This window comes from Apium graveolens, chromosome 5, assembly GCF_009905375.1.
Source record: "Apium graveolens cultivar Ventura chromosome 5, ASM990537v1, whole genome shotgun sequence".
NCBI lineage: Eukaryota > Viridiplantae > Streptophyta > Magnoliopsida > Apiales > Apiaceae > Apium > Apium graveolens.
The window spans coordinates 153,029,486-153,101,574 of NC_133651.1; the positions used below are offsets into that span (position 1 = coordinate 153,029,486).

The following is a 72,089-nucleotide window of genomic DNA, read 5'->3' on the forward strand; positions in this document are numbered from 1 at the left end:
CACACAAAGTTCAAGGTTAAAAATGTAATTAACCAAAACAAATCAAAAGAAAATCAACCAAGCTAGGCAAAACAAATCAAAAACACAAAATCATTTCATTCTTCAACATTGCTCTCGGCTTTTTCTCATTTCAAGGAGAAGAATTTTCAAAATTCAAGTTCCAAGCTTCCTAAATTGGTAAGATAATTATCTAGTACTCCTTATGCATAGTTATGGCTATTCTATAAGTTTAAGCCTCCAAATCATTCTCAATCTCTTCCAAGAAATCAATGAAGAAGATAATGAATAGTGATTTCAAAATTTTTAACTTGATTTTTCTTGTTTTTCCTTTAAGATCCAAGCATCCCTAAGACATCTCAAGGCTTCTTAAGGCTTCCTAGCTACTCACATCACTTCAAGGAAGGTATATCATCTCCAAACCCTAGCTTTACTTTGTATATTGGGATGATTTTGGTTTTTATGGTAAAAGAGTAGCTTAATGCTTGTAGGTTTAGAGTTTGGGTTGGAGTTGTAGTGAATTGAAAGTTGAAACTTGTTGATTAGTAAAGGACTTAAGTATAGTTTTAAATTCATGATTGATAATAACATAAATAGGAGAACTTGAGGTTTTAGGGGCTGTTGTAGTGTGATATGGATGGACTTTGGTTGTATGAATGGATTGGGGTTGATTGGTGATTGTTTTGGAATGGTATAAATTTCGGAAATCGCGTAAATATAGCCGTCGTAATGTCCGATTTACTTTAGACTGCTTTTGTTCATAACATTAGGACCCGATAACTCCCTGCTAGGTTTTGACTATTGCCATGTTTAGATAGTTCATGTTACGAGCTTCGTTTTGATATGTGGTTCGTTTGATTCCGATGTACGGTTTAGGAGAAACGGCCGTTTTAAGTAACGACATTTCGCGAACGAACCATTACCCCTCGTCTTACTTTGAAACCTTGGTTAAAGACCTTAAAGGACTAATTGGAGTATGAAACAATTATGTTAAGTGTATTAGGAAGTTGGTAAGACACTCGCGAAAGAATCACCTTAAAGCTCGTAATGGTTAATTTATTAAAAATGGTGGAGCCGAGGGTACTCGAGTGACTTAAGAGAATCATTAAGCGCAAAGCGAGCGTTAGAGTCTAAATTGGTTAAAGTATAGATTTACAAGTGACTTTGGTTTAATTCCAACTTATATGTTGTTTATAGGTTACCAGACTCGTCCCAAGCCATTTATAACCCCCAGTCGCTCAAGCAAGTTTTCTACCCGTATAACTGTTGTTGTGATGTATATGTGTATATGCATGTTCTTGCGATAAATGCATATTTGTTATTAGCAAGTTCTTGCGATATATTGTAGCATGTGATATGGTATATATGCATGCCTGGTTCATATTCTTGATTTATATATCTGTTGGTTCAAATGCTTATTAGTTGCATAATACCTATGCTAGAGATAAGCAGTAGTTGCGTATACCCTTAGTATAGGGGACCCAAAGGTGAAAATATTTCTAAACCGGGAGTCGTTGTCCCCGAGTATATTATATATATATATATATATATATTTATATATATATATATATTTATATATATATGGATATAGTTTTCAAAACTATTGATCGAATAAGGTTTATTCGATAACTTTATTTTATTTAATGAATATTATTTGAATATTCATTCGAGGACTTATGACTCTGTTTATTCTATTTAATGATTATTAATTGGATATTCATTTGAGGATGTATGACTCCGTTTATTTTATTTAATGAATATTATTTATAATATTCATTCGAGGTATTATAACTCCGCTTATTATTTAATAATATTCTTTATTTTATTAAAGAATAAAGTTTCGATAATTAAACTTATTTTCGATTATTCAAATAAAGATCGTACTTTCGTATAAGTATATCTTTGGTTAATTATTATTCATTTCAAGTATAAGTTTTAAAACTTCTACATCGATTATTTTTATAAGGATTATCTTTATGAGAATATTATTTAAATAATAATATTCAGATATTTCTAATATATCGGGACTGATTTATTTTAATAAATCAGCAGTACTCCAAACATTCTTAAAAATGTTTTCGAGTCTTCAAAATGATTTCTAAAAGTTAGGGCGGATCCCAAAACTCATTCTTTTATATTTAAGATCCTCCTTTCGAAGGGGATTTAAATACTCGCTCAAAACCTGGGGGATCCGGCTCTGTGGTGTATTTTACATTCGTAACGTGGTTGCTGTTTTGAGAAAACAATTTGATTACTTGCCCAATGTTCGGGAAGTAAGTTCCTCTAATTGAGTCGGCATAAGCGACAGGCCGGGGTACGGTCTATCAAAGTGTAAGTGGCTGGGTGGCAGTCAATCAACGCGTAAGAGGCCGGGTGGCGGTCCAGCACAAGGTCCTTATGTGGCCAGGGTGATGACCGGTGGGGGATTCATCCATCTACTAGTAGAAAAGGTTACTTATTGGTATCTTTGCCTGATCAGCAAGATATCGGGTTTATGCCAAAATTCTTTTCCTTTCCAAAATTCATTGGATGTTACAAACTCTGTTCATACTTTACATAACAGAGGTTCCAGGAAATGTTTAAGAGATATATATGTGGATATATATATCGGGACTAAATAAAGTATCTCGTAACTTTATTTCATTCAATAATACTTCAAAGATTGAATCTATTCAAGTCTTAACTTGTGGTCTCATCTATGGGATGACCTTTTGAAACCTATAATACTTTGAACAATGGTAGTTCATGTAGCCTTATAAATGATATAAGTATAGTGAAGTAATTGGTAACTTCATCCCTTGTTTTTGCTTATATCCAGTAAGTAATTATCTTTCACCTGATAAAGGTTTCCAGCAAGTTATCAATTTAGATGCTTGCGTTATTGTTTACACTATATATTATCTTGCGAGCTGTAATGCTCACTCTTGCTTTATTTCTTCATCACACAACAACAGTTAGGAAGGATGGCCAGACTCAAGCAGACCCAGCGCAAGAGCGTGGGAAGCGCCCCGCGCCTTCCCGTTGAGATCATAGCTGCTATAGCTGCAGAGGTCGATCTATCTGTAGATCAGACCTTCTACTTTTGGGAATCAATTATGTATAATTATAACTTGTGGCAGATAATGGCAATTAATTGTAAACTTATCAAGTAATCATTTTGGGTTGTAATAACTTTTAAATTGTGGATTCAAAGACGTGTACCTATTTCAATTTTATCTCTGAGACTATAACGGGTTGTGCTGTGTGTTAGTATGGGGTCACAGCATAAGGTTAACTGTTATTAATTAAGTGAAGTGATATATTGTGAAAAGAAAGACCGTGATGACCCGGATCCCCGACCCCGGATCTGGGGGTGTTACAGAAATGGTATCATAGCCAAGCGTTATAAACCTCAGAGATGATGTGACGTTAAGATAATAAGTTCACTAAGATAATAAGAACTCTTGCCAAGTTCATAGTCGGGCTACCTAACGTAGTACTGACAGTTAAAACCCTTACGGAAACCCTTATGAATATCGTGATAGTAACATAGTTCATTCTCGTATAGGTAGCGGGGCACCGAACCCTAAGGTTCAGGAGCATCAGCATGAGGATATTTTATTACAAGTTGGAGATCAAATTGTGAATCCGATAGAGTACCCTAATGAGGGACCGGATGAGATTCATATGGAGAATGTTGCGGTTGAGGATGTTATTCCGGAAAGGATTGTGGCTGTGGAGGATCTCATGGAGGATCCTGATGAGAATGAAGAGAGGACCGCTGAGGAATTGATGATCGTAGTTAGGGCGACTACCAGAGCAAGAATGGCCACGAGGGTGGCACTAGAGGATGAAGAGTTACAAAGGGCACAAAGGTTAATGAGGGCAGAAGGAGTGGGGCCGTCCACGACACCAATTATACCAGTATCAGACCCTCTTCCAGAGGTTCCTGTAGACATCCATGAGGTTCCACCAATTCCTGTTCCCTCCCCTGTACAGAGCCCAGCACCTACTGAGGAAATGCCACATTTATCTCCTGCACCATTGTCACCTGATACCGTGCTTGGTTATCCGTTTGGATCTCCTGGGTCTGCGCCACCTGCACCCCATGGACTGCTAGATGCTACCACTCAGGCTTCTCTTATCGCCAATTATCACATGACTTTGGGTGGCCTGTCCGAGGCCCGTAATGTTAGGAGTGATCTGTTGGATCGACTTACTGCACCAAGGATTGAGGGCGGGGTACTTCCGGCAGGATTAGCTCATAGCATGGAAAGGATTGAGGCTACCACCCATGTTACAGCTAGAGGCCATCTTGAGGGTCAGATTGATCCAGCTCTACTTGCAACTATCTTAGACCTCATCACCTCTGTGATGGAGCAGGTTAGGGATGTCGTGCGTGCCCGCATTTCATGATCCATGGTAGTGTGCAGAGCCAGAGCAATCAGACAAGGGTTTCATGTAGCACCGCTTTTGGAGGATTAGCCTAAGTTATGAATGATTAGTTTTATTGACTAGATGATTATCTATGGTAGTACTTTTGGGATAGAAGCGATCAGATCACATGATGTAATTCTCTTTAATGTGTTCAGTTGTTGTACCCTCGAACCAATGGTTATGTATATATTCGTTAATTTCAGTTCAGATCAGTTTGTTGTGACAAGTTCATATTGTTAATTGCACTATTAACACTTAAGAGAGTGTCATGAAGTTTATAGAACTTGAGAATTCATAATTTGCAATCATGCAAGGACAGAACGAGGGAAAGACTTAAGCAAAGTAAGTAAGACAAATATCCATAGATTCTCAAAAAAAAAATTCCAAGTAATATGCCCCCACAAGGAATAAGATTAGAGCAAACCCTGAACGTGATAGTCAGGGAGGTCGCCATCAAGATAAAAGGAACCCATAACATAATGAAGTGGAAAATGAGGAATTAAAATATGTAGGATGACCCCGATTATGGGGAGGAGGAGGGAACGTCCAGACTAAGGAAACAGAAGTTGAGTAAGGAAAGGAGACCCGAGACGGTACTCCTATACGATAATTTATGGACCTTTCTAGACAAGACTTAGACTATTATCCCCAACCACCACCCTGAGGAGACAGTGCGGTGAGAAATTCTTTCAGGACCTTTAAGTCACTAAGCTCTCAGAGTTCCAAGGAACAAGCTGACCCAGTCGGGGCAAGAGCCTGGCTAAAGGAAATATAGGAATCATTTGAGATTCTAAATGATGGACGAATCACAAAAGACTGTTTTTGTCACTAACCCTCCTAAGAGAGAGGCCACCCGCTGGTGAAAGGCCAAGGAGGGCACGGAGCAAGAGGTAATAATAAACTGATTTAAGTTCAGTCAACTGTTTTGGGGAAATTAATTCCCAAGGTTATGGAAATAGTGTAAAAGCTTTAGAGCCAGAAGATGAAATATGAAGCTAAGTTGTAAAAGTTGTCAAGATTCGTTCTGAGGACACGAATCCAGAATGACGGGATGTTTGAAATCAATGCTTGTGTTGTGTTGGTTCATGAAATAATGATAAGAGAAAGGAAAAAAAAAGAAACTGAAGTGGAAGGGAATATAAAGGCAATAGAGTTTGAGGTATGATAAGGGAGTTGGGTATGAGGAAACCCTAAAGACTCGTAGCAATAGAAATAGAAGAGTATGTATTCACCAGGATGAGGGTGATTCACCATGAGTTAAAAATTGATGGTTGAAGGCATAAGAGATACATATATTTTATCCCCTGTAAGTTGGGAGGATTCGAGGAAATCTTGAGATAATTCGAAGGATAAATAATGAGACGCGGATAGACTGAGGAGACAAGGAAGTAAGAAATTAGGAAAATTGGGTGAAGGAAGTGACCTTCAAGAATGTGAAGTGTAATACCAGTGGCTCGATACCCAGAAAGGGAGACGCCAGGTATGAAAGATATCCCAACATTGAGGTGACTGTTGAGATAAACAACAAAAGTAAATAAGGGATTATTAAGAAGAGGTTCACGTTGAACACGACCAATATCTTTCAGAACATCCTTGTTATCGTTACCAAATTAGGCAAGAAAAGCGGATAACCGTTGTTATCTTTTGGAGGCCATATTGATTGACCTCATTTTGAATACAGATGTTATTGTGAAATTAGGCATATATTATCGAGGTGGGAATGATTGAATAAGACACCCTCATCAGTGATATATGACTTGATTTATCCATGGAAGGATGCATGTACTTTTTCTAAAGGTGGAATTAAGGATAGAACATCGGTAACTTAAAATGAATCCTAAGGGAATGCATAAAGGTTGGCATTTCACCCTTAATAGGGATAGTATGAGTTTGACAGTATGAATTGGAAAGGATTAAGGTAATAACAACCTTTAAGAATCAGTGGAGAAATTTTTCAGAAGTATATAGACAATGATTCTGGTATTAATAAATGGTATTTTGATATGCCATGTTCCTAGGGTGTACATGATGAAGGATTTAAGGATAACCTTAGAGGTTTTACAAGGAAAAAGGTAATATTCAAAGTTCTTAAGAATAAAAATTTTGATAAAGGAAATATGACGTAATTATAATGATGCCAAGTGGGGCACGTGTTAAACCACGAGAAAGTATGGATCGAACCAGTAAAGGTAGAAATTGTTCAGGGCAATTAGGACCTAAGATAAAAGATGTTCTAAGTATGATTGAGAGTCAGTCATGACAGTGATTAACCTCTAATGACAGAGGCAATAACTTATAGAAAAATGGTGATTTTTTTACTCATCAGATTTTAAGGAGAACATCTTCACATAAGCAGTGATTGAAATGAGGTAGAAAATTTATTTGGAGGTGGTTAAAATGACATTGACTGTAAGGAAATTTTACTGCCATGAAAGGCCAAAGAGGTGGCCGACACCTTAAAGGTAAGAGGATAATTATAAACGCTTGTGCCAAAGGAATACAGTGATGATGGTTAAAGCTGTGAAGGTTGTATTATGGTTTGGAAGATTGACATTCCTTCTGATGACTGTGCAATACCCAACCGTAATAGTAGTTGGTAAAGGTTTAACTCGTGTAATCGCCATGAGCGGGCTATCTATCTCAGAAGGTACTATCTTGAGATAAGCCAGGACCATGTTTCAAAAAGGACTAGACGAACCTTTGAGTTAAGTCTTCTATTTAAGGCATATGATTAAGAATGGTATTAACCTGCTATCGTTGCTTTGATTGAAACTCTTCTGTAATTTTATCTTCTTCATGTCATGAAAGTACATCAGAATTTGGAGTGTTCTTCATGAATTATGAATGGTGATTATGTTAACTCCTTAGAAGAATTCTATACGACATGTATGGACTCCGTATGGTTAGATATTAAGATTTCATGGAAAGTGAATGACGACAGTAGGTCAGTGGTGGACCATAGTAATGCAGCAATGATTCTGCGAGTAATGAGCTGATTACAACCGTGAGAGTTCTATTGGAATGGATGTTGAGATTGAGTACCACTAATCGAGTCGTGTTGACGTATAAGTTATCTTTGATAGAAAAACTAGGTCGATTATCTACCTATTGAATATTTATTCCTTCTTATGAAAAGAGAGTCGTGTTACTATATGAGGAAGGTTGCGGTGCAAGCATAGAATTCTAGTAACGATGATGTCTAGAATGAGATCCCAGATTCGATTTTCGATATCGAGGGAGTTTCAAAGGTGATTGTGTATAAGCTCGAGGAAGAGCAAGGGATAGAATGATGGACGGAATAGCAAAAATATTTAAGCATGTGAAGTGCGATGTGATAATACTTGATATATTTATACACATATATATTGTTCTCCTATGACAAACCTCTATAGTTCAGAGGTAGGTTCCAAGCCAGATATTTTATGGTAGTATATATTTTTTTTCATATATAAAATTCTCTTCAATTCGTTCTTTCCTCTTCTTTTCATTTCATATAAACTGAGAAGAACAACCCTTCCACAAGGGGAAGTATTGCCGAATGACTATCTATCTGTGTGATAGAAGCCGAGTAGGATACCAGCTATTGTTTAATTGCTTGTCAAGTACTAAAGGCTGGCCACCTTCTGTACTAACTATGCAATAGAACAAGTGTTCATGATCATAGTGATCTCTCAATAAATTATTTTACTTCTATATGATGGATCAAGCTTTCGAAGATGGAAGCAGCTAAAGGAAGTAGTATCAGTATGGTGGTATTCTGATTCTAACACGTTCGTGATACTAAGGTTGACGTGGTTATTAAAGGTTGTAGAACGCTAACGAGCAAAAGTGTAACCAGTATAGTATTATGTACGGAAGATAGTAAAGACTACGAACTGGAAAAGAATGGGTATTGAGAAGCAAAAGCTATAATGCTAGAAGCTATGATGAGAGTCGGTGTAATAGACTTAAAAGAATTTGGAATGATCACTTAACGCGGATTAAGTTTTCTCACGATAATCGATCGTATGTCAGTATCGAGGTATCATCTTATAAGATCCTTGAGGGAAGACAGTGTCGATCTCCCTTATGATAGGATGGAGTTGGAGAGCGCAAGATGCTCGGACCAGCAGTGGTCCCAAGGACCAAGGATATAATAGATTTAATCAGAGGATGGCTGGTAGTAGCCCAAGATGGGCACACGACGTATGTTGATTTGACACAAAAAGACAATGAATAGGAAGTAGGGGACCTAGTGCTGTTATAGGTATTCCCTTGGAAAGGATGGATGAGGTTCGGAAAGAAAGGAAAGCTAAGCCCACGAATTGTTGGACCCTTTGAGGTATTAAGACGTATTGGGAAGTTAGCATATGAGCTAGCCCTACCCCCGAACATGTAGCAAGTTCATAACGTGTTTCACGTATCAATGTTAAGGAAGTGTAATTCGGATGCCAGATAAATAGGGGCATATGAGCGCATAGACATGCAACCCGACGTAACCTATATGGAGCAACCAGGAAGGGTTATAGAGTGAAAAGGAACAAGTGCTTAGGAGAATGGTTATCAAACTAGGCAGAGTTTGGTGGTAGGACCACAATGTGGGAAAATTTACTCGAGAATTAGAAAGTGCAATGCTAAGAGAGTATCCCTATTCATTTTCTATCTGATTCCGGGACGGAATCCTTTTAAGGAGGGGATACTATAATAACCCCAATTTTTGGAAATTTTTGAAACCCTTATGAATAGTGATTTTGCAGATTATTGCTGAATAAGAAAACTGTTCATGCCACACTATGTAGGGTTTCTTTTATGGATATTCTGAGATTTTATTAGTACTCTATATGATATATAAGTGTATGTAAAGATCGTCAGAATCCAAATTTGAACCTTTTGATTTTTCCCGAAAATCCACCAGATATCGAAAGAATTGAGTATAAGGTAACATGATAAAAAGGATTTAAATTAAAGGATTATAAGAGAGGATCATAAAAGGATTATAATGTATTGAGAAAGGTTAAGGAAACCCAAGTAATAAGATCCTGGGTATGATCCCTCAAACGAGAAACGAGAACGAAAGTTAAGCGAACCGTATAACAGATCAGCGGTCATTAGGCAAGCAATTAGGAAGTTAATCAAGGAGGTTAGGGATGATGAGGTCAACCAACCAATAAGAAGAGGGCAAGTAAGGGATGATGACATCACAAGGTGACATAAGCATGACATAGGGGGGAAGGAGGTGTGGATGAATGATAACCACACAAAGTTCAAGGTTAAAAAGGTAATTAACCAAAACAAATCAAAAGAAAATCAACCAAGCTGGGAAAAATAAATCAAAAACACAAAATCATTTCATTCTTCAACATTGCTCTCGGTTTTTTCTCATTTCAAGGAGAAGAATTTTCAAAATTCAAGTTCCAAGCTTCCTAAATTGGTAAGATAATTATCTAGTACTCCTTATACATAGTTATGGCTATTCTATAAGTTTAAGCCTCCAAATCATTCTCAATCTCTTCCAAGAAATCAATGAAGAAGATAATGAATAGTGATTTCAAGATTTTTAACTTGATTTTTCTTGTTTTTCCTTTAAGATCCAAGCATCCCTAAGACATCTCAAGGCTTCTTAAGGCTTCCTAGCTACTCACATCACTTCAAGGAAGGTATATCATCTCCAAACCCTAGCTTTACTTTGTATATTAGGATGATTTTGGTTGTTATGGTAAAAGAGTAGCTTAATGCTTGTAGGTTTAGAGTTTGGGTTGGAGTTGTAGTGAATTGAATGTTGAAACTTGTTGATTAGTAAAGGACTTAAGTATAGTTTTAAATTCATGATTGAGAATAACATAAATTGGAGAACTTGAGGTTTTGGGGGCTGTTGTAGTGTGATATGGATAGACTTTGGTTGTATGAATGGATTGGGGTTGATTGGTGATTATTTTTGAATGGTATAAATTTGGGAAATCGCGTAAACATAGCCGTTGTAATGTCCGATTTACTTTAGACTGCTTTTGTTCATAATATTAGGACCCGAGAACTCCCTGATAGGTTTTGACCATTGCCATGTTTAGATAGTTCATGTTACGAGCTTCGTTTTGATATGTGGTTCGTTTGATTCCGATGTACGGTTTAGGAGAAACGGCCGTTTTAAGTAACGACATTTCGCGAACGAACCATTAACCCTCGTCTTACTTTGAAACCTTGGTTAAAGACCTTAAAAGACTAATTGGAGTATGAAACAATTATGTTAAGTGTGTTAGGCAGTTGGTAAGACACTCGCGAAAGAATCGCCTTAAAACTCGTAATGGTTAATTTATTAAAAATGGTGGAGCCGAGGGTACTCGAGCAACTTAAGAGAATCATTAAGCGCAAAACGAGCGTTAGAGTCTAAATTGGTTAAAGTATAGATTTACAAGTGACTTTGGTTTAATTCCAACTTATATGTTGTTTATAGGTTACCAGACTCGTCCCAAGCAATTTATAACCCCCAGTCGCTCAGACAAGTTTTCAACCCGTATAACTGTTGTTGTGATGTATATGTGTATATGCATGATCTTGCGATAAATGCATATTTGTTATTAGCAAATTCTTGCGATATATTGTAGCATGTGATATGGTATATATGCATGCCTGGTTCATATTCTTGATTTATATATCTGTTGGTTCAAATACTTATTAGTTGCATAATACCTATGCTAGAGATAAGCAGTAGTTGCGTATACCCTTAGTATATGGGACCCAAAGGTGAACATATTTCTAAACCGGGAGTCGATGTTCCCGAGTATATTATATATATATATATATTTATATATATATGGATATAGTTTTCAAAACTATTGATCGAATAAGGTTTATTCGATAACTTTATTTTATTTAATGAATATTATTTAAATATGCATTCGAGGACTTATGACTATGTTTATTCTATTTCATGATTATTAATTGGATATTCATTTGAGGATGTATGACTCCGTTTATTTTATTTAATGAATATTATTTATAATATTCATTCGAGGTATTATGACTCTGCTTATTATTTAATAATATTCTTTATTTTATTAAATAATAATGTTTCGATAATTAAACTTATTTTTGATTATTCAAATAAAGATCGTACTTTCATATAAGTATATCTTTGGTTAATTATTATTCATTTCAAGTATAAGTTTTAGAACTTCTACTTCGATTATTTTGATAAGGATTATCTTTATGAGAATATTATTTAAATAATAATATTCAGATATTTCTAATATATTGGGACTAATTTATTTTAATAAATCAGCAGTACTCCAAACATTCTTAAAAATGTTTTCGAGTCTTCAAAAATATTTCTAAAAGTTAGGGCGGATCCCGAAACTCATTCTTTTATATTTAAGATCCTCCTTTCGAAGGGGATTTAAATACTCGCTCAAAACCTGAGGGATCCGGCTCTGTGGTGTATTTTACATTCGCAACGTGGTTGCTGTTTTGAGAAAACAATTTGATTACTTGCCCAATGTTCGGGAAGTAAGTCCCTCTAATTGAGTCGGCATAAGCGACAGGCCGGGGTACGGTCTATCAAAGTGTAAGTGGCTGGGTGGTAGTCCATCAACGCGTAAGAGGCCGGGTGGCGGTCCAGCACAAGGTCCTTATGTGGCCAGGGTGATGACCGGTGGGGGATTCATCCATCTACTAGTAGAAAAGGTTACTTATTGGTATCTTTGCATGATCAGCAAGATATCGGGTTTATGCCAAAATTCTTTTCCTTTCCAAAATTCATTGGATGTTACAAACTCTGTTCATACTTTACATAACAGAGGTTCCAGGAAATGTTTAAGAGATATATATATGTGGATATATATATCGGGACTAAATAAAGTATCTCGTAACTTTATTTCATTCAATAATACTTCAAAGATTGAATCTATTCAAGTATTAACTTGTGGTCTCATCTATGGGATGACCTTTTGAAACCTATAATACTTTGAACTGTGGTAGTTCAAGTAGCCTTATAAATGATATAAGTATAGTGAAGTAATTGGTAACTTCATCCCTTGTTTTTGCTTATATCCAGTAAGTAATTATCTTTCACCTGATAAAAGTTTCCAGCAAGTTATCAATTTAGATGATTGCGTTATTATTTACACTATATATTATCTTGCGAGCTGTAATGCTCACTCTTGCTTTATTTCTTCATCACACAACAACAGTTAGGAAGGATGGCCAGACTCAAGCAGACCCAGCGCAAGAGCGTGGGAAGCGCTCCGCGCCTTCCCGTTGAGATCATAGCTGCTATAGCTGCAGAGGTAGATCTATCTGTAGATCAGACCTTCTACTTTTGGGAATCAATTATGTATAATTATAACTTGTGGCAGATAATGGCAATTAATTGTAAACTTATCAAGTAATCATTTTGGGTTGTAATAACTTTTAAATTCTGGATTCAAAGACTTGTACCTATTTCAATTTCATCTCTGAGACTATAACGGGTTGTGGTGTGTGTTAGTATGGGGTCACGTCATAAGGTTAACTGTTATTAATTAAGTGAAGTGATATTGTGGAAAGAAAGACCGTGACGACCCGGATCCCCGACCCCGAATCTGGGGGTATTACAGAAATGGTATCAGAGCCAAGCGTTATAATCCTCAGAGATGATGTGACGTTAAGATAATAAGTTCACTAAGATAATAAGAACTCTTGCCAAGTTCATAGTCGGGCTACCTAACGTAGTACTGACAGTTAAATCCCTTACGGGAACCCTTATAAATATCGTGATAGTAAGGAGCATCAGCATGAGGATGTTTTATTACAAGTTGGAGATCAAATTGTGAATCCGATAGAGTACCCTAATGAGGGACCGGATGAGATTCATATTGAGAATGTTGCGGTTGAGGATGTTATTCCGGAAAGGATTGTGGCTGTGGAGGATCTCATGGAGGATCCTGATGAGAATGAAGAGAGGACCGCTGAGGAATTGATGACCGTAGTCAGGGCGACTACCAGAGCAAGAATGGTCGCGAGGGTGGCACTAGAGGATGAAGAGTTACCAAGGACACAAAGGTTAATGAGGGCAGAAGGAGTAGGGCCTTCCACAACACCAATTATACCAGTATCAGACCCTCTTTCAGAGGTTCCTGTAGACATCCATGAGGTTCCACCAATTCCTGTTCCCTCCCCTGTACAGAGCCCAGCACCTACTGAGGAAATGCCACCTTTATCTCCTGCACCATTGTCACCTGATACCGTGCTTGGTTATCCATTTGGATCTCCTGGGTCTGTGCCACCTGTACCCCATGGACTACTAGATGCTACCACTCAGGCTTCTCTTATCGCCAATTATCACATGACTTTGGGTGGCCTGTCCGAGGCCCGTAATGTTAGGAGTGATCTGTTGGATCGACTTACTGCACCAAGGATTGAGGGCGGGGTACTTCCGGCAGGATTAGCTAATAGCATGGAAAGGATTGAGGCTACCACTCGTGTTACAGCTAGAGGCCATCTTGAGGGTCAGATTGATCCAGCTCTACTTGCAACTATCTTAGACCTCATCACCTCTGTGATGGAGCAGGTTAGGGATGTCGTGCGTGCCCGCATTTCATAATCCATGGTAGTGTGCAGAGCCAGAGCAATCAGACAAGGGTTTCATGTAGCACCGCTTTTGGAGGATTAGCCTAAGTTATGAATGATTAGTTTTAATGACTAGATGATTATCTATGGTAGTACTTTTGGGATAGAAGCGATCAGATCACATGATGTAATTCTCTTTAATGTGTTCAGTTGTTGTACCCTCGAACCAATGGTTATGTATATATTCGTTAATTTCACTTCAGATCAGTTTGTTGTGATAAGTTCATATTGTTAATTGCACTATTAACACTAAAGAGAGTGTCATGAAGTTTATAGAACTTGAGAATTCATAATTTACAATCATGCAAGGACAGAACGAGGGAAAGACTTAAGCAAAGTAAGTAAGACAAATATCCAGAGATTCTCAAAAATAAATTTCCAAGTAATATGCCCCCACAAGGAATAAGATTAGAGCAAACCCTGAACGTGATAGTCAGGGAGGTCGCCATCAAGATAAAAGGAACCCATAACATAATGAAGTGGAAAATGAGGATTTAAAACATGTAGGATGACCCCGATTATGGGGAGGAGGAGAGAACGTCCAGACTAAGGAAACAGAAGTTGAGTAAGGAAAGGAGACCCGAGACAGTACTCCTATACGATAATTTATGGACCTTTCTAGACAAGACTTAGACTATTATCCCCAACCACCACCCTGAGGAGACAGTGCGGTGAGAAATTCTTTCAGGACCTTTAAGTCGCTAAGCTCTCAGAGTTCCAAGGAACAAGCTGACCCAGTCGGGGCAAGAGCCTGGCTAAAGGAAATATAGGAATCATTTGAGATTCTAAATGATGGACGAATCACAAAAGACTGTTTTTGTCACTTACCCTCCTAAGAGAGAGGCCACCCGCTGGTGAAAGGCCAAGGAGGGCACGGAGCAAGAGGTAATAATAAACTGATTTAAGTTCAGTCAACTGTTTTGGGGAAAGTAATTCCCAAGGTTATGGAAATAGTGTAAAAGCTTTAGAGCCAAAACAAAGGCGGACGAGTATGATGAAATATGAAGCTAAGTTGTAAAAGTTGTCAAGATTCGTTCTGAGGACACGAATCCAGAATGACGGGATGTTTGAAATCAATGCTTATGTTGTGTTGGTTTATGAAATAATGATAAGAGAAAGGAAAAAAAAAGAAACTGAAGTGGAAGGGAATATAAAGGCAATAGAGTTTGAGGTATGATAAGGGAGTTGGGTATGAGGAAACCCTAAAGACTCGTAGCAATACAAATAGAAGAGTATGTATTCACCAGGATGAGGGTGATTCACCATGAGTTAAAAATTGATGGTTGAAGGCATAAGAGATACATATATTTTATCCCCTGTAAGTTGGGAGGATTTGAGGAAACCTTGAGATAATTTGAAGGATAAATAATGAGACGCGGATAGACTGAGGAGACAAGGAAGTAAGAAATTAGGAAAATTGGGTGAAGGAAATGACCTTCAAGAATGTGAAGTGTAAGACCAGTGGCTCGATACCCAGAAAGGGAGACGCCAGTTATGAAAGATATCCCAACATTGAGGTGACTGTTGAGATAAACAACAAAAGTAAATAAGGGATTATTAAGAAGAGGTTCACGTTGAACATGACCAATATCTTTCAGAACATCCTTGTTATCGTTACCAAATTAGGCAAGAAAAGCGGATAACCGTTGTTATCTTTTGGAGGCCATATTGATTGACCTCATTTTGAATACAGATGTTATTGTGAAATTAGGCATATATTATCGAGGTGGGAATGATTGAATAAGACACCCTCATCAGGGATATATGACTTGATTTATCCATGGAAGGATGCATGTACTTTTTCTAAAGGTGGAATTAAGGATAGAACATCGGTAACTTAAAATGAATCCTAGGGGAATGCATAAAGGTTGGCATTTCACCCTTAATAGGGATAGTATGAGTTTGATAGTATGAATTGGAAAGGATTAAGGTAATAACAACCTTTAAGAATCAGTGGAGAAATTTTTCAGAAGTATATAGACAATGATTCTGGTATTAATAAATGGTATTTTGATATGCCCTGTTCCTAGGGTGTACATGATGAAGGATTTAAGGCTAACCTTAGAGATTTTACAAGGAAAAAGGTAATATTCAAAGTTCTTAAGAATAGAAATTTTGATAAAGGAAATATGACGTAATTATAATGATGCCAAGTGGGGCACGTGTTAAACCACGAGAAAGTATGGATCGAACCAGTAAAGGTAGAAATTGTTCAGGGCAATTAGGACCTAAGATAAAAGATGTTCTAAGTATGATTGAGAGTCAGTCGTGACAGTGATTAACCTCTAAAGACAGAGGCAATAACTTATAGAAAAATGGTGATTTTTTTTACTCATCAGATTTTAAGGAGAACATCTTCACATAAGCAGTGATTGAAATGAGGTAGAAAATTTATTTGGAGGTGGTTAAAATGACATTGACTGTAAGGAAATTTTACTGCCAGGAAAGGCCAAAGAGGTGGCCGACACCTTAAAGGTAAGAGGATAATTATAGACGCTTGTGCCAAAGGAATACAGTGATGATGGTTAAAGATGTGAAGGTTGTATTATGGTTTGGAAGATTGACATTCCTTCTGATGACTGTGCAATACCCAACCATAATAGTAGTTGGTAAAGGTTTAACTCGTGTAATCGCCACGAGCGGGCTATCTATCTCAGAAGGTACTATCTTGAGATAAGCGGGGACCATGTTTCAAAAAGGACTAGACGAACCTTTGAGTTAAGTCTTCTATTTAAGGCATATGATTAAGAATGGTATTAACCTGCTATCGTTGCTTTGATTGAAACTCTTCTGCAATTTTATCTTCTTCATGTCATGAAAGTACGTCAGAATTTGGAGTGTTCTTCATGAATTATGAATGGTGATTATGTTAATTCCTTAGAAGAATTCTATACGACATGTATGGACTCCGTATGGTTAGATATTAAGATTTCATGGAAAGTGAATGACGACAGTAGGTCAGTGGTGGACCATAGTAATGCAGCAATGATTCTGCGAGTAATGAGCTGATTACAACCGTGAGAGTTCTATTGGAATGGATGTTGAGATTGAGTACCACTAATCGAGTCGTGTTGACGTATAAGTTATCTTTGATAGAAAAACTAGGTCGATTATCTACCTATTGAATATTTATTCCTTCTTATGAAAAGAGAGTCGTGTTACTATATGAGGAAGGTTGCGGTGCAAGCATAGAATTCTAGTAACGATGATGTCTAGAATGAGATCCCAGATTCGATTTTCAATATCGAGGGAGTTTCAAAGGTGATTGTGTATAAGCTCGAGGAAGAGCAAGGGATAGAATGATGGACGGAATAGCAAAAATATTTAAGCATGTGAAGTGCGATGTGATAATACTTGATATATATACACATATATTTTGTTCTCCTATGACAAACCTCTATAGTTCAGAGGTAGGTTCCAAGCCAGATATTTTGTGGCAGTATATATTTTTTTTTCATATATAAAATTCTCTTCAATTCGTTCTTTCCTCTTCTTTTCATTTCATATAAACTGAGAAGAACAACCCTTCCAGAAGGGGAGGTATTGCCGAATGACTATCTATCTGTGTGATAGAAGCCGAGTAGGATACCAGCTATTGTTTAATTGCTTGTCAAGTACTAAAGGCTGGCCACCTTCTGTACTAACTATGCAATAGAACAAGTGTTCATAATCATAGTGATCTCTCAATAAATTCTTTTACTTCTATATGATGGATCAAGCTTTCGAAGATGGAAGCAGCTAAAGGAAGTAGTATCAGTACGGTGGTATTCTGATTCTAACACATTCGTGATACTAAGGTTGACGTGGTTATTAAAGGTTGTAGAACGCTAACGAGCAAAAGTGTAACCAGTATAGTATTATGTACGGAAGATAGTAAAGACTACGAACTGGAAAAGAATGGGTATTGAGAAGCAAAAGCTATAATGCTAGAAGCTATGATGAGAGTCGGTGTAATAGACTTAAAAGAATTTGGAATGATCACTTAACGCGGATTAAGTTTTCTCACGATAATCGATCGTATGTCAGTATCGAGGTATCGTCTTATAAGATCCTTGAGGGAAGACAGTGTCGATCTCCCTTATGATAGGATGGAGTTGGAGAGCACAAGATGCTCGGACCAGTAGTGGTCCAAAGGACCAAGGATATAATAGATTTAATCAGAGGACGGCTGGTAGTAGCCCAAGATGGGCACATGAAGTATGTTGATTTGACACAAAAGGACAATGAATAGGAAGTAGGGGACCTAGTGCTGTTATAGGTATTTCCTTGGAAAGGATGGATGAGGTTCGGAAAGAAAGGAAAGCTAAGCCCACGAATTGTTGGACCCTTTGAGGTATTAAGACGTATTGGGAAGTTAGCATATGAGCTAGCCCTACCCCCGAACCTGTAGCAAGTTCATAACGTGTTTCACGTATCAATGTTAAGGAAGTGTAATTCGGATGCCAGATAAATAGGGTCATATGAGCGCATAGACATGCAACCCGACGTAACCTATATGGAGCAACCAGGAAGGGTTATAGAGTGAAAAGGAACAAGTGCTTAGGAGAATGGTTATCAAACTAGGCAGAGTTTGGTGGTAGGACCACAATGTGGGAAAATTTACTCGAGAATTAGAAAGTGCAATGCTAAGAGAGTATCCCTATTCATTTTCTATCTGATTCCGGGACGGAATCCTTTTAAGGAGGGGAGACTGTAATAACCCCAATTTTTGGAAATTTTTGAAACCCTTATGAATAGTGATTTTGCAGATTATTGCTGAATAAGAAAACTGTTCATGCCACACTATGTAGGGTTTCTTTTATGGATATTCTGAGATTTTATTAGTAATCTATATGATTTATAAGTGTATGTAAAGATCGTCAGAATCCAAATTTGAACCTTTTGATTTTTCCCGAAAATCCACCAGATATCGAAATAATTGAGTATAAGGTAACAGGATAAAAAGGATTTAAATTAAAGGATTATAAGAGAGGATCATAAAAGGATTATAATGTATTGAGATGGGTTAAGGAAACCCAAGTAATAAGATCCTGGGTATGATCCCTCAAACGAGAAACGAGAACGAAAGTTAAGCGAACTGTATAACAGATCAGCGGTCATTAGGCAAACAATTAGGAAGTTAATCAAGGAGGTTAGGGATGATGAGGTCATCCAACCAATAAGAAGAGGGCAAGTAAGGGATGATGACATCACAACGTGACATAAGCATGACATAGGGACGAAGGAGGTGTGGATGAATGATAACCACATAAAGTTCAAGGTTAAAAAGGTAATTAACCAAAACAAATCAAAAGAAAATCAACCAATCTAGGCAAAACAAATCAAAAACACAAAGTCATTTCATTCTTCAACATTGCTCTCGGCTTTTTCTCATTTCAAGGAGAAGAATTTTCAAAATTCAAGTTCCAAGCTTCCTAAATTGGTAAGATAATTATCTAGTACTCCTTATGCATAGTTATGGCTATTCTATAAGTTTAAGCCTCCAAATCATTCTCAATATCTTCCAAGAAATCAATGAAGAAGATAATGAATAGTGATTTCAAGATTTTTAACTTGATTTTTCTTGTTTTTCCTTTAAGATCCAAGCATCCCTAAGACATCTCAAGGCTTCTTAAGGCTTCCTAGCTACTCACATCACTTCAAGGAAGGTATATCATCTCCAAACCCTAGCTTTACTTTGTATATTAGGATGATTTTGGTTGTTATGGTAAAAGAGTAGCTTAATGCTTGTAGGTTTAGAGTTTGGGTTGGAGTTGTAGTGAATTGAATGTTGAAACTTGTTGATTAGTAAAGGACTTAAGTATAGTTTTAAATTCATGATTGAGAATAACATAAATTGGAGAACTTGAGGTTTTGGGGGCTGTTGTAGTGTGATATGGATGGACTTTGGTTGTATGAATGGATTGGGGTTGATTGGTGATTGTTTTGGAATGGTATAAATTTAGGAAATCGCGTAAACATAGCCATCGTAATGTCCGATTTACTTTAGACTGCTTTTGTTCATAACATTAGGACCCGAGAACTCCCTGCTAGGTTTTGACCATTGCCATGTTTAGATAGTTCATGTTACGAGCTTCATTTTGATATGTGGTTCGTTTGATTCCGATGTACGGTTTAGGAGAAACGGCCATTTTAAGTAACAACGTTTCGCGAATGAACCATTACCCCTCGCCTTACTTTGAAACCTTGGTTAAAGACCTTAAAGGACTAATTGGAGTATGAAACAATTATGTTAAGTGTGTTAGGCAGTTGGTAAGACACTCGCGAAAGAATCGCCTTAAAACTCGTAATGGTTAATTCATTAAAAATGGTGGAGCCGAGGGTACTCGAGCGACTTAAGAGAATCATTAAGCGCAAAGCGAGCGTTAGAGTCTAAATTGGTTAAAGTATAGATTTACAAGTGACTTTGGTTTAATTCCAACTTATATGTTGTTTATAGGTTACCAGACTCGTCCCAAGCCATTTATAACCCCCAGTCGCTCAGGCAAGTTTTCTACCCGTATAACTGTTGTTGTGATGTATATGTGTATATGCATGATCTTGCGATAAATACATATTTGTTATTAGCAAATTCTTGCGATATATTGTAGCATGTGATATGGTATATATGTATGTCTGGTTCATATTCTTGATTTATATATATGTTGGTTCAAATGCTTATTAGTTGCATAATACCTATGCTAGAGATAAACAGTAGTTGCGTATACCCTTAGTATAGGGGACCCAAAGGTGAACATATTTCTAAACCGGGAGTCGATGTTCCCGAGTATATTATATATATATATATATTTATATATATAAGGATATAGTTTTCAAAACTATTGATCGAATAAGGTTTATTCGATAACTTTATTTTATTTAATGAATATTATTTGAATATGCATTCGAGGACTTATGACTCTGTTTATTCTATTTAATGATTATTAATTGGATATTCATTTGAGGATGTATGACTCCGTTTATTTTATTTAATGAATATTATTTATAATATTCATTCGAGGTATTATGACTCCGCTTATTATTTAATATTATTCTTTATTTTATTAAAGAATAATGTTTCGATAATTAAACTTATTTTCGATTATTCAAATAAAGATCGTACTTTCGTATAAGTATATCTTTGGTTAATTATTATTCATTTCAAGTATAAGTTTTAGAACTTCTACTTCGATTATTTTTATAAGGATTATTTTTATGAGAATATTATTTAAATAATAATATTCAGATATTTCTAATAAATCAGCAGTACTCCAAACATTCTTAAAAATGTTTTCGAGTCTTCAAAATGATTTCTAAAAGTTAGGGCGGATCCCAAAACTCATTCTTTTATATTTAAGATCCTCCTTTCGAAGGGGATTTAAATACTCGCTCAAAACCTGGGGGATCCGGCTCTGTGGTGTATTTTACATTCGCAACGTGGTTGTTGTTTTGAGAAAACAATTTGATTACTTGCCCAATGTTCGGGGAAGTAAGTCCCTCTAATTGAGTCGGCATAAGTGACAGGCCGGGGTACGGTCTATCAAAGTGTAAGTGGCTGGGTGGCAGTCCATCAACGTGTAAGTGGCCGGGTGGCGGTCCAGCACAAGGTCCTTATGTGGCCAGGGTGATGACCGGTGGGGGATTCATCCATCTACTAGTAGAAAAGGTTACTTATTGGTATCTTTGTCTGATCAGCAAGATATCGGGTTTATGCCAAAATTCTTTTCCTTTCCAAAATTCATTGGATGTTACAAACTCTGTTCATACTTTACATAACAGAGGTTCCAGGAAATGTTTAAGAGATATATATGTGGATTTATATATCGGGACTAAATAAAGTATCTCGTAACTTTATTTCATTCAATAATACTTCAAAGATTGAATCTATTCAAGTCTTAACTTGTGGACTCATCTATGGGATGACCTTTTGAAACCTATAATACTTTGAACAGTGGTAGTTCAAGTAGCCTTATAAATGATATAAGTATAGTGAAGTAATTGGTAACTTCATCCCTCGTTTTTGCTTATATCCAGTAAGTAATTATCTTTCACCTGATAAAGGTTTCCTGCAAGTTATCCATTTAGATGCTTGCGTTATTGTTTACACTATATATTATCTTGCGAGCTGTAATGCTCACTCTTGTTTTATTTCTTCATCACACAACAACAGTTAGGAAGGATGGCCAGACTCAAGCAGACCCAGCGCAAGAGCGTGGGAAGCGCCCCGCGCCTTCCCGTTGAGATCATAGCTGCTATAGCTGCAGAGGTAGATCTATCTGTAGATCAGACCTTCTACTTTTGGGAATCAGTTATGTATAATTATAACTTGTGGCAGATAATGGCAATTAATTGTAAACTTATCAAGTAATCATTTTGGGTTGTAATAACTTTTAAATTGTGGATTCAAAGACTTGTACCTATTTCAATTTCATCTCTGAGACTATAACGGGTTGTGGTGTGTGTTAGTATGTGGTCACAGCATAAGGTTAACTGTTATTTATTAAGTGAAGTGATATTTTGGAAAGAAAGACCGTGACGACCCGGATCCCCGACCCCGGATCTGGGGGTATTACAGAGACTCTCTTGGAAATGCAAGAAAAGCTAAATCTCTCAGAATCTGATGAACTAGAATTTCACAGGCAGCTCCAAAATCAGATTGATGAAAACAACAGAAAGCTTGGAAGAAGATCCAGACCTTCAAGAAACTAGAAAAATATTCTCAGGCTAGAAGAGCATCTTGAAAATGACTGTGAGCCAAACTTTGTACATTTGATTATTTGAAGCACTTTTAGTATTATCTACTTTATTTTTAAAGATGTATGTTTAGGGTATTTGTTATCATCAAGTATCTCTTAATTTATGGCTACAATTCCAGTAGACATAAATTGGGGGAGATTGTTGTGCATATGTTGTGTACTTGATGATTTCATAAACAAAACACCTAAGTAGATTTTACTTAGTGAAATAATGTAGCACTCGACGGATAAGAATTTTGGTCCCGACGGATAACTCATTATAGTCCCGACGGATAATGATTTATTATCCATCGAGTGAGTAGCTTATGTAATAATGAGTCTGAAGCACATTTCTGCATACACCTTTGTAAAGATTCTGTAGTAGCATATAAGTCATGTTGACCTTAACTAGATATGCAGAATAGGTTGATTAATTGTACATAAATGATGTCTTGTAATTCTGCATAAGTGAAATGAAGTCAAGTGCCAAAATAGCTACCGACGGATGATTAACAAAGCCATCGATGGATGATCAAATGGCTATCGACGAATGTTTAATATAGCAGTCGACGGATGATCAATGAAGCCATCAACGGATGATCATAAAGTCAACGGATGATCATGTACCCAACGGATAAAGAATTCAAACATCAGTTGACAGTGACAACTGGTCACATGCGTCGGGATGTATGCAAATGGAATGAGGAAGCCTATTAACTGGGTAATAGAGAACAAAGTAACAAAGCATTAGAACTGATAGTTTTTATAATGATACTATCTTTTGACTTTGTAATCTTGGTAATATATAAACCAAGAAGCAGCAAATAGAAACCAAGATCTGAGATACAAAAAATTAGAAACATTTGTAAGCAGAATTATTAGCATTTCTCTGTATTCTCAGTAGTTCAAATTTGTAAGCAGCTGTGAGCATTCTTGCACACAGAGTTCTCTCGATATAATATATATCTCTGGTGGTGTTGTTTAAATCCACCAGAAAATTTTTAAAGACTCTTGTTTTTAATTACTTATGTTTTGATTCACTTAAGTTTTTATTCTGCATTGTGCTAATCAAAACACTTATATCTATATTCGAGTTTGAACATTTTAATTTTAAGAAAAGGTTCAAAAATTCCATTTAACCCCCCTTCTGTAATTCTTGCTATATTGTCAAGGGACTAACATACCTTCATTGAGGACAGTAAATATTTTAAGTTTAGGGGTAGTAGTGAAGGATTATATGTTATATGTGAGTCACATATAGTTTGCATATTCATGATAGTATAGTTCATGTAGTTGCATATTTGCCATGTAGTAGTTTTATTTTATTTTTATAGTTTGTTGCATATAATTTCATGCATTTGCATTATAACATGATCCCTTAACACTAACGGTTATTTTGGAAGGAAATTAATAAAAGGGTCCAATAAAAAGTGAAATTTAAAGTTAAGGGATACATTCTGCCAAAATTAAAAATTTAAGATTAAACCTAAAAAATAAATATTTACAAGGGGTTCAAAGTCCAGTTTACTCTTTAATTTACTACTATATACGTAAGGTTCAACATTTGTTGAGTTTACATTATTGGTTGACAAATAATTGGGTAGAAACAGACAATTGTGAATATTTAAAGGAAGACTTACACTGACTTTGTGAATTTATGGATAGGTTTATGGTCATCAGTACAGCTGAATTGCTGGGAAAATCTCACTACAAGAAAGTCAGGGTATTTTCGGTCAACTAAAAATGATCAAACTACTGGACTGTTAAAATAGAAAACCAATTTTTTTTTAACATTTTGTCATATCACAAAAATATATATTTAAATTAACAGTGTATGTGAAAAATTAATATATTTAATTATTCAAATCTTAAATATTTTAACAAATATATGTATCATATGCATTAAATACTACAATAGTTGTTCAATTTAGCTACTAAATTCTACCAAAATTGGTCAAATTTAGGTGCTAAATTCGACCGAAATTTGTCAAATTTAACTGCTAAATTCGACCAAAAATGGTAGAATTTACCCGCGTTTTATTTTCGACTAAATCTGGTTGAAAATAGTAAATTTGATCATTATTGGTCGAATTTAGCACATTTCAGAATTGCCATTTGTCATGCTTCTATTAGCTGAGAAGAAAGCACTTGGATTGCCAACTTGAATTAATCTCGATCGTTCATTTATTTCTCAATCCTTTCATCCCAACAATTCAATCTTTCTTCCTCATCTCTTTCTCTTTATATTTCTCATTCATTTTCATTCCCTTTAAAAAATTACACTCATACTTAACCTTACTCTCTAGCTACATACACACTCATCCATATTTTGTATATTCCAAATAATATATATATATATATGTAAACATACACACAAACACACATCTCTCATACTAAATCTCCTCTAATTATATTTCTCCAAATGGCAAATTAATTTAAACCAATTCCAGTGAATTCATTCGATTCACACTAATTTCGGCGAATTCACCATTTCACAACAATTCCGGTGAGTTCAACTCCATCACCTCCAACGAGAGTTTATGCCATCACCTCCGGCAAATTCATTTCTGAAAACTTAGAAGTAAAATAAGACTTGTATTAATAACCAATTTAAGTTTATTTATAATTTTTTATATATATTTGTTTATCATTTGTGTGAGTTAATTTTATAATATTTGATTTTCAATATGTTACTAAAGGATATATTATGTTGTATTTTAAATCTATATTACATATGTATGTAATTTTAATATTAGTAAATTAAAATTACTATTATTTCCGTTATTATTTTATAATATTACAGTATGGAAAATCTAGTAAAAAATTCTAAAAAAAATTTTTAAGCAACAAAATGCATTATGCTGCATTCTGTTGTTTTTTTGAAAATATGGCGGTTACTAAATTCTACCAAATTTGGTCGAATTTAGCACAGTTATTTTGACCAGATTTGGTCGAATTTAGCGTAGTAATTTCGACCAGATTTGGTCGAATTTAGTATTTGTGGGCGGGATTTTTGAATTTTTACGAAATTTTGTTAAAAAATTTTGGGGATGAGTTTTTGCAACCAATTTCGGTCGAATTTAGTTGGTCGAATTTAGTACGGTCGAATTTAGCTAAATTCGACCGCACCCCTTATTTTCGACTAGCCTTTGTTTGATCAACAACTGGTTGGTCGAAAATAGCTATTTTAGACTAAAATCGACCAAAAAAATTCGGTTAAATTTAGCCGAATTTCTTATAGGTTAAGGTGGTTAAGCAAATTCCGGAGACGGTTTTTTTTTTCACAAAAGTGTGTCCAAGGATTTTTTTCTCGATACTATCAGAATATATTTAATTTTGTTGAATATCTCATCAAACAAATATTTTTAAGTGAAAATATATCCTTATTTGAATATCATATATATATAGAGTAAAATTCTAAAGAGTCCACTTTTAATTGCAGTCCTCGGAGTCCATCTATGTTGTGCAAATAAAATATCTTCTAAAACGTGTTATCATGCAAAACATGTTTCACAAATATCATTAATTCAATAAAATCATGTGAATCTCATATATTTACGAGTACAATATGTATGTTCTGCAATATGAACTTTTATGTTCAGCAAATTAAGCATGTTTTGTATAATAATATATTTTGCAACGTTCTACTTGTAAAATCTATGCAATCTGCAAGATTTTCAATAAAATTATAATATTTGTAGAATATCATTCAAAAAATAATACGTTTTGTAACAATTTAAGTTATGTTTTATTTGCATATATGACTCCAATGAAATAGGGGATTTCATATAACCTAAATTATATGTTCCTTGTATCTAGCCCATATTTCAATGCAAATGCAGTCTATATATCATCTAATTAATAAAATAAACGGGAATTATTTTCAGAGATTCAATAATTTCTTAACTAAATGAAAATATGAAATACATATTGTCAATTAAGATTTCTTTTAGCTAATTAGAACACGTTAACTGATCGAAAACTTTGCCTTTGTTATTCAATCAGACTTTTATCTATTCGTTGATAATGTGACAAGGGAATTCAAATTATTTTCTTGTCAAATACAATAAAGACGTCCACCATTTAGATTAACTTTTAACTTAGAAATTATAAATTCAGTAGCATATCTAAAAAATGTTTATATCATATTAGTATAGAGAAAAATTAATGCATCTTTTCAGTCAATTTATTACTTATTATTTTTTTATAGATATATATGATTAAATATTTAAAATAAAAATAAAAAGCTATAATTTTGTTAATAATGTAAGTAGAATGGAATGACCTTCCGATGGAAGTTCTCGGTAATAACAAATTTTATAATATACGTATTTTGGTAGAGAACGTTAAACTCTAAATATATTTTCTCTAAAATTGTTTCCTGGTAATTTGAAAAATGGGAATTGGGATTACTGGATTAAAGATATCTTCTTCGTATCAAAATAATTAAGCTCACTAACTTCTTGTTATTACTTCTTATTTGGTGCATTTTAACAGCATCTCCCGTGAGCAGAACCTTGTCTAAATTAGGTGTCACACTTGGTATTGTAATATGTAAAAAATTAGGTGAAAATTTCGTTTTTAGGGCAGTTCAAAAATATTTATTGAAATTAATTTTATATAAATTTTTAGGTGAGTTAATCAACATATATTTAACGGAAAGTTTTAAAATCTGTGTCCTTTCAAAATTATTTTATTACAATCATAAAAATTTAAGCAACTTAAAACACAGCGTTTTTGTCTTAATTTTTAAATTTATATCTTTTTTTAGCAAACAAATGTCACAACAGTGATTTCTAGGGAAACTTGTTTCCTTGTTTTTATAATGAGACTATTGAGTTGAAGGAAAAAATTTGTGAGGACATTTAGGGGAGCACACAAGACTTCAAGCAAATGGTTCAGATCTGCTTGATGTGGGTGCAGAATTGATGGACGTGGAGGAAGTACTCCTGCAGATGGCGATGTTAGATGAGTGAATGAATGGCAGACTTATGTATTCTTGGCCTTCTACTTCCAACTTTAAATTATCCAGTCTTTACGAGTTAAGTTGTATTTTGTTAAGAAATTCATTGCTCAGAGCGAGCATTATCAGTTTATGTTCTTCCGTTGATTAGGTTATGTCAATCTTTAGATAAACTATTAGTACAATAAAAACAAATTCTTTCAAACTCTCCATACCTGAACTCTCCAACTTTAACACTTAGGTATCACTTGATACGACCAGTTACAATTACATGAGGGCTTAAAATTTTCAAAATCACAATTTACATTTTACAAATAAATCAAATCCCCAAAAGGCCAACACAGCAAGCAGAGCATAAGAAATGACACATTCTTATATTATTCAACAACATCTATATTCAAAATTAATTTTTCAGGCGTCTCCAGTTCAGTGTCTATCATATATTTTTCTCCAAAGCCAACAAAACTGAAAAGCAATAAGTTGAGCTATATGAACACGCCATTCTTTCTAGCAAATGTGCATAGAAATTGTATGTAGCATGAGTATTGACCTGAAATGCAGTAAAGTCTCTTAGTTTAAAAAGGGAAAAAAAGCTTAAAACAGAAAAGATTCTTGATTTGATTACTAAATAGCACAAATTACAATAACATAAATAGTGGTACCTTTCCGTGCCAGAAACAATAAACTCGTTTCCATCATTTTAAGTATGGTGATTGTTCATGTGGGGATTATAAATTACATTTTGCTACTACAATTAGCATACTCTAGAGGATTGCAATTTAAAATTTCTGATGCTAACATATAGTGTCAAAATGCACATAGTCTTGTAAGTATTTTTCTTCAATTTTTAAACACTGAATAGATTAGAAGGCACTGATTTGTTTAAAGTACCTATGCTGATGCTAATCAAAACTAATAGGTAAAAAGTTAAGACCTCAATATTGTGTGATGTAATTTCCGGATCAGCTCATCAAGAAATGAAAAAAAGGTCCGACAATAGAAATTGCATTATGCCCTACTACTGATTCTATGATAAGTTACACCTCAATATTGTGAGGTTGAATTGCATTATGAACTAAATACATTTAGTTATAAATTAATCACAGAATAATATATTTTTTTACTCATTCATGATAATATATTACATACGAAAAGAACCAGGCCTACCATTTGCACAAAACGTAAAGCTGCTACACATAGACCAGGAAATGCATCATGCCATGTGGTCTGATTAGCTGCCTTGAGAGCTTTCACCAAACCTGCAGAAATATAATAATTCGACCATAGCTTTAGAATATATATATTGCATCAACAATACATGTGTTGTGTTTACGTGAATATAGCTATTAAAGTTAGTATACCTGAAACTCTCGCATTGTAATTGATCAATACATAGCCTTTGTGCAGGACTTGGTATATATGATCGAACGATTAAGCCTCTCGCAGAGTATCTCTAGTAACGAAAAAAGATTGATTCTCAATTCATAAATAAATCGGATGGGCTTTTTACAGCATTTTTAATGTAAAGAATTAACATACCAATTCTTGGTGGCACTTGTAGCCACAACTTGTCACCCATCCATAGCATCTTCAAGAAATGGATTAATGGGAAGCCAAAGTACAAAATGCGTAGCTCCGTGACATTGTGCAGAAGACGATATAAGCGAACCAGAAGCCATTACACCATGAGATTTTTTATGTCAACTTCTTTTAATTATTCAACCTGTAATTGTTGCCCGCACTAAATAAAATATTACAACACCCCTTTTTTCCTTGATTTCTTTTACAGAAACATGACCGCACACCATAATGCATAAACACAATGTATGGCCATAAGGAAACATAAAACCCAATATTTATTTACCCTGACGCTACTTGGTTCCCCTGAGAAAAAAATTAAAGGTAAAAAATTTTCTACCTAATTATAAAGAACTAAACTACCTGCAACACTATTTTTTTGCATGTTTAAAGATAATATTGTACACATTATAATAAGGTGGGTTTATATATCATCACATGTGTAACCTCAGATATTACACATGTAAGATTTGAGTTCCAAGTAATATAAGATTTAAACTTTCTTTTAATTTGATGAAAGAAGCTACATCTGTTTAGGGTGATCTTGCGTCTGAAGCTTTGATCCCTCATTTTTCAAGGGTTGCACATGATATATTTACTGAAAATCTTGAGATGCAATTGCCCCTGAAGGATAAGTTCATTTTAGTATCTCAACAATCAAAGAGCTGTTTCAAATGACATGACAGGAATAATAATGCACATATCAAATTTGTAAAATTAATGTGTAAATTATATACAGGAAGCAGCTCTTTCATAGGCCATCCTTAATGAGTGTATTAATAATACATTTATTTATAATCACAAATTACATTTTGCAAAAAACTGAAAACATCAAGAAAATTCATATTACATTTTTGGGTGCCAAAATGAACATCTCAAACATATACAACCAGATCACCAAGCAACTCCATACTCCACAACATAAGAGCTAGATGCATGATCCTGGCTACCTTCCTGAAGCCCTAAAAGCTCACCCTTTCTAACTTTAAAATTCTTAAAAAAAAACTCCATCAACCTTGTGATCTCGTTCCTAAAGCAAAAGTCTCCCATGTCTCATTACTCCGGAGATGCTCAATGGGTATGACTGTTCACATTCCTAGAACCCATTCTTCTTGTAAGAAGCCTCGAAATCTAGACTTACTTTTATCCTTTTTGTCAATGGCAGATTTCTCCAAAACTGGTTTTATGAATGTTAAATATATGAAGTAAGTCTGTATTGGGCAACGGAATATCTTGATCCAAGCCAGAACACGTATTTAATTATCATCGAAAGAGCCAACTCATAAGTATACCTTGGAGCACAAAACTGTAATGAGGATCATAAACAGTCATTTGTTTACTAACATTCACCCCTCTAGAGACAAACCATTGTCCCAGCATCAACGATCAGCCATATCATATAAATAACGATGAATGCAAACCTATTCCTCGACTGTCTAATTTACTTATCATGGACATTCAAGTGCATTATTAGTGCAGAAAACTCACTCTAAATAAATCAACCTAAATATATATTAAAGAATAATAATATTTTAAAATATAAGTAGCCATCTCTTGCTGACTAAGGAAGTAAATTATAGAGAATATGCTTTCTAAGTATTTTTACCATTTCTAGATCAGGAATTCTAGGACCTGGTGAACTCATCATCTGCATATATAATTACAAAGAATAAAAACACAATGAACAACAAAATATTAACAGCTCAATAGGAAACAAAATTTTAAACCTTAACTTGTAATGGCTAAAGGCAAGATAAAACATTGAATAAAGTCTAAAATAAGAACATGAATGGCGGCTACACCACGATCTCAGAATCGAGAATAAGAATCAATGGCTCTCCAACCTCAGTGCTGAAATTAATAAGTGCAATACATAAACCTGCTATCATTGATGCTCTCTGTTCTGTGATTATTAGCTGTCATTGAGAATGAGCCTATAATTTAGTTTTTTGGTTGTAATTTAATTCATATCCCTTAATTAAATAAAATAGTTAAAAACCAGAGCTTGTATATCACTCAATATGATAACAAAGTAATTCAGGTATGCCAACAATCACACATAAATCAATGTCTTTAAATCTAACTTCAGTAATATTGTTTACCATGAAGTAGTAAGCAACCTGAGTAGAACATATTAAGTGACTTGACAAAAACCTGTATGTCAAAAAAAATTTGAAATAATTGTTCTAATGTGCCATACAAACCACTCAATACAACCAAAAGGAAACAAAGAAATCAATTAATTTAGCGAGCATACACATGAAAAGGATGAGAACATGTATATAAAGTGAAAAGCCCACAACTATCCATTGCTTGCTAAACTGATAAAACTTGAACTGACATATAACACCAGATAGGGGGGGAACGTTACATTGTCTATTATTAACGAATATAATATAATCAAGTGTAAACAAAAATTTCATACCTTCGATGAACTACCTTCAAAGAGTTCTATAAGTTGGTTCTTCCATTCGCCGATGAATTTCATCTCTCCTCACAGTATAGCTTTTGCAGGCACATCTTCATATGCTAAAAATGTGTTTAACATTAGCAAAATCGGAAATTTACAAATTAAATGGGAGAAATAGAAATATAATTGATTCATCACGCATACCTGAAAGATACCTGAAAGATTTGATGGAAATCTGGAAGAACCCTAAAATCATAAAAGTAGACAAGATATAACCAAAACGCTCAAATTAAACAATTATATATACAATGAATATAAACATAATAATGATGATCATAAATCAAAAACCTTGAAGGGGAAGGAGGTGCTCGGGACTCTTTATATACACATGAGCGGCCAAATCAAGGAAGATAGAGAGCCTAAAACTGAATTAAAAGGATTGACTATTGATTTTCCTAATAACATTACAAAAAATTATGAGGCAAAAACAGAGAAATGGAAGGCGCACGAGAAGTGAGAGAAAACAGTTTAATCCCATCTGAGAAGTGCCAGGTCAGCCGTCTTGTATTTTACTTTATATAGAGATATAGAATATAGATTAGCATGATAACCCGTGCTATAGACATGGTTCTAGTAATATATAGAAATTTGATTTATAAATTTTTTGAAATTTTTTAAAATATTAATAAATAAAATAAAATCTCTAATAATTTAATTAAGATATAGTGTTTAGGAATGGACTAAATGTACAGTTTAGGAATGGACTAACATGAGTTTCTTTTTTGAGAGGATTTGAGAATGGATGTTTGTAGTTGGTAAGATAGCTACAAAAACAGCTCAGGTAAAGGTGCCTAAACATGATCAGACATGTAAAGATATTGTTTAACATGTGTTCATACTTTTTCCTTTTGACCTATTTAATGTTGTTGAGTTTCTTCTGAGGATCATGAATAAAAATGTTATAACCGCACCTCTGCTGAATATATTTTTTGTATGATAGAAATTGTTATAAAATGAGGTATTGGGACGCAGTTTGTTGCCCGCTTATTTCGTACACTTGTATAGAGTTCTTTATCCTATTAATTTATTTCATTAAAAAATTTATACAAAAATCGCGTTCTAGGTAATTTATGTTCAATAAATACTTAGACTCTAAATTAATGATTTATTGTGTTACAATTTTTTTGTAGGCTTGATGATTCCAGTAATAACAAATATTTTAATTGCAAAGTCAAATAAGTTGTTGTTTTTATTATAATTTGCTTAGTTAATATATATAAGTGTAAGATAATTTTGCATATGATGTAGAAGATGCCTTAGTCTAATCACAATTTTTTTTTGTATTGAAGTGTTAATATAATATTGTTAAATTATTTGCGACGGTGTTTCGTTAACAAATATATGCATATCTACTATTATTAAGACATGATATATGTACTTTTGAATATTTTATTCTTGTGATAGGATTGTTGTTATACCACATATTATTTCTACTATAAATACTATTGTTTCATTATTTTAATCATTGTCATTTTTGTGTGTATGAATTCATTTTTTTTCATATACATATTCGGTAATCATATATATTGGCTTGATGTGCCAAACTATTATAAATTTATTAAATTATTTATAAATATTATTACTTCAATTTCTAATATTTTAAGTTATTATGAAAAAGAGAATACGATAATTTATATGATTAATATAATTACTCTTTATTTTTAGCATAAAATAGATCGAATCAAATCATATATTTTAGTGTGTATATAAGTTTCTTTCATATATCATAATTTCAAATATGAAAATAATTTTATATTAACATGAAATAGTTTCATACAAATAATAGAAAAAATTTATACATAATTTTAGTTATATAAAAAATGTAAGTTTTACCTTTTTTTGTAATTAATGTAATATCTAAAATTGGTAAAGTCAATATTCAAAATTACTAATTAATTGCTAAAATTTTTAATTGTAAAACAAATGAACATCATTATTTTGAATCAGTATGAAATTAAATTAAGATATCAAATTTACTATTTAAGAATTTGCGTGTATTAAAAATTTACATACATATAATTCAATATTGATATTACTCTATATTTTGTTTAAACAAAGTAAAAAATAGAAGGAAAAAAATTGGCTCAGTACAACGCCCATAGTTTTAAGCGATCGTGCGATGATCGGGTCAAGTCCACGACAAATCACAATAAATTAATACTGCGATTTAGATATATATTATTTAATGACCTCGCCTTACAAAAGTCTCGAACACATTAATTCATGCGGATTTAAATTTATACAAATACCTTATTTCATCGATATAACTTTCTTAATGATCCAATAAACAAACTTTCTAAATCTTTAAATTGAAAAATGCACTTCAACTCGACCGGGATGTGATACATTTGTGAAAAAACAGTCAAATTTTGTGTTTTTTAAAATCAAGTAGATTCTGATGATATGTCCGAAATAAGCCAAAATACACTTACTATATCAAAAACCGAACAATTTTTTGAATTTATGTGTACATCTAACACTACTCTATTTATCCAATAATTGTTAAATTATTTCTTTTTTTTTTGCTGTCGATTTGGTTAAATTACTAAAAAATTTAGCGTTCTATTTTTTTAAAAAAATAATTATATGACATATACTTTCTAATAATATAAATTAATCGAATAAACATACATTAAAAAATTATTTAATTTTCATATCAGTGTGAACACGAATATTTGACATGGTTAATTAATTTTTATATATATTATCGTAGCTTTTAATAAAACATTTATTTAAAAATATATTACATTATTTACTAAATACATGTTACATCTTATTTTATTTATATTTTTCATATAATGGTCATCTTTGTATGTTAAATATTGATCAAAATTATTATCTTAATTGAAACTTTAATTATTTAGAAATATATAGCTAACTAAATCAATATATATACGAAAGGAAAAATATGGCTAAAAATTTTATTTCATGAATTGCAATAGGAAAATAAAATTTAAGTCTTTAGCAACACACTTGCATTAAGTGTTTAATTGAAAACATAAAACAAATAACAGCATAGTTGTGACGCCCTCCAAACCCGGGTCAGCGGTTTGGGGTCTACAACACATACACTATATAAAAACCTGTATAAGAAATATTATTTGCAATGACCCTGCTTTACATAACCACGGATCGCAACAGGTTAAAGTATGAAAACAAGCCACAACCTTAACTTTTATTACAACGCACCAAATCCCAACTAATTTAATTTACAACTGATAATGAAATTATTCTTACAATCTTACTATCTCACTACCGCAATAAGCTCCTGCTAGCTCGATCCAACTTAATCTGGGGTCCTAGCTCGTTCATTGAACTGGGAAACCTCGCTATCAACCGTATCCTTCTTAACTGTAGATTACATAAAAAGATTCGCAAGAGTGAGCTAACTAGCTCAGCAAGTCACCATGACAATAATTGAGGTTATTCAATGATCAAACGAGATGATTCAAAGAAATCAAGTTCATTGTTAAACAATCATTAGAATCGGATATTCATTTTAAGTTTTAAAACCAAGGTTAGGCTGCTGATCAGTCATGCACTAACCCCGAGCAAAGCACACAGCACTGCTCTAATTACTGGATGCAAGGCACAAATTGGCCTAACTTGACCATTGGTATGGTCTGACCACGAATCTGGTCCACATATATAAAAAAAACTATCCAATCCTAAAGCAGCCAATATGATAAACAATATAATTCAATAAAATAAGATCATAATCCATGATGATTAAATATTTGAATAAAACGTAAGGAAACTCATGGATATTACAAGGGTACATCAAGGTATGTATAAGAAACGGTTTTCAATCTGTAAAAGAATCAGGTATTAGACAAATAATGTTTTTTCAAGGTATAGTTCTTTGATGTTCTAAAGAGTGGTTGGAGTATAAAAGTTTCTGTGTTTTCAAACAATTTTGTTCTAGTGTTTGGTAGTTATACATTTGGGGAGTAGTATCATATTTGTGTGATTTGGTATCTAAGGATCAACAAAGGATGGTTTACAAAGAATAAGGCTTACGGCTCAAGATCAAGAAAATCAGGGTTCAAGGGTAAATAGTTTAGAGTACTTGCAATATAAAATATGAGTTATTTTGAATAATAGCGACATATAATGAAACAGTTCGAAAATATTTGCGATATATCTTGAAGAAAAGTTCAGAAGTACTTGCCTTACAGGGCTTTACAACTATTACTGATCGACTCTGAGCCGACTCTATCGCTCAGGCTTTATTGTCTATCCACTAGATCCCATTGGATTCGACTTTGATACTCAAGTTTTCTGTTGAAACTCTACTAAGCTCGTCGACTGACTACTAAGTCATCTCTAGTCCATCGTCCACCTCCAGGTTTCTGACTATAACCTACAGGGTTAAAATACCCTACGTTAGACGTCTAGGTATGCTTGACATATCCTCGATACCAATTTTACCCAAAAATATCCAAACCCGACTCGTAATAATTTATATTATAATAACACACGCAATAAATTGGGTTCAAAATCTCGAAAATCAGTTCGGTGTTCGTTTTCGGAAAATACATATACTCCTTATTTTACGAAATCAGGGTTATCGATTTGGCAAAATATTTCATCACATCATATAACCAAGTTCGTATAAAAACACACACACACATATATATATATATAGTCACGCGATGTCCCGATAATCATCGGATACGTTCCCGTATTTACATAGTTCAGTTTTCCGGAAATCGGACAGCGTTTCCTTCGTTTATCGCACTACCCGTCGAATATCATCGACGTCAATTCACCACAATAATTCATAATCACAACAACCAACATCCATAATTTCCCAAACACCAATTCAACACTACTATTAATTATTATTCGCATTTTACATTTATTTATTAAATTAGGACTCAGAATATAATCATCACGGTCCATCGTCGACTCACCGAAGTTCACCGTCGACGGCGGTAAAATTTATTGGTGCCTGATACGTGTCGGGTTTCCAGATAAATTCCATCGATTAAATCAGATAAAATTTTACCGCACAAAATTATTTATTTCACAAAACTTCGATCAAATAAAAATCCTGCAGCAATATGCAAAACCCCGAACTAATATTTGTATATAATCGGGAAACAAGCACCCACATAATTTCACGAAACAAAATCAAATTATGCAGAACAAACACGTGGTCAACAGGGCCGGAATTGGTAAAATAGAAAATGGACAGCCGGTAAGGAGGCCGAAAAACACAGCTTGCTGGAAACCACACAACACACACACGACGCACACACCCACCACAATTACACACACAGCGCACACATCCATCACAGTTACATGCACATATGCTCACGAATATATGTATAAACACAATGGAATAGATGGAGCAGTCACCGAAAAACAAAAAGGGCGACGACCGGGAAATATAGCGGCGGCGAAAACTCAGGGAGAAGCCAGGAAGTGAACGGAGAAGAGGGAGGGAGAGATGATCGAGAGAACGACAGAGTGCGAGAGAGAGAATGATGGGAGAGAAGAAGAGACTGAAAAAAAATGAAATCAAAATGTAACCCTTATCAGCTCATTACACGCACACGGAGATGCTGCCACGTAGTTTAATTCCTAAGCCACGTGTCCTTATCTCCGACTGGAAGCCTGATTTTTAATCGTTTTTAACATTTTAACGGTATAACTTGCGAATACATATTAATCAGAATAATCCCAAAATAGACTTAAAATTCTAAAAATCCCGAAACTAATAAAATAAAATTTTTATAATTTTAAAAATATTTTTGAAATGCAACTCGTATCCGAATTTCACAATTAACGAACCAAGCTGCACTTAAAGTAAATTCAGAAAATTGCGAAAATAGTCTTAAAATGTTACAAATATCCCGAAGTTTATAAAAACAATAATTTTGAGATTTTTAAACAATTTCTAAAATGCAACTTGTACCCGCTTTTTAACAATTAACGAATCAACGCATGAGTGAAATAAATCCCGAAAATTTCCAAAATAATTTTAAAATTCTTGAAATATTCCAAACTTAAATAAATATGAATTTCATAATTTTTAAAGAATTCTAGAATTAAGTACATATTTTACAATTAAATATAATCAGAAAATCATACAGGGTTAAATAATTGATAAAATATTGATATCTAAATTTTGTAGAATCCCAAAAATAATTATTGAAGTTATAGAATCATAAAACTAATTTTAGAGACAATCTAAAAATTTACGGATTTAACACTATAATAAAATCACCTTTTAAAAATAAAACTGAACAATATAACTAAATTTTTAACTACACATTCCAATCCCTTTACACCACTAAATCACAGACACATAGCATATATCAACACACTGTTGCCAAAACCAAAACACATATTTTATTTACTTAATAATTTCCATAATAATCTCATATTTAAATAATTCAAAAATACACGAGTCGTTATATCCTTCCCCCTTAAAAGATTTTGTCCTCAGAATCTGGTTTAACTAAATAAGCGAGGATATTTGTCAAGCATATCTGACTCTAGTTTCCACGCAGACTCTTCTACTCGAGGATTCAAACGTACTCACTATAGATATATACTCATTTCCAAGGACTTGCCTTTAACGATCAAGAATTTGGATTGATCACTATATACAGAACAAATTTGGACAAGAGACCATTTGGCTCCTAATCCATTACTTGATTCGAATCAAATACTTATCGCCTTAACCCTGACACACAGACTACATTATATATATATACTGTTGTAATGGTAATATCAACTCATAAACAACTCTATCTATATTTATCAATACCTCGAATGGTTTACTAATTTAGGACTTAACCTGTCCCTTCTACTCAAACTCATCCAGTCTCTTTCAAGGTGAAACTTGTACTAACACTACTGGTCCTATTTTTATACTCATATTCTCTCTTGATACCACTTCGCCTTCTTTATTTATCCACTCCGAGCTGCTTCAATCAATATCACTACGCTCTTGTTGTGCTGAATTAAGGTTAGAATTTGACAACTTTCTTTCTCCCACTTTATCTCAATAAAGTGGGGACCTATACTTGCGTTCCCATGAAGCTTGGTAAAGTGGCATTCCAAAGCTGACATCGATGATAAATGATTATTCCAGTGTTTCCTTAAAACTCAACCTCTCCACATATATTACACTTCCTGAATCACTCCCGTACTTTGAATCTCCGTTTAAGGATGATAGGAGGTGCTAGTTTTTAACTTGGTTTCCAAACATTTAAACATCTCTTACTCCTTTCCATCAGTTAAGGCTAAAAAGTAATCTCAGATATTCATGTATTATCACCTTTGAGTATTTGAACTTTAGATTCCACTCCTTCCAATTCGTTTATTAACTCCTCGGTGGTCTTAATTACATCCAATCCTTTCTGTCGGCATAAGGCATATGTTACCATTCGGCTTTGCTTAGGTAGTTGTTAATGGATTAATAAGAATCTTTTGTTAACCTTGGTCAAAATTTCATACTTGAAAACTCAACGTATAGTTCCCTGAATAGCTGAAGATGTTATCAATAAATATAATTCATTTATCTGAGTACTCCTTATACAACATGTTCCTTAATTTCTTTGTAGACAACTAATACACTTGTTATTTCACATAATATCATCGGAGCTTGCAATGCTCATAACTCACTTTAATCGTAATCTCTGGTATGTTCTCAGGTCGGATCTTAAGTTAATCCCCGAAACGTAACATATTTCTTGAATTAGGTCTCATAAATAATTAATTCTTTATAGGGTCTCACTTCTTCTTAGTCGCTGTTTTGTTAAAATCCCGATAATCAGTACATACTCTCATAATTTCATTCTTTTTCTCCCTTAACATCACTAGTACACTTCACATTCACTTCTTGTAAAACCACTCCTTGGGTCTGCCTGATCCACTAGGCCTTCAATACTTCACCTTAATTCTTTGACATGTCCAACACTTCCTAATCCATCTTGAAATTTCCTTCTTGTACATGGTTATCATTATTTTTCTTTAAATTCTCGTATAGCTTGGCATTTCTTCAGTAAATAAAATTCTTTATATTGTGAATTCCCCCTGGGATCTCAATTCTTAATCCTTTTACTTATAGCATCCAAGTGCTGGGAGAAAACCTGGGGATATCGTAATTGTTCTTCTGGGTGCATAATCTTTCTCTTACTAACTGTTAATATCGTGATCCGTTATCTTCCTTTAACATCTCCTTATCTTTCCCTTAACAACTTCGACTGAAAGGTCATACTATCCGTCCTTGCTCCTTTTGGATTATAAACTCTGACTTCCAATTCCAACTTTTAAAATTCCATAAATAAGCAGTCTCTATGTTCGTTCTCTCCTTTTTGCTTATCGCTTGCTACTACATTTATTTTTCCTCATGAATACCTACTTCAAACTTTTATGGTCCGTATAAATCTTACACTTTCCTCCATACATATCATATTTCCCAATCTTTCAAAACAAATATTACTACTGTTAGTCCCACTTGTGAGTAGGATACTTCTGCTCATAAGGTTTCGGTTGTCTGGGTGTATATGCAATAACTTTATTGTGCTGCATCAACACACATCCTACTCCCTTATAAGAAGCATCACTAGAAATTACCAAATCTCCTTGATACCTTCAAAGTGATAAAGCAGGTGCTGTAACCATTCTTTCATTTAACTCCACAAAACTTTCTTCACCCTTCTCCATTTCATATAAACTTCTTGCTTTTCCTGGTTAGCTTTGTCCAAGATATTGCAACTTTCAAGAAATCTTGCACATATTTCCAATAGTAACCGGCCCATGATAAAACTTCTTACTTTTGTTGGTGTTACTGGTCTCTTTTCATTCATAGTAACTTTAATTTCTGCTGAATCTCTTTTGATCTTCTCCACATTGACTATTTATGCTAAGAACTATATTTCATACAACTTCTTTCTTCTCCAACTTCCCAGTTATCATTAAATGCTTTGCATGGTCCTCCGTTGACTTTAAGTAACACAAATACAACTCATCCAGATATTCCTTAGGGATTCTGTCCATCAAGTTTAAATATTATTGGTATATTAGTTAACTCAAGTAACATCATTAGAACTTTTTAGTAGCAGTACTTAGTTTTGAAAATTATCCTTGATATGTTAATAGGTTCAATCTCCAATTGGTAACGCCAAAATCTTAAATACTTTGCTTCTTCTGCTCGATCAAACAAATCAGTAGTTCGAGGTAACAGACTTACTCTTGATAGTAAACTTGTTGAGCTTTCTTTAGTCGACGCATAATCTCATACTTCTATTTTCTTATTAACAATTAGTACCGGTGCACCTTATAGGATACGCTGGGTCTAATCGCTTCTTCTTTGAACATCTCTTGCATCTGCTTTGCTAACTTTCTCATTTTAACTGGTGCCATTTTGTGTAAGGCCTTGGTTACTGGCTTCGTCTCTGGTGCTAAGTCAATCGCGAGCTTCATTTCCCTATCTGGAGGAAATGTTGATAACTCATCTGGAAACATACCTTAAAACTATAAAATCTTCAAGTTCTGTGTGCTCCTGGCTTTTATTTATAATCGCCATAGCGCTTACGTCTTGGTCAATGTAACCTCTTAACTTAAATCATTGTTAACAAGTTCTTTACCTTCCTTCGTCTTCTAAACCTCATCATTTTTTTTTCATTTGGTGTCTTCGGAACTATCTTCTATCGCGATGGTCTATCTGGGCATCACGCTTAAATAGTTAATCTATTCTAATCTCAATTCCACCATTGGTACTTAATTATTTAACAATTACACGTTCTTGACTTGCTAGTCCTTTAATCACAATCTTATCAATTCAACAGGGTAATTCATCTTATCAACAAAAACTTGAGGGCTAAACAATCAAGTTGCTCTCAAATCTTTCAATACTTTAACGTATAAAGTATCCACGATAATCATTCACATCACCACATCCGTATTCTGAATAACATATTTCACAGAAAAATCGCAGTTTCTCCTTCTCGGAGACGTATTCCTCATTGGAGTAGATTCCCTTGACTCTTAGTGCATCCCTGACTGGGGTTAGTGATTTGCATTTCTCGCCATATGCCCTTGTTTGTTTTCCATGCGTGAGAGGTAGATGGAACTTTTCCCGCTTGGTCCATAATACATTGATTTCTGTTTGAAAAACTCTTGCAAAGAACGACAATACAACGAAACAACTGGAAGGATTCACAATTCAACAAAAATTAAAGTTGAAAAGAAAGAAAAAACAAGGATTTGAATATGAATGAGACAACCACATTGGTACTTAAGATGGCCAGTCTTTCATACCATATGGCGTACAACACATGATTAGGTGGCGTCCCACCCAACTCTTCGTTATTCTGACAAATTGTCTCACCATAACACTGTTTGTCCCAATCAGAAAGCAAAACTTAAGGGGAACCATTAAATTTGAAAGGGATGCAACATCCTCCTTTTTCATATCATCATAAGGAGTTTATTAAGAAAAGAAGTTCATATATTTTTAGGAATTAAAAAGGAATATACGCTACAATATTGAAGACAAGAACGACACCATTGGTCACCATCCATATTTCTCTTGTATTCATGTTTCGAGCTTGTTCGATCATATTCCCATTGTTCCATATAATAACTTTAGAAAGTACGTTGAAATGCCTTCACAAATTAAGCATTATGGTAAATTCTAACTTTCTAAGTCTTGCGTCCTTAACATCACACCTACACGTATAATATTTTAACAATTTGATCATAATGGCATTCCTACCATATAACTTCGAGTTTCCTCTTTTTAATTTAGAATAACCCCGAATCATTCAACATAGCGATCCTTTTGTTAATAATATTCTTCTTTTAGGAAAATCTGGAAATCTTCTCAATCTCCTTCAGTCATACTCAGGCTTCTGTTAGATCAATGAATTCTTTGAACTTGGATAATCCTGTGATTGGATGAGTAATTGCTCCGTACACTGATTCTGTTGTTAATCTTATCAAACAATATTTGTACCTTTCTGTTGGGAATAATCAACTTCTTCATAATCGCTGATCATTTTGTCCTGTGAATTAACAATACTAAATCTAAAATAAGTATCCTTCCAGCTAATCCGAGTCTTTTGACAAACAAGAAACTCAAGTAGTAACTTGACAACCAATGTTTAAAACTTATTATTTTTTTATTCAAAAAGGCTTTTAGAAATTTTGTAAGAAAAAATCTTTTTGGAAAACTTGTTAAAATTTTGAAAATCATAAATTTGGTTGTCCTTACTGTATGAGTTGGTTGTTATCCTTCCGACCTCTAACAAGGTACCAAATTAAAGTAATGATCACATAAAGGTCCATTCACTTCAATCTACTTTCTCTCCTTTATTAGGTCCATTTGCCTTCCTTAATCAACGATCACTTCAATTGTCGTTGCGTTTTATCGTATTCGTAGCTTCATATCAAAACTTCCATACTGGTAATGCTCCCGTCATTAACTTTGCAGTCGTTAAGTAAAACAGGTTATTCAATAGTCAACAAGTCTAGTTCATAGAACAAAATTTTCTCATATCACATCACATCACTACTTTACATATCGCATTTATCATAGCACCATCATTTAATTCTACAAAAATTCCAGATTTATACTTTTCTCTCTAGCTTTTCAAAATTCATCTAATCCATCCCATAACTAATCACGGGTGGCCTAGTCGCTAATGGCTTCTTTTAGTCTGGTAGCAGCTATCCTCTGGAACACTTAAATCTTCTTTCTAAACTTCTTCTCACCTTTATTTATTTCTCAGATGCTCACCATTTACTGTAGCTCTCGAATCCATCCTAGTAGGTACTATTGCTTCATAGGACAAGTTTTAAACTAGGGTATGGAACATGATGTAGGGTAAACTGATGAGATACACTTACAGCCAAATGTCTAGTAAAATAAGAATAAATAGATGGAGGTTCTTAAATAGGTAGTCTCGTATCAAGAGGTGGTAGAATAGCGTAGAATAACTTGAAAAGGTGCAACTATCATAACAGAAGGTAGTACCATTAATACTGACGGAGGAACAAGGTGTAAATCAAATCTGAGAGAAGATGACGATCCTCGAACGAAAAGCTTCAAACGATCACACGATACAGGGAAATCAGGGTCTGCCATTGCCGTTGTCTGAAAATCACGTCGCAAGCTAAGAATCCCAAATCGCAATACGAACCGCGCCGGAGACCTACTATAAAGTCGCACTCAACCTCACAATGTCCTATCTTTATATTCCTTATTCCTAATCCTAACTCTCTACCCAATCCCAACAATCTAGGCTTGTTTCAGTGACTTATAGCCTGTAGCTCTGATACCAATCTGTGACGCCCTCCAAACCCGGGTCAGCGGTTTGGGGTCCACAACACATATACTATATAAAAACCTGTATAAGAAATATTATTTGCAATGACCCTGCTTTACATAACCACGGATCGCAACAGGTTAAAGTATGAAAACAAGCCACAACCTTAACTTTTATTACAACGCACCAAATCCCAACTAATTTAATCTACAATTGATAATGAAATTATTCTTACAATCTTACTATCTCACTACCGCAATAAGCTCCTGCTAGCTCGATCAACTTAATCTGGGGTCCTAGCTCGTTCATTGAACTGGGAAACCTCGCTATCAACCGTATCCTTCTTAACTGTAGATTACATAAAAAGATTCGCAAGAGTGAGTTAACTAGCTCAGCAAGTCACCATGACAATAATTGAGGTTATTCAATGATCAAACGAGATGATTCAGAGAAATCAAGTTCATTGTTAAACAATCATTAGAATTGGATATTCATTTTAAGTTTTAAAACCAAGGTTAGGCTGCTGATCAATCACGCACTAACCCCGAGCAAAGCACACAACACTGCTCTAATTACTGGATCCAAGACACAAATTGGCCTAACTTGACCATTGGTATGGTCTGACCACGAATCTGGTCCACATATATAAAAAAACTATCCAATCCTAAAGCAGCCAATATGATAAACAATATAATTCGATAAAACAAGATCATAATCCATGATGATTAAACATTTGAATAAAACGTAAGGAAACTCATGGATATTACAGGGATACATCAGGGTATTTATAAGAAACGGTTTTCAATCTGTAAAAGAATCAGGTATTAGACAAATAATGATTTTTCAAGGTATAGTTCTTTGATGTTCTAAAGAGTGGTTGGAGTATAAAAGTTTCTGTATTTTCAAACAATTTTGTTCTAGTGTTTGGAGTTTGGTAGTTATACATTTGGGGAGTAGTATCATATTTGTGTGATTTGGTATTTGAGGATCAACAAAGGATGGTTTACAAAGAATAAGGCTTACGGCTCAAGATCAAGAAAATCAGGGTTCAAGGGTAAATAGTTTAGAGTACTTGCAATATAAAACATGAGTTATTTTGAATAATAGCGACATATTATGAAACAGTTTGAAAATATTTGCGATATATCTTGAAGAAAAGTTCAGAAGTACTTGCCTTACAGGGCTTTACAACTATTACTGATCGACTCTGAGCCGACTCTGTCGCTCAGGCTTTATTGTCTATCCACTAGATCTCATTGGATTCGACTTTGATACTCAACTATTCTATTGAAACTCTACTAAGCTCGTCGACTGACTACTAAGTCATCTCTAGTCCATCGTCCACCTCCAGGTTTCCGACTATAACCTACAGGGTTGAAATACCCTACGTTAGACGTCTAGGTATGCTTGACATATCCTCGATACCAATTTTACCCAAAAATATCCAAACCCGACTCGTAATTATTTATATTATAATAACACACGCAACAAGTAGGGTTCACAATCTCGAAAATCGGTTCGGTGTTCGTTTTCGGAAAATACATATACTCTTTATTTTACGAAATCATGGTTATCGATTTGGAAAAATATTTCATCACATCATATAACCAAGTTCGTATAAAAACACACACACACACACATATATTTATATAGCCACTTGACGTCCCGATAATCATCGGATACGTTCCCGTATTTATATAGTTCAGTTTTCCGGAAATCGGGCAGCGTTTCCTTCGTTTATCACACTACCCGTCGAATATCATCGACGTCAATTCACCACAACAATTCATAATCACAACAACCAACATCCATAATTTCCCAAACACCAATTCAACACTACTATTAATTATTATTCGCATTTTACATTTATTTATTAAATTAGGACTCAGAATATAATCATCACGGTCCACCGTCGACTCACCGAAGTTCACGACGGCGGTAAAATTTATTGGTGCCCGATACGTGTCGGGTTTCCAGATAAATTCCACCGATTAAATCAGATAAAATTTTACCGCACAAAATTATTTATTTCACAAAACTTCGATCAAATAAAAATCCTGCAGCAATATGCAAAACCCCGAATTAATATTTGTATGTAATCGGGAAACAAGCACCCACATATATCACGAAACAAAATCAAATTATGCAGAACAAACACTTGGTCAACAGGGCCGGAATTGGTAAAATAGAAAATGGACAGCCGGTAAGGAGGCCGGAATAACACAGCTTGCTGGAAACCACACAACACACACACGATACACACACCTTCACAATTACACACACACAGTGCACACATCCATCACAGTTACACGCACATATGCTCACGAATATATGTATAAACACAATGGAATAGATGGAGCAGTCGCCGAAAAACAAAAAGGGCGATGGCTGGGAAATATAGCGGCGGTGAAAACTCAGGGAGAAGCCAGGAAGTGAACGGAGAAGAGGGAGGGAGAGATGATCGAGAGAACGACAGAGTGCGAGAGAGAGAATGATGGGAGAGAAGAAGAGACTGAAAAAAAATGAAATCAAAATGTAACCCTTATCAGCTCATTACACGCACACGGAGATGCTGCCACGTAGTTTAATTCCTAAGCCACGTGTCCTTATCTCCGACTGGAAGCCTGATTTTAAATCGTTTTTAACATTTTAACGGTATAACTTGCGAATACATATTAATCAGAATAATCCCAAAATAGACTTAAAATTTTCTAAAAATCCCGAAACTAATAAAATAAAATTTTCATAATTTTTAAAATATTTTTGAAATGAAACTCATATCCGAATTTCACAATTAACGAACCAAGCTGTACTTAAAGTAAATTAAGAAAATTGCGAAAATAGTCTTAAAATGTTACAAATATCCCGAAGTTTATAAAAACAATAATTTTGAGATTTTTAAACAATTTCTAAAATGCAACTTGTACCCGCTTTTTAACAATTAACGAATCAACGCATGAGTGAAATAAATCCCGAAAATTTCCAAAATAATTTTAAAATTCTCGAAATATTCCAAACTTAAATATATATGAATTTCATAATTTTTAAAGAATTCTAGAATTAAGTACAGATTTTACAATTAAATGTAATCAAAAAATCATACAGAGTTAAATAATTGATAAAATATTGATATCTAAATTTTGTAGAATCCCAAAAATAATTATTGAAGTTAAAGAATCATAAAACTAATTTTAGAGACAATCCAAAAATTTACAGATTTAACACTGAAATAAAATCACCTTTTAAAAATAAAACTGAACAATATAACTAAATTTTTAACTACACATTCCAATCCCTTTACACCAGTAAATCACAAACACATAGCATATATCAACACACTGTTGCCAAAACCAAAACACATATTTTAATTACTTAATAATTTCCATAATAATCTCATATTTAAATAATTCAAAAATACACGAGTCGTTATAATAGTAATATTGTAGCGTGAGAACTAATGGGTAGACCACAGATCGATTCTCTCAAACAACATTTTTTTATTATGGCAAATACATGGGGAAATCTATCATTTTATTGATAATAAAAAAATTCATTCCTTTATCCTCTTATTCTCCTATTATATATAGAAGTGATATTATTACCTAGTTTATCAAAAAAAACATATTCCACAAAATATGATATTCCATCCATCCAAACACTTGTTATACTTTATTTTGAATTTAATGAAATTCCTTTTATCTAATGAAAATAACTCACTCTTTTATATACTGGAAAGTTGTTTTCAAATTCTATTAAGTTCGAACTCATATTGTTAAATGAAAGGCACATTCAAGATAAAGTAAAATAATTATATTTAGAATATATTGCACTTTGTAACCCATAAGTTTGGAGAAAAAAATTCCTAAATAGTCATACTTAAATTCTACTTAAATTCACGGCAGTTCGCACTCCAAACTTCCAAATCATCTTCGCTTTGTAACCCTCCCGTTAATTTCATTCCATTAACGTTAAGTATGATTTTAAGTATAGGGACAACTTTGTAATTGTATAATATACTTTTGATTTTTTATCTAAAAATATGTATAATAATTTATTTAAATTGCCTAAAATATTTTTTTTACTTAGATATATATTAATATTCTCATCTAAATCTACTTCAAAAAAAAATTAAACATAATACTTTTAATCTCATAGAACTTTACCCAAATTATTTTTCGAATATTAATTGTTTAACTTTAAAAAAAATCGAAAACCATATTTTTTTGCATAATATTATTTTAAAAAATTACGATTAGATCATCTGCTATTTAATCAATCAAACTATGCAAGAAATTTTTTATAAAAAAAATTAATATTTGTTTTCTAATAAAATTAAAAATTATATTATGTATTTACTAAAATGCCCTTGTACTTTTTAACGCTAACGGGCAAAAGCTAACGAAAGGTTACAAATTGAAACTGATTTCAATGTTTAGGGGGCGAACTGTCACAAATTTAAATATTAGTATTTAAGTATTTTTTCGTCAAAGTAACGGGTATAAAGTATAATATACTCTAATATTTATATGTTTACTAAATTTTATAGAAATTAAAGGGTAAATATTAAATAGTCATTTTTGGGTGAATGTTTGGGACCGTTGTACCAATAGTGTTGGATGAATACAATTTCACTTTGATAATGCATCTTCTTACAATTTACATTTTAGATTAAAAGGGAGAAAATTAACTTACTGCTAATCTTTTTATATAAACCTCAAACAACACTACCCAATTAAACCCAATTAAGTGTAATCTATACTATATTATCGTAAGCAAAATATAGTTTAATTATTGAAAATTTGGTTCAACATCCTTATCACACTATAATTATTAATAATTTGTAATTATTATTATTATATAAAAATAATTATTATTTTAATGATTTGAAAAAAGATTCGACAGTTGTTTTAATGAAACACAACAATATAAAACACATTTTAAAAACAACTATTACAATGCTGCTAAAACATGTATGATTATGCTGAATAAGAAAACTTTTCATGCCACACTATGTAGGAGTTCTTCTATTGTTATTCTGAGATCTTATTAGTACTTTATATGGGATATAAGTGTATGTAAAGATCGTCAGAATTCAAATTCGAACACTTTGATTTTTCCCGAAAATCCACCAGATACCGAAAGAATTGAGTATAAGGTAACAGGATAAAAAGGATTTAAATTCAAGGATTATAAGAGAGGATCATAAAAGGAATATAATGTATTGAAAAAGGTTAAGGAAACCTAAGTAATAAGATCCCGGGTATGATCCCTCAAACGATAAACGAAAACGAAAGTTAAGCGAACCGTATAACAGATCAGAGGTCATTAGCCAAGTAATTAGAAGCTAATCAAAGAGGTTAGTGAGGATGATGTCATCAAACCAATAATAAGAGGACAAGCATGGGAAGATGACATAAGATTGATGGCCTAAGCATGACCAAAAAGGAAGGAAGTGTGGTTGATTATTAACCACACAATTTTACATGGTTAAAAGGGTAATTAAACAAAACAAAAACCTAGCAACCAAGCAAAACAAATCACAAACACAAAAACATATCTTGACTTCATTTTTCTAAGAGAAGCTCTCGGCCCTTTTCCATTTTCAAGAAGAAAAAACCCAAATCCAAGTTCCAAGCTTCATTAATTAGTGAGGTGATTATCTAAGGTTCCTTATGCATAGATATAGCTATCCTATAAGTTTAAGCTTCAAATTACTTCACAATCTCTTCCTAAAATTCATGGAAGAAGAGGGTGAATAGTGTTTTTCAAGAACTTAAAATTTTGTTCTTGAGTTTTTGTTTAGATTAAGCTTTGGTAAGGACTTTCAAGGGTGATTCCAAGCTCCTTAGTTACTTTTACTCACCAAGGAAGGTATAATCTCATACCCTAGCCCTACTTTTATATATTTAGAGTTTTTGTGTTTGGAATGGTTCATGAGAAGCTTGATTATTGTGTATTTAGAGATGTGTTGGTTTTGTGATGTGTTTGGAGTTGTAAATCTTGTTGATTAGTTAAAGAACTTATGTAAGCTTTTAGTTCATGATTGGGAAGTAGTGTAAATTGGAAATATTGAGTTGTTGGGGCTGTTGTAGCATTGTATTTATGGATTTTGGTTGTATGGTTGAATTGTGGTTGATTGGTGGTTGATTTGGAGTAGGATAAAAATTGGTAATCGTGTAAACATAGCCGTCGTAATGTCCGATTTACTTTAGACTATTTTGTTCTTAACATCAGGACCCGAGAACTCACTGTTAGGTTTTGACCACTGCCATGATTAGATAGTTCATGTTACGAGCTTGGTTTTGATATATGGGTCGTTTGAATCCGATGTACGGTTTAGGAGAAACGACCGTTTTAAGTAACAGCGTTTCGCGAACGAACCATTACCCCTCGCCTTACTTTGAAACATTGGTTAAAGACTTTAAATGACTAATTGGAGTATGAAACATTTATGTAAAGTGTATTAGGCAGTTGGTAAGGCACTCACGAAAGAATCGCCTTAAAACTCTTAATGGTTAATTTATTAAAAATGATGGAGCCGAGGGTACTCGAGCGACTTAAGAGAATCGTTGAGCGCAAAGCGAGCGTTAGAGTCTAATTGGTTAAAGTATAGATTCATAAGCGACTTTGGTTTAATTCCAACTTATATGTGGTTTATAGGTTACCAGACTCATCCCAAGACTTTTACCACCCCCAGTCACTCAGGCAAGTTTTCTACCCGTTATACTGTTGTTGTGATGTATATATGTATATGCATTATCTTGTGATAGATGCATGATGGTTAATTAGCAAAATTTGCGATATATTGGAGCATGCTGATATGGGATATATGCATGTCTGTTTCGTAATCTTGATATCTATCTATTGATTCCAATGCTTATAGTTGCATAATACCTATGCTAGAGATAAGCAGTAGTTGCGTATACCCTTAGTATAGGGGACCCCAAAGGTGAACATTTTTCTAAACCGGGAGTCGATGTTCCCGAGTATAATATATATATATATATATTTATATATATATATATTGATATAGTTTTCAAATCTATTAATCGAATAAGGTTTATTCGATAACTTTATTTTATTTATTTAATGAATATTATATGAATATTCATTCGAGGACTTATGACTCCGATTATTTACTAATTAATATTCTTTATTTTATTAAAGAATAATGTTTCGATAATCAAACTTATTTTCGATTATTCAAAATAAAGATCATACTTTCGTATAAGTATATCTTTGGTTATTTATTATTCATTTCAAGTATGAGTTTTAAAACTCCTACCTCGATTATTTTTATAAGGACTACCCTTATGGGAATATTATTTAAATAATAATATTCAGATATTTTCTAATATATCGGGACTGAATTATTTTATTAAATCAGCATTACTCCAAACATTCTTAAAAATGTTTTCGAGTCTTCAAAATGATTTTTAAAGGTTAGGGCGGATCCCAAAACTCATTTTTATATTTAAGATCCTCCTTTCGAAGGGGATTTAAATACTCGCTCAAAACCTGAGGGATCCGGCTCTGTGGTGTGTTTTATATTCGCAACAAGGTTGCTGTTTTGATAAAAGAGTTTTTGATTACTTACCCAACACTCGGGAAGTAAAATTCTTAGAACAAGTTAATCCATTAACAGGCACCGCCTGGGAAATATCGATGAGTTTTCCTTTCCAACTAGATACGACTTCTTGGTGGAGCCGTATCAACAAGTTTCTACTTGGGGAAAGGGGGGACGAGCTTTACATTTCAGAGTCATGGATTTCATCTGAACTAGGAGTGGCGTAAGTGGTCGAGTGGCGCCGGCCCAGCCTTATTATATTGGCCCAAATGGCCTGGAAGTTCCGCTAAGACGGTCCATTCCTTAGGAGTTCGGTGTTCCGTAGAGCAGCTGCTGTGAGGATTGCTGAGGCTACACATGAGGACATCACTCCTGATTTCCTAGTGGAGTGGGCTAAGTGGGTTCTAGAGGAGCTTGAGGAGATTGGAGGTCCAGACTTGCCATGAGCCAGAGATCCAGAGATGGAGATACTGAGCAGTATTGTGATGGTTATATAGTATGTACAGTAGTGTGTAGTGTGTATCAGTAGACTTTTGAGTTGTATTTATAGACTAGCTATGCTGACTAGTGAGTAGGTTGTTGTACCCTTTTGCTTTTACTTTCGAAGCTTCTTTACGCTTGTACTACCCAAAACTTTTGATCTATATATATAAGTACCTTTTCCTTTCCATCACTGTCATTTACTTTATTGCACCTGTTTTACTCTACCTTATTTATTGCACCAGTTATACCCTGTGATACCATGTACCCTGCTTTCCATAACTGTTTATATTGCACCAGTTATACCCTGTGAGTACTATGAGAATGCTCATATATTGTTAATTATTATACATATTATTTCGGTGGGCTTGTTGCTCACCCTTGCTTTCTTCTTTCATCACACAACAACAGATAGAAAAGATGAACAGGACCAAGCTTCCAATTCGCAAGCGATTAGGAAACATTCCGCAGTTTTCTGGAAGCGTTGATGCTGCTGTAGCTGAGGTAGAAATTACCAATAGGCTAGGCTTTCAACTTCTGATGTACCAGACTTATGTATCCATATGAATTGTAATAATGGCAAAGAAATGTAAATTTATTTAGAAACTCTTTTAAGGTGTAACGGTTTATAATTGTGGAATAAAATGACTTGTGTTATTTTTGGTATTCATCTCTGAGACTATAACTTGTGGCGTGTGTGTGTATATTGTGGGGTCACAGAACTCAGTAGTTGGTTGACTGTTAAGATTAAGTATTGATAAGGGAAATGGAACTCGTGACAACCCGAATCCCCGACCCCGGATTTGGGGGTGTTATAGAAATGGTATCAGAGCCAAGCGTTATAAACCTCAGAGATGATGTGGCGTCACTAAGAAAATAAGAACTCTTGCCAAGTTCATAGTCGGACTACCTAGCGTAGTACTGACAATTAAAACCCTTATGGGAACCCTTATAAATATCATGGTAGTAACATAGTTCGTTCTCGTATAGGGCAGCGGGGCACCGAACCCTGAGGTTCAGGAGCATCAGCCTGAGGATGTTTTATTACATGTTGGAGATCAAATTGTGAATCCAATAGAGTACCCTAACGAGGGACCGGATGAGATTCATATTGAGAATGTTGCGGTTGAGGATGTTATCCCAGAAGGGATTGTTGCTGAGGAAGATCTCGTGGAGGATCTTGACGAGAATGAAGAGAGGACCGCTGAGGAATTGATGACCGTAGTCAGGGAGACTACCAGAGCTAGAATGGTCGCGAGGGTGGCACTAGAGGATGAAGAGTTACCAAGGGCACAAAGGATAATGAGGGCAGAAGGAGTGGGGCCTTCCACGACACCAATTATACCGGTATCAGACCCTCTTCCAAAGGTTCCTGTAGACATCCATGAGGTTCCACCAATTCCTGTTCCCTCCCCTATACAGAGCCCAGCACCTACTGAGAAAATGCCACCTTTGTCTCCTGCACCATTGTCACCCGATACCGTGCTTGATTATCCATTTGGATCTCCTGGGTCTGCACCACCTGCACCCCATGGACTGCTAGATGCTACCACTCAGGCTTCTCTTATCGCCGATTATTATATGACTTTGGGTGGCCTGTCTGAGGCCCGTAATGTTAGGAGTGATCTGTTGGATCGACTTACTGCACCGATGATTGAGGGCGGGGTACTTCCGGCAGGACTAGCTTATAGCATGGAAAGGATTGAGGCTACCACCCGTGTTACATCTAGAGGCCATCTTGAGGGTCAGATTGATACAGCTCTACTTGCAACTATCTTAGACCTCATCACCACTTTAATGGAGCAGGTTAGGGATGTCGTGCGTGCCCGCATTTCTTGATCCATAATAGTGTGCAGGGTCTGGGCAATCAGACAAGGGTTTCATGTAGCACCGCTTTTGAGGATTAGCCTAAGTTATGAATGATTAGTTTTAATGACTAGATGATTATCTATGGCAGTACTTTTGGGATAGAAGCGATCAGATCAAATGATGTAATTCTCTTTAATGTGTTCAGTTGTTGTACCCTCGAACAAATGGTTATGTATATATTCGTTAATTTCAGTTCAGATCAGTTTGTTTGTGATAAGTTCATATTGTTAATTGCACTATTAACACTTAAGAGAGTGTCATGAAGTTTATAGAACTTGAGAATTCATAATTTGCAATCATTCAAGGACTGAACGAGGGAAAGACTTAAGCAAAGTAAGTAAGACAAATATCCAAAGATTCTCAAAAATTTTCCAAGCATTATGCCCCACAAGGAATAAGATTAGGGGCAAACCTTGAATATGATAATCAGGGAGGTTGCAATTAAGATATAAGGAACCCAGAACATAATGAAGTGGAAAACAAGGATTTTAACGTATAAGATAACTCCAAGTATGGGAGTAGGAAGAAATATTTAGACTGAGAAAACAGAAGTCGAGCAAGATAGGAAGAACCAGGATGGTACTCCTATTGGGCAATCCATGGACCTGCCTAAAACAAAACTTATACTTTTACCCCTAACCACCACCTTGAGGAAACAATGTGGTGTGAAATTCTTTCAGGACCTTTAAGTCGCTAAGCTCTCAGAGTTCCAAGAAAATAGTTGACCCAGTCGAGGCAGGAGCCTGGCTAAAGGAAATACAAAAATCATTTGAGATTCTAAATGACTGACGAATCACAAAAGACTGTTTCTGTCACTTACCCTCCTAAGAGAGAGACCACCCGCTGGTGAAAGACCAACAAAGGCACGGAGCAAGAGGTTATGATAAACTGATTAAAGTTCAATCAATTGTTTTTGAGAAAGTAAATCCCAAGATTATGGAGATAGTGTAAAAACTTTAAGAGCCAGAACAAAGGCGGACGAATATGATGAATTATGAATCTAAGATTGTAAAAGCTGTCAAGATTTGTCTAGAGGACAAGAATCCCAGAACGACGTGATGTTTGAAGTCAATGATTAGTGGGTTCGTGAAATGATTGTAAGAGAAAGGAAAAAAAAAGAAATTGAAGTGGAAAGGAATATAAAGGCAATAGAGTTGGAGGAATGATAAGGAAGTTAGATACGAGGAAACCCTAAAGACTCGTAGCAATAGAAATAGAAAAGTATGTAATCGTCAGGATGAGAGTAATTCACCATGAGTTAAAGCTGATGGATGAAGGCATGAAAGATACATATATTTTATCCCCTTTAAGTTGGGAGGATTCGAGGAAACCTTGAGATAGTCCGAAGGATAAACAAGGAGACACGGATAGACCGAGGAGACAAGAAAGTAAGAAATTAGGAAAATTTGATGAAGGAAGTGACCTTCAAAAATGTGAAGTGAAAGACCGGTGGCTTGATACCCATAAAGGGAGACGCCATGCATGAAAGATATCCCGACATTGAGATGACTGTTGAGATAAACAACAAAAGAAAATGAGGATTTATTAAGAAGATGTTCACGTTGAACACGACCAATATCTTCCAGAACATCCATGTTATCATTACCAAATCAGGAAAGAAAAGCGGATAACCATTGTTATCTTTTGGAGGCCATATGGATTGACCTCAATTTGAATAAGGATGCTATTATGAAATTAGGTATAGACTATCGAGGTGGGAATGATGAATAAGATAATCTATCAAGGATATATGACTTGATTTATCCATGGAAGGATGCAAGTACCTTTTTAAAGGTGGAATTAAGGATATAACTTCGATAACTTGAGATGAATCCTAGGGGAATGCATAAAGGTTGGCATTCCACCCTTAATAGGGACAACATGAGTTTTGACAGTATGAATTGGAAAGGATCAAGATAGCAACAACCTTTAAAAATTAGTAGAGAAATTTTCAGAAGTATATAAACAATGATTCTGGTATTAGTAAATGGTATCTTGATATGCCATGTGCCTAGGGTGTACCTGATGAAGGATTTAAGGATAACCTTAGTGGTTTTACAAGGAGAAAGGCAATATTCAAAGTTCTCAAGAATAGAAATTTTGATAAAGGAAATGTGACGTAATTATAATAATGCCAGGTGGGGCACATGTTGAACCATAAGAAAGTATAGATTGACCCAATAAGGGTCGAGATTGGTGAAATCAACAAGGACCCAAAATAAGAGACGTCCTAAGTATGATCAAGAGTCAATCGTGACAATGTTAACCTCTAAAAGACCGAGGCAATAACTTATGGAAAAGTGATGATATATTTTTTTACCAAGGCGTAATGAAGAGCATTTTCACACAAGCAGTGATTGGAAATGAGGTAGAGAATTTAGTTGAAGGTCATTTAAAAGACATTGATTGTAAGGAAACTTTACTATCAGGAAAGGCCAAAGAGGTGGCCAACACTTTAAATGTAAGAGGATAATTATAGGCGCTCGTGCCAGAGGAATACAATGATAATGGTTGAAGCTGTGAAGGTTGTATTATAGTTTGAAAGATTGACATTCCTTCTGATGATTGTGCGATACTCAACCGTGATAGTAGTTTGGTAAAGATTTAATTTATGAAATCGCTGTGAGCGGGCTATCTATCTTATAAGGTTATATCTTGAGATAAGCCAGGACCATGTTACGAAAGGACTAAATGAACCTTGAGATTCATGTTTCCTAATAAAGAAATATGGTTAATAATGGTGTTAACCTGCTATCGTTGCTTTTATTGAAACTCTTCTGCAATTTTATCTGCTTCATGTCATATGTACGCCAAGTTCAGGATTGTTCTTCATGAATCATGGAATGGTGATTATGTTGCCTCCTTAGAAAAATCCGATACGACATGTATGGACTCCGTATGATTAGCTATTAAGATTTCATAGAAAATGAATGATTACAGTAGGTCAGTGGTGGACCATAGTAATGCAACAATGATTCTGCGAGTAATGAGCTGATTACAACCGTGAGAGTTGTATTGGAATGGATGTTGAGATTGAGTACCCCTAATGGGGTCGTGTTGATATATAAGTTATCATTGATAGACTACCTAGTGGAGTATTTACATATTATATATTTATTCCCTCTTATGAATAGAGAGTCGTATTACTATACGAGGAAGGTTGCGGTGCAAGCATAGAATTCTAGTAACGATGATGTGTAGAATGAGATCCCAGATTCGATTTTCGATGTCGAGGGAGTTTCCAAGGTGATTGTGTATAAGCTCGAGAAAGAGCATGGGTCCATAGAATGATGGACAGAATATCAAAAATATTTAGGCATGTGAAATACGATGCTATAATACCTGATGTTGATATATATACGGATATGTTTTGTTCTCCTATGATAAACCTCTATTGTTCAGAGGTAGATTCCAAGCCAGATATTTTATGGCAGTATATTTTATATATATACAATTCTCTTCAATTCTTTCTTTTCTCTCCTTTTCATTTCATATAAGCTAAGAAGAACAACCCTTCCAGAAGGGGAGGTATTGCCGAATGACTATCTATCTGTGTGATAGAAGCCTAGTAGGATACCACATGTTGTTTAATTGCTTGTCAAGTACTAAAGGCTGGAAACCTTTGGTACTAACTATGCAATAGAACAAGTGTTCATGATCATAGTGATCTCTCAACAAATTCCTTTACTTCTATATGATGGATCAAGCTTTCAAAGATAGAAGCAGCTAGAAAGGAAGTAGTATCAGTACGATGGTATTCTGATTCTAACACGTTCGTGATACTAAGGTTGACGTGGTTATTAAAAGGTTATAGAACGCTAACGAGCAAAAGTGTAACCAGTATAGTATTATGTACGGAAGATAGTAACGACTACGAACTGGAAAAGAATGGGCATTGAGAAGCAAAAGCTATAATGCTAGAAGCTATGATGAGAGTCGGTTCAATAGACTTGAAAGAATTTGTAATGATCACTTAACGCGGATTAAGTTTTCTCATGATAATCGATCGTATGTCAGTATCGAGGTATCGCCTTATGAGATCCTTGAGGGAAGACAATGTCGATCTCCCTTATGTTAGGATGAAGATTGCAGAGCGCAAGATGCTCGGACCAGCAGTGGTCCAAAGGACCAAGGTTATAATAGATCTAATCAGAGGATGGATGGTAGTAGCCCGAGATGGACATAAGAAGTATGTTGATTCGACACAAAAGGATAAAGGATAGGAAGTAGGGGACCTAGTGTTGTTATAGGTATTCCCTGGGAAAGGATGGATGAGGTTTCAAAATAAAGGAAAGCTAAGCCCTCAAATTGTTGGACCCTTTGAGGTATTAAGACGTATTGGGAAGTTAGCATATGAGCTAGCCCTACCCCCGAACCTGTAGCAAGTTCATAACGTGTTCCACGTATCAATGTTAAGAAAGTGTAATCCGGATGCCAAAAAAATAAGGGCATATGAGCGCATAGGCATGCAACCAGACGTAACCTATATGGAGCAACCAGGAACGGTTATAGATCAAAAATGGACAAGTGCTTAGGAGAAGGGTTATCAAACTAGTCAGAGTTTGATGGTAGAACCACAATGTGGGAAAATTACGTGAGAGTTAGAAAGTGCAATGCTAAGAGAGTATCCCTATTTGTTTTCTATTTTGATTCCGGGACGGAATCCTTTTAAGGAGGGGAGACTGTAATAGCCCCAAAATTTTGAACCTTTTTGTAACCCTTATGAATAGTGTTTTTGTTGATTATGCTGAATAAGAAAACTTTTCATGCCACACTATGTAGGGGTTCTTCTATTGTTATTCTGAGATCTTATTAGTACTTTATATGGGATATAAGTGTATGTAAAGATCATCAGAATCCAAATTCGAACACTTTGATTTTTCCCGAAAATCCACCAGATATCGAAAGAATTGAGTATAAGGTAACAGGATAAAAAGGATTTAAATTCAAGGATTATAAGAGAGGATCATAAAAGAAATATAATGTATTGAGAAAGGTTAAGGAAACCCAAGTAATAAGATCCCGGTTATGATCCCTCAAACGATAATCGAAAACGAAAGTTAAGCGAACCGTATAACAGATCAGCGGTCATTAGCCAAGTAATTAGAAGCTAATCAAAGAGGTTAGTGAGGATGATGTCATCAAACCAATAATAAGAGGAAAAACATGGGAATATGACATAAGATTGATGGCCTAAGCATGACCAAAAAGGAAGGAAGTTTGGTTGATTATTAACCACACAATTTTACATGGTTAAAAGGGTAATTAAACGAAACAAAAACCTAGCAACCAAGCAAAAAAAATCACAAACACAAAAACACATCTTGACTTCATTTTTCCAAGAGAAGCTCTCGGCCCTTTTCCATTTTCAAGAAGTAAAAAACCCAAATCCAAGTTCCAAGCTTCATTAATTAGTGAGGTAATTATCTAAGGTTCCTTATGCATAAATATAGCTATCCTATAAGTTTAAGCTTCAAATTCCTTCACAATCTCTTCCTAAAATTCATGGAAGAAGAGGGTGAATAGTGTTTTTCAAGAACTTAAAATTTTGTTCTTGAGTTTTTGTTTAGATTAAGCTTTGGTAAGGACTTTCAAGGGTGATTCCAAGCTCCTTAGTTACTTTTACTCACCAAGGAAGGTATAATCTCATACCCTAGCCCTACTTTTGTATATTTAGAGTTTTTGTGTTTGGAATGGTTCATGAGAAGCTTGATTATTGTGTATTTAGAGATGTGTTGGTTTTGTGATGTGTTTGGAGTTGTAAATCTTGTTGATTAGTTAAAGAACTTATGTAAGCTTTTAGTTCATGATTGGGAAGTAGTGTAAATTGGAAATATTGAGTTGTTGGGGCTGTTGTAGCATTGTATTTATGGAGTTTGGTTGTATGGTTGAATTGTGGTTGATAACCATTACCCCTCGCCTTACTTTGAAACATTGGTTAAAGACTAATGACTAATTGGAGTATGAAACATTTATGTAAAGTGTATTAGGTAGTTGGTAAGGCACTCGCGAAAGAATCGCCTTAAAACTCTTAATGGTTAATTTATTAAAAATGATGGAGCCGAGGGTACTCGAGCGACTTAAGAGAATCGTTGAGCGCAAAGCGAGCGTTAGAGTCTAATTGGTTAAAGTATAGATTCATAAGCGACTTTGGTTTAATTCTAACTTATATGTGATTTATAGGTTACCAGACTCATCCCAGGACTTTTACCACCCCCAGTCGCTCAGGCAAGTTTTCTACCCGTTATACTGTTGTTGTGATGTATATATGTATATGCATTATCTTTTGATAGATGCATGATGGTTAATAGGAAATCTTGCGTTATATTGGAGCATGCTAATATGGGATATATGCATGTCTGTTTCGTAATCTTGATATCTATCTGTTGATTCCAATGCTTATAGTTGCATAATACCTATGCTAGAGATAAGCAGTAGTTGCGTATACCCTTAGTATAGGGGACCCCAAAGGTCAACATTTTTCTAAACCGGGAGTCGATGTTCCCGAGTATAATATATATATATTGATATAGTTTTCAAAACTATTAATCGAATAAGGTTTATTCGATAACTTTATTTTATTAATTTAATGAATATTATTTGAATATTCATTCGAGGACTTATGACTCTGTTTATTCTATTTAATGAATATTATTTGAATATTCATTTGAGGACTTATGACTCCGATTATTTACTAATTAATATTCTTTATTTTATTAAAGAATAATGTTTCGATAATCAAACTTATTTTTGATTATTCAAAATAAAGATCATACGTTCGTATAAGTATATCTTTGGTTATTTATTATTCATTTCAAGTATGAGTTTTAAAACTCCTACCTCGATTATTTTTATAAGGATCACCCTTATGGGAATATTATTTAAATAATAATATTAAGATATTTTCTAATATATCGGGACTGAATTATTTTATTAAATCAGCATTACTCCAAACATTCTTAAAAATGTTTTCGAGCCTTTTAAATGATTTTTAAAGGTTAGGGCGGATCCCAAAACTCATTTTTATATTTAAGATCCTCCTTTCGAAGGGGATTTAAATACTCGCTCAAAACCTGAGGGATCCGGCTCTGTGGTGTGTTTTATATTCGCAACAAGGTTGCTGTTTTGATAAAAGAGTTTTTGATTACTTACCCAACACTCGGGAAGTAAAATTCTTAGAACAAGTTAATCCATTAACAGGCACCGCCTGGGAAATATCGGTGAGTTTTCCTTTCCAACTAGATACGACTTCTTGGTGGAGCCGTATCAACAAGTTTCTACTTGGGCAAAGGGGGGAGGAGCTTTACGTTTCAGAGTCATGGATTTCATCTGAACTAGGAGTGGCGTAAGTACCAACATTGGCATAAAAAAAGTAGGAATGGATGGCGCCGGCCCAACCTTATTATATTGGCCCAAATGGTCTGGAAGTTCCGCTAAGACGGTCCATTCCTTAGGAGTCCGGTGTTCGGTTGACAAGTAAATCCGACAGGTTCTCCTCTAAATGTAGAAAATGGTGGGGTTACACTACTACGACTAATCATCGTAAGTGGTCTTCCTGGCGCGGCAAACTCCCGTAATGAGTTCATCATCCAGTTGGATATTTCTGCAACACTACCCGGAGCATTTCGGTCGAAAGGCTACGAATGGGTGGTTGCCGAAGCATTGACAGGTTTAAGCAATTATAATGGTATTTCCATCAAATGAAGTATCTCGTAACTTCATTTTATTCAATAATATTTCAAATATTGGATCTATTCGAGTCTTAAATGGTGGTTTCATCTATGGGATGAACTTTCGAAACTGTTTATACCTTGAACGGTGGTGGTTCAAGTAGTATTCGGAAAAGATATAAGTATATTGGAGTATCTTGTAACTTCATCTTTTAAACTTATATCTAGTAAATGATTATCTTGTGCATGTCAAAGATTTTCAGAAAAATGTTGAGACAAGGTTAGATATATGAGATCACCTTGCAACGATATTTTTATACAGTTATAAACTGGAACTCTGTGTATATTATACATGTCAGAGGATTTCAAAGATTGTGAGAAGTATATATGTATATATATACTGAATATTTTGCAACTTGGTCGCGTTAAGATATCAGCTTGGTTCATTTCTTCTTGACCAAGACTTTCATGAGTACTATGCGAATGCTCATATATTGTTAATTATTATACATATTATTTCGGTGGGCTTGTTGCTCACCTTTGCTTTCTTCTTTCATCACACAACAACAGATAGAAAAGATGAACATGACCAAGCTTCCAATTCGCAAGCGGTTAGGAAACGTTCCGCAGTTTTCTGGAAGCGTTGATGCCGCTGTAGCTGAGGTAGAAATTACCAATAGGCTAGGCTTTCAACTTCTAATGTACCAGACTTATGTATCTATATGAATTGTAATAATGGCAAAGAAATGTAAATTTATTCAGAAACTCTTTTAAGGTGTAACGGTTTATAATTGTGGAATAAAATGACTTGTGTTATTTTTGGTATAACTTGTGGTATGTGTGTGTATATTGTGGGGTCACATTACTCAGTAGTTGGTTGACTGTTAAGATTAAGTATTGATAAGGGAAATGGAACTCGTGACAACCCGAATCCCTGACCCCGAATTTGGGGGTGTTACAAGCATGTTCAAAGAAGATTCGGGCACTCCATGCCCGCAACGCCGTAGCTTCTCCGGCCACGCATAACCCACCCCCACCTATTAGATTTAGTACTCTATTGTTTTGTGTTATCTATACATTTCTGCTTGCACTTTGAACCAACCTCTTCTTTTATAATTCGTTTAAATTGATTCTTCTTTGCTATACCGTCTTAAATTTGGTTTTGATTCTTTAATCTTTTTGTATTTCTTTCGTATTGTTTGATGAAATGTCAAAGTGAAGATTTTGTACCTCTATCATACAAAAAGACTAATTTCTTTTCCACCGGAGTTTCGGGGTTTCGAATTTAACACATGCAATATAGGCTTATCATCTACAACATCAGTAGTAGCTGGTCAAAAAAGGGGTGTAGTATATATCGTATTTGATGTGGTAAAAAATAGAATAAACACTTCGTCTAGAAAATATAAAGCGAAAAACCAAACTAACCAAACAACACTAACAATGAAAAACTAACCATAAAATTGTGGTCGGAGATTTGATAGGGTTGTCTGAATTGTCCAATGACGATGACCCTCTAAAGCTAGTTGTAACGACCCGCACTTCCGGATTATTAATACTAAATCAAAACGGAAATAAATACAATTTACTAATTCAATATCTTTTACAAAAGTGACTATTACAAACATGCAGCTAATAGGGGAAATCCAAAGGTCAATCTACTCCAATTCTAAGGTCCACAATCTCCAATACTAACTAACTTGAATCATAGACCGAACCTGAAATATTAAAATGATGAGCCGTGAAACCCGGTAAGCAACTACCTTGCAAAGGCTTAAAATAATATTTTTAACTTTTTTTGAAAAACACAACTTTGATATTAATCATATAACATAGATCACATAGAATCACACATATATGCGATAAAAAATACAACAAGTTGCACAAGATACACTCTATAACGATTATTAATGAGATGCACACGAAACATTCTACAAGTCACATATTCAAAATCTTAATTATAAATAAGTATTAAATTTTAAATTATTATCTTAAGTCCCAAAGTCCTAAATCATATATTATGCCACACTTTGCGAGTGACCGGCATCTTATACTTTATGCTACACTTTCCAAGTGACTGAGTCCTTGTTCTTATTCGACCGAGGGGCTAGTTTGCGTCCCTCGCGAAGTGCAACCGAATCTTAACAAGGCATCAATGTGTTCCGGAACGTGCGCAACTAGTTCTATGTTATATGTATCACACTAACCAGTGATCATATTCTAATTCTTATACGTGACTAAGACTGGAGATTTTCAAAAATTTGTTATCTTATTAATCACATGTCCATATCATAATTATAATAACTAAATAAATATCGGAAAACATATAATCAAACATAATAATGCATCTTACACAATACATACAGAGTACTAAAGATTCACTTACGTAATCAAATAGATATTTCATGTTTCAAAATATACGGAGGATCACATAATCATCACTTAAAAAACATGTAGGCAGACAAATAATGCAGGGTAACAGAAAGTTGTTTACCTCAATCACGAAAGACAGATAATTCACATTAGAGCATATATTCAATCCATCTTAACCCATCAAAAATGAAACATCTAAAATCTCGATCTTGTCCACGATTTCAATTTTTTCCAGATCTGTTTTTAGCCCTTTTACCTCTAAATGATGTTTTCTTGAAAAACATGAAGCACGGAAGTTGTAGAGAATGAAAAGACATTTCCGAAAAGACCAAAACCAACTAATTCCAAGTAATGATTAATTTTCTACAAATTTAACAAGACTGCTGATTTTTATGAATAAAATTCCTACGAATTTTGATAATTATGACGAGGAAGGCGAATCTATACTATTGTATTAAAGATGAAATAATGAAAGTTTGGTTGATAGTCGGTCTGGTCACCGTAATTATAGTAATATTTAAAATAAAACACTCTCATAAATAGATTACATTAACAATATAATTATATAAATAAAAATAGAATTGTAATATTTCTAATGGTTTTGATTTAAACAAAATAATACATTATATTAAATAAAATTATAGTATTGATCCAATCCTAAATAAAAAATAAAAATAAATTATGTACAATTAGTTGGATTTGCAGCCACAGATTAAAATAGAACAATAAAGACTGATAAAAATTTGAAAGCAAATTCATTTGGTCGATATAATGTCATCAGGCTAAAAGAAAAAAAAGTAAACGAGTTAAAACAAAATAAATTGAAAGTAAATTCGCTTGGCAGATATAATATCAAACACTAAAATAAAATTATAAATATTATCAATTTGGTTTAAAAATTATAATATTAATTCCAGGCTAAAATGAAATTACATAAAAAAACTAAATATAATTAGCTGAATTTGGTTGACATAAGAGGTTTGAGACTAAAACAAGATTTGCTATCTCAGGCTAAAATAATATAATAAATACTATTGATCTAGCTAAAAATTATTTTATCAAACCAGGCTACAACATAATATATTGGTCGATATAATGTCATTAGAAGAAAATAAAATATATTATCTATTCGGCTTAAAATAAAATAATATATAGCTAAAGCAAAAAATAAAATAAAATAAACTAAATATAATTAGAGGGTTAATATAACGACCCTATGGCTAAAATAAAATAAAGTATATTATTGATCCATGTTGTTGTGAAAGACATGCCTGTATAATAACAAGACTAAGTCATATTGAAAATCTTAATATTAAGTTGAATGATAATCAATATCTGTATTCTGTAATTGTATTCCTTGAGTCTACAAAAATGTTTAGTAGATTAGACTGAGAGATTTTTCTAGTGAACAGTTTCAAGCTAAGGGTCTGGAAGAAGATCAAGTCTTGAGCATGCCTCAGAGAAGAGTGTGGAAGCTTGGACTTGAATAATGTTGCTCTAGGAAAAATGTTCCAAGTCAAGATATCGATAAATCACATATAAAGGGATATCGAGAAGTCAGTCGAGAAGTCTAAAATGAATTGTATAGAAGTCCAAAATTACTTGTAGAGAAGTCCCAAGAGATATCGACAAGTCACTTCTACATGTAGAGATCTCAAAGATATTGACAAGTCAAATAAAGATGTAGAGAACTGGAGATATCGACAAGTCAATTTCTCATGTAGAGATTTCAGAGATAACGATAAGTCATTTCTGCATGTTGAGATCTCAGAGATATCGACAAGTCAATTTCTCATGTAGGGAACTCAAAGATGTTGAAAAGTCATTTCTTCATATAGAGGTCTCAAAGATATCGACAAGTCATTTCTGCATGTAGAGATATCAGAGATATCGACAAGTCAATTTCTCATGAAGAGATCTCATCGACAAGTCATTTATTCATATAGAGGTCTCAGACATATCGATAAGTCATTTTACATATAGAGAACCGGAGATCTTGACAAGTCAAATATACCTATAGAGAACTCAATATATCGATAAGTTATTATACTTATCGATATGTCACTTCTCACTTCTCTATAGAACAAAAAGAGATCTCGACATATTATCTCAAATTCAGAATACAGATAAGTTCAACATTCAAGATTATCAGTCAACAAAAAATTCATTCACCGGATTGGAAAGACTACAAAAACAGCTTGAAGAATACAAGATCAAGGTCCAAGATTCTGTAGCGACTGGGATTTCCGCGATGTATTTATATGAATAATTATAGTTCTAGTGCTGATACGTGGATATATGAGAATATAATAAAATGATAAATAATTTTATGGTTTATGTATAAATTCTGTGAAATATTAATAAGGAACGGGCAAAGTCTCATTCTAGTTTGATTAGTCAGCTAAGGGCTTAAGCTGTGATTGTCGGGCCTTCAAGTATAACGGAACCCGTTATTCAAAAGATGGATTAAAAGATAATTTTGTGCTTACTGTACTGAAACAAATTGTGGTGTCTAGCGGTATGTGAATATGTGAAATATATTTGATGTTCATGTGTAACTGTATGTTATTTGATGGTTCTGTGAACGAATATGTGATTGTGGGATTTTAAATGAATTTAATTGATTTTATTGAGTCTTATATATTTTTATAAAATTATAAAAATGTGATTAAGGTGCAAGATTTGTTTTATTATCTCTAAATAGTCCAAGGGACTTTTTAAAAATGGTAGTTGGATTTATTTGGATGTTTTGATATCTTAAAATCATTTTATGAAGTTTATTTCTACTAATTGGGATTTATTTGTAAAATCCATACTAAATAATCTATTCGCTCAAAAAAATATTTTAAAGTATGAGAGAAGAGCTAATTTTATGCTCTTTATTTTAAAAATGAAATTTGGTATATTTTCTAGTTTATAACGATGTTTTATATTTTACCAAAGAGAGAAATAAAACAAGATTTTAGAAATTAAATGGCAAATGACCATTATGCCCCTGCCACATATATATACCCACCTCCCCTCCCTTTCTTTCTTTCTTCCTCCCGGTTCTCTCTCTCTCTCTCACTCTCTCGAACTCTCTCTCGATTGTCTCTCTCTTTCTCGGTAACTTCTCTCTTCGATATCTCTCTTATTTCTCTTCCATTTTCAATTCTAAACCCATGTTCATGATGAGTTTTGCTTCCATGAATGCATGTTAGTATCTTTGAGTTTTTGGAAAAACCCAATTTCAGGTTTAGTTCAGTTTTTGATGAATTCGTTTGGGATGATGATTCTTGTGATGATTTATGTGGTTACATGCTTCTTTGAGGATTAAAAACTTGATTATGGGTACAGTTTGGTTGGAAACCTCGAAACGGAGCACCAACATACTTGCCGCCATCGGCGGTGAACCACCGGTGAGCCGACGGGGATAATGATGTTCTTGAGTCCGAGTTTTATACAAAATATTATGTGCATGTCAAAGTGTTTGTGTAATTTGAATTTTTGAATTTGGGTTTATAAGTTTTGGTTGAGTTATGTGATGAATTGGATTTATAATACTTCGTTTATGAGTTTTTGATTCGAATAAGTTTGGTTTATGATTTAAAAGTATGCATGTCAATTTGTATAAATGCATGTTGATTTTTGGTTCGAAAAACCCGTATGAAGCTTCGGTTTTTAGTTCAAATTATTTGATAACTTCGATTGTTATAATGTTGTTCATTAGTTTGGTTTGAAACTAGGTTTGGCTTTCATTTAAGAATATGCATGTATGGAATGTGAGTTTTGATTTCAAATTTTAACTTATAATTCGGTTTAAAAGTGAAAAAGGAATTGAGTTCATGGATTTGATTCTCGTGTTATAATTATGATTCGAATTAGTGAGTCGCTATATTGATATTAGTATAAGTCGATTTGCATGTTAAAATTTTAAAGTAGTTCGAATTAAAGTCTAAAGTGTTATTGAGTGATAGGTTGAATGATTGATAATTTATAACTAAGTCTAGTAATAAGAACTAATTGGATCATTGATTGTTGTGATTTGTGGATTGATTGTTGTAAAGGGTAAACTGTAATTATGAATACGTCATGCCCGATTCTCAAAAAGTAAGTGAATAGATTTGTATATGATATAGGTTCAATTGGATTTGGTGTCGAGTTATATGAATCGGTGATTATTTGTTAAATGTATAGTATCGAGATATAAAAAGTATAAAGGTATATATTATTATGTGCTACATTTTATGCATGTGTATATAAGATAAATGTTTATCGCGTTTGGGGTAGAAGTTAGACGTTCTGAGAAGCGTCCGGAATTGATCAAGTACCTAGTCAGGCTTCTGTTTTGTATTGTAGATTTGGATAGCAGAGGCATTCATACCAGTAAAGGGAAGGTTATCTTAGGTGGCAGTAGCTCAGGTTCCATTAAACAGGAAAGCTTTTTGAGGCAAGTAACTCTGCCTTCTATTATGAATTGATTGCAGAAAGATTATTGTTGATTCCATGATAGAGTAAAGGATTCTTGTGAAACTTGTTATTGATTCTTATGAAAACCCTGTTATTGTCCCTTGCGATAAACCTATTATCAATCCTTGTGAGGAACCCTAATAGTAACCCCTTTGTTTCGAGTATGTATACCCTATCCTTATATTTTGTTAAATTATGATCCTTTGACCCTAAAGAGAGCCTTATGAACTTTTTACATGTTATATCTTGTTAAACGAGATCCCCTGATATCCGTTATGCCCTGTTACGTGTCATTCTTTGAAACTATCCTTATTGCGAACTTATACACTTGTTCAATGTGTGATCAATATCTTTAGTTATGATCCCTGCTTACTCTCGATTTGTTCACTTTCTTTGAATTCTTAAATTGGACTTAAGAATGACTTTTGACTTGAAAGAGTCCAAATAATTTCACTTATCGGTAATGTTAAAACAGAATTTAGATAAACTTTATTTTATTCCAATACAAAGGTTTTCCAAATGAAATCCTTGAAGATTGAATAGAGACGTGAGAGGCTAGTGAGACTAGTTCAGTCATATAAGAGGCTAGCGGGACTAGTCCACTATAAGGCTGAAATAATTCCATAGGTACCTTATTGACCGGATGGAGGTCAGTACAGGCTAATCACCTGTATTATATTTAAAATATGGATATTTCAATCGAGGGTTCTTTAATGTTTCATAAAAGAGGAAATGTATATCTTTGATAAAACAATTTGCTTAATTTACTTGAAATGAAACAGAATGTGTAGTATCTTCTTTAAAGTTACGAAACTTGGTCGAGAACCCTGTCACTATACTTTGTTAATTGATTCTCGAATCTTGAATGATCGCTTTCTTTGAAATGAGAAACTTCCGAGAACCATGTTATTGATTGTGATGAATGTCGAATTTCTTCCAAACTTTGAATCTTGAAAGCCCAGAACCTTTTTCAATGCCTTTACCTAGACGTTAAAAGAATACTGCCACCTAGCTTAGTTTTATCCAAAATAGAATGCCTCAGTTAATGTTGTTTATATTGATATTTAGAACGGCTATATAGTTACTTGCTAAGCGTTTTTCATCATTTATTTGCTTTAATCTAACCATGGCAGTTAAGCGAGAAGATGGCCAGACTTAGGCACAGTGCTCGCAAGAGCGTACCCGGAAGTCCCTACCGTGTTGAGGGATTTCAGTTGCCAGATTAGGTAGTTGCTATGTGAGAAAGCGATGGTGGGAAGTGTAATAGTGGAATTATATACTTTTGGGTTATCTGTTGATTCCAAGTCGGATTCGAATAAATTGAATTTATTTATATTTTGGGTTGTAATAATTATATTCTGGTTGGTAGATGTAATCTTGTCTTATACTTTATCCTGTTTAGATCCTATTAGTATCGGGATTTATTATATTTATGCTATTATGGTATTAGTATATTGGTGTGTGGGTCATCATTTCCTAACCCCGAGGTTGAGGGCGTCACAGATTCACTAGACAAAGGATGGTCACCGACCTGCAAGATTCTGCACATATTTTCTAACACCGGAAAAGGAAATAGACAAGGTTGCTTTAGAAATTGGTTTAGTACATTTTAGTGAAAGTTTTGTAAACTCGTGTTGCTAGTCTATAAAATATGCACGGGTCCATGGTTTAGTAGTAACAAACAGATCTAGCAAAATCTTGTATTCTCTCAAGATAGAAGTTGAGTTCATATTTTCTTAAGAACGCAGATTTGTAGCAAGAAAAATTTAATTAATATAATTAAGTGAGTTTTTGAAATATTGTGTTTATGTGATTTCTGTTAAACATAATATCTCTACAATTCGTAAATGCGTTGTTCAACCAATATCCAAACAGTTTTAAAATCCAAGTAAAATCTAAGAAATACATTCATCCCCCCGTGTTACATTTCTTTGCAATTAATATCTAACGAGTGGTATCAAAGAAAATTTTGAAAGAAAACAGATAAAGATCTTGGAAGAATGAGTGCTCAGATATTAAGTAGTATCAAGATACCCGTCTTGGACAAGATTACCTACACACTATGGAAAAAGAAAATAATGTTGTTCATTAGGATGACCAACCCTATGTACATTCAGATTCTTAAGAATGGACCTTTCATCCCTATGGAAAGATTTTCTGAATCTACATGTGGATACATGGTCATACCAGCACATTTTTCTCCTAAAGATCCTGCAACCTACACAAAGCCTGAAAAAGAAAAGGTTTCACTGGATAGCAGTTTACAACTCATATTGATTGAATCTCTTGATAATGTAATGTACAACAACATTATCAACTGTGATACTGCTAAACAGATCTGGGAGAAAATTGAAATACTGTGTGAGAGAATAGAAGAAGTTAGATCTAACAAAAGAAGGATCTTGGTGTCACAGTATGAGGGTTTATGGCTAAACCTAAGGAAAGTATAACTGATGTTTTTGAGAGGTTCAATAAGCTGATAAATGATTTGTAGCTTCATGTCAAATACTATGAAGCTGAAGAGGTTAACCTGAAATTCTTGCTCACTCTTCCAGACCATTTGGAACAAAAAAATTCTGCTATTAGAAAAGGAATAGATTTAAGCAGAATGACACTAGAAGTCTTGTATGGGATCTTGAAGACTTATGAGCTGGAAATATTATAAAGGAAGTCATTGAGAGATGGTCAATGACATGTTGTTGATGGATTAATGCCTTGGTTTCCAATGACAGTAAGTCATCTGATGGTGAATTAGAAGCTCAAACTCCAGTTGTTCAAACTGTTGAGCAGAAACATAAGGAGCCACAGAAGCAAGTCATACGAAAATAGAAGAGGATGAATTCTACACCCTTGATGAACTGGATGAGATGGGCCAGTCAATGGCTTACTTTGCAAGAAAATTCTCTAACATAAGGGTCAAGAAGCCAAAGTTTTTTAAGAGTAAGGGTTAGACATCCAACAACAACAACAATTGGAAAGGAAAAACACATTTCAACTCAGCTGGAAAAAGTGGCTACAGAACAAGATCTGTTGATAGATCAAAAATAAGATGTTACAATTGTGATGAGTTAGGTCACTTTGCTACTGAGTGTAAAAGGCCAAAGAAGGTGAAAAAAGACAAAGTTTATTTGGAATTGGAAGCAAAGTATGAAGCTCTCTTGAGAAAATAACAGGAAAAAGCTTACATTGCAGAAGGCAAGAGTTGGGATGATACAGATGAAGAGGATAACAATGAAGAATTTGGAAATTATGCTCTTATGGCTCTAGAGCAAGGAGAATCATCTACATCCAAATTACAGGTACCAACTCTAACCAAAATTAATTTAAATAAAAGCCAATATAAAGAAACTGTTGAGAAAATGAGTGTAGAGATGTTTCATATCCACACAAGCATAATAGCAGCTATTGAGGAAGTGAGTAGGCTATCAAAAATAAATGAGAAGCTTGAGATAGAAAAATAAGAGATAGAACTATAACTTGTGTTGGGTTTCGAGGCATAAAATGCTGCGGATAAACGTAAATAAAACAAAAAAAATTTCGAAACCCAAAACAGGATCCATGTATAATTGTGGGAAGATTATGGAGATAACGAATCGTACCTTTCAAGAGCTTAACTTTCACGAACTCAACGGAGATCCTAGCTATCACGCTTTGTGTCTACCTCTCGGAGAAAC

General features: G+C 34.3%; 1 long non-coding RNA gene across 11 annotated transcripts; it reads right to left on the reverse strand.

Moving 5' to 3' along the window:
- Window positions 1-27,881: 27,881 nt before the first annotated feature.
- Window positions 27,882-32,235, reverse strand: LOC141724584 (uncharacterized). Of its 11 annotated transcripts, none has more exons than XR_012576749.1 (8): window positions 32,006-32,233; window positions 31,862-31,903; window positions 31,350-31,776; window positions 30,854-30,895; window positions 29,209-29,392; window positions 29,031-29,122; window positions 28,837-28,928; window positions 27,882-28,219 (listed from the first exon to the last, which is right to left on the reverse strand). It is a non-coding gene; the product is annotated as an uncharacterized LOC141724584 (long non-coding RNA). The 11 variants fall into 11 exon arrangements; XR_012576756.1 differs by having other exon boundaries at window positions 31,673-31,776; window positions 32,006-32,232; XR_012576755.1 differs by lacking the exon at window positions 30,854-30,895 and having other exon boundaries at window positions 31,350-31,401; window positions 31,673-31,776; window positions 32,006-32,232.
- Between the last annotated feature and the right edge of the window lie 39,854 nt (window positions 32,236-72,089).